General features: G+C 41.9%; 2 protein-coding genes and 1 long non-coding RNA gene across 5 annotated transcripts in view; 1 reads left to right on the forward strand and 2 right to left on the reverse strand.

The window, feature by feature from the left end:
• Window positions 1-5,471: 5,471 nt before the first annotated feature.
• Window positions 5,472-41,193, reverse strand: LOC138787118 (transmembrane channel-like protein 2-B). Of its 2 annotated transcripts, XM_069964261.1 has the most exons (16): window positions 41,135-41,193; window positions 40,218-40,299; window positions 36,414-36,520; window positions 35,143-35,241; window positions 29,504-29,646; window positions 28,037-28,184; window positions 27,221-27,409; window positions 26,311-26,490; window positions 24,726-24,863; window positions 21,932-22,060; window positions 20,508-20,575; window positions 18,962-19,201; window positions 18,218-18,343; window positions 9,700-9,778; window positions 7,233-7,356; window positions 5,472-5,793 (listed from the first exon to the last, which is right to left on the reverse strand). In XM_069964261.1, the coding sequence occupies exons 1-16, from the start codon at window positions 41,153-41,155 to the stop codon at window positions 5,585-5,587; spliced, it is 2,082 nt and encodes a 693-aa protein (XP_069820362.1). In that variant the 5' UTR covers window positions 41,156-41,193; the 3' UTR covers window positions 5,472-5,584. The 2 variants fall into 2 exon arrangements, with proteins under 2 accessions (XP_069820362.1, XP_069820363.1); XM_069964262.1 differs by lacking the exons at window positions 40,218-40,299; window positions 41,135-41,193 and adding an exon at window positions 38,414-38,780.
• Window positions 41,194-42,470: 1,277 nt separating this feature from the next.
• On the forward strand, window positions 42,471-43,923 carry LOC138787119 (uncharacterized). Its single transcript, XR_011362302.1, has 3 exons — window positions 42,471-42,538; window positions 43,407-43,466; window positions 43,762-43,923. It is a non-coding gene; the product is annotated as an uncharacterized lncRNA (long non-coding RNA).
• A 21,605-nt stretch (window positions 43,924-65,528) lies between these two features.
• Window positions 65,529-72,089, reverse strand: part of LOC138787120 (transmembrane channel-like protein 1) — a 56,988-nt gene continuing 50,427 nt past the window's right edge. For both annotated transcript variants that reach the window (XM_069964263.1, XM_069964264.1), the window contains 4 exons: window positions 71,228-71,353; window positions 67,426-67,504; window positions 67,272-67,350; window positions 65,529-65,855 (listed from right to left, as the gene is read on the reverse strand). In XM_069964263.1, coding sequence (XP_069820364.1) covers window positions 65,734-65,855; window positions 67,272-67,350; window positions 67,426-67,504; window positions 71,228-71,353 — 406 coding nt within the window. In that variant the 3' untranslated portion in view covers window positions 65,529-65,733. The remainder of the gene's footprint in view (window positions 65,856-67,271; window positions 67,351-67,425; window positions 67,505-71,227; window positions 71,354-72,089) is intronic.

The raw sequence follows: 72,089 nt of genomic DNA on the forward strand, positions 1-72,089 counted from the left end.
GATCGGAGGTGTTCGGGCCGGCCGGCCGAAGATGACGTTTGGCACAAGATGGTGGACGGGCGCGACACGGATCAGGTAATGTATAATGCACTACACTTCCGGGTACACGGGTGGGGGTGGTGGGACACGGGGAAGGGGGCCGTTCACAGACATAACATACATTACAAAGTTGTATAACTTTGTAATGTGTGTTATTCTGTTAATAATTTTTTACCGCCGCACTACCCCTTTAATTACACTATGCACCGGCCATGTTCTTCTCACTACGGAACTATCTGGCTGAATATCTTTCTGCAACATATTTTCAACTCCCACTCTGTGTTTAGTGTTTGGATGCAAACCAACAGTGATTCATTCACTTGCTGCACCTCTTCCATTGAGGTCATTATTAGGAGGAACCATTGTTTTTTATTTGTTTTTGTCAGGGCAAAATTGTTTTTGCACCTTTTAGATGCCTTGTAAAAACCCTTTTCCTGCCAAAGTGCCAGTACTAATTTTACATCTCTGGTAGCTGAGACCTTTTAGTCACTTCTGTTAGCAGTTTCTATTTAGATCAGCATGACTTCATATACAAACTTGTTGCTACTATATAAAAACCAAGTAAACATTTTATCCCGAAACAGTGGCTGACAGTTCCATATTTCTGGCAACGGGCCACAGCAGCTAAGGCAAAACTCCAGCAGAAACATGAAATCAACACCACAATACTGACATAAACATTGATCAAAATAAGATGTGTGAACATAGCTAATAGAAACAACAATCAGCAGATGACAATGATCACTGGCTGATCCTTGGTTTAGGTTTGTACCTAGTCGATAACTATGTCCGTACAGCCCTTGCTGCCAGATTAGCGAGTCGTCTAATAGCAGTTCGGTAATCGTTTACTAAAATGATCAGGCCGTAGTTGGCCCATGTAATATGACCCTTACATTGTCTAAGTTTACAATGACTAAGAATTAGTAAATCTATTCCAATGGCTAGGTTTAAACTCGGTCAGGACGGGCAAAGGTGTTCCTTGCCCTATTGATCATGTCAGAGCAGAGCACGGCGGGGACACAGGGGTCTTGGGATTTTTCAGTCTGGAATGGGTTAATCATGCTAGGGGAGGCATTGATAGGTATCAGTACTTGCTACCAAAAGAATTGTTATGGATTGCTAAACTGAATTCTACAGGTCCCCTTGGCATCAATGAAAGAAATGACCTCAGTGTGTTCCTATGAATTGCTGTTCTGTATCTACCTGTTTATTGTCACATCTATATCATAAAAATGAAAGTCTGTCTGTCTGCCTGTCCGTCTGTCCCCTATAGACTTCCAAACGCCTGAACTGTTTGACCCCAAATTTGGCACAGAGATACATTGGATGCCTGGGCAGGTTAGAGTGAAGGTCCCGTCCTTGCCAGATGTACAGGAGGAGAGGGGGAGGGGGAAGAGCGCCCCATAGAGATGAATGGGAGAATCACCACACTGCACACACAGGTGATATAATTAGTGCTGCAGCTGCCCAGCAGAAACGGCAGTTGGAAGCCTTAGCAACCAATAGGATTACTACTTTTATTTTCACAGGGAGCTGGAATCTGATTGGTTGCTAGGACAGCTGCCTCACAAACCGAATACGGTAGGTGTGAAGGCTCCCTAACAGTGTACAGTGTATATACAGTGTATACAGTAAGGGACTTACCTGCCGGGTGGTGGTGATGGGGAATGTATACAGTAAGGGGGTGTTAGGGAATGTATACAACATGGTGGGCTACCTCGGGGGGGTGTATATAGCATGGGGGCTACTTGAAGGGGGGATTGTATATAGTATGGGGGCAACCTGCAAGGGGGGTAAGTGTATTCAGTATGGGGGCTACCTGCGGGGGTGGAGTGTATACAGTATGGGGGCTACCTGCAAGGGGGGGAGTGTATACAGTATGGGGGCTACATGCAAGGGGGGGAGTGTATACAGTATTGGGGCTACCTTCAGGGGGGTGGAGTGTATACAGTATAGGGACTACCTGCAAGGGGGAGTGTATAGAGTATGGGGGCTACCCACAGGGGTGGGGGGTCTATACAGTATGGGGGCTACATGCGAGGGGAGTGTATACAATTTGGGGGCTACGTGCAGGAAGGAAGTGTATACAGTATTAGGCTAGGTTCACACTACGTTTTCAGCATCCGTTTAACGGATCAGTTTTTTGCAAAAAACGGATTGCAAAAAACGGATGCATTTGTGTGCATCCGTTTTTGATCCGTTTTTCCATTGACTTCCATTATAAAAAAAACGCATAAAAACGGATCCGTTTTTTTTACGCACAATAAAGTACTGTTGACACTACTTTTTTGACCGTTAAAAAAAACGGATCCATTAAACGGATGCTGAAAACGCAGTGTGAACCTAGCCTTAGAAACTTTGAAACCTCTTCTGTGTTGTCCTCACCAAGAATGAAATGTAGTGCCTAAGAGGGCCAGATTATGGTGATGCAGGATTGTGTATGCACTTATCATTATAAGCTACAGGTTCTGCACACACACACACGCTTATGGTCTGCAGTCGGCAAATTATACACTACAGGTAATACAGGCCCCTCAGAACTATACACTACAGGTATACAGGACCTCCACCAACAATATACTACAGGTATACAGGACCTCCACTAACACTATCAATGTTGTATATAACCAGGCTCAGCATAACACTACCAATGTTGTGCATAACCAGGCTGTATATAGCACTGCTAATGTTGTATATAACCAGGCTGTATATAACACTGCCAATGTTGCATATAACCAGGCTCTGTATAACACTACCAATGTTGTACATAACCAGGCTGTATATAACACTGCCAATGTTGTATATAACCAGGCTCAGTATGACACTGTTAATGTTGTATACCAGGCTGTATACTGTATAACACTGCCAATGTTGCATATAACCAGGCTGTATATTACACTGACAAAGTTGCATATAACCAGGCTGTATATAACACTGCCAACGTTGTGTATAACACTGTTAATGTTGTATACCAGGCTGCATACTGTATAACACTGCCAATGTTGCATATAACCAGGCTGTATATTACACTGCCAATGTTGCATATAACCAGGCTGTATATAACACTGACAATGTTGTATATAACCAGGCTCTGTATATAAAACTGCCAATGTTGTATATAACCAGGCTCTGTGTACAGTCTGATCACATGACATCAAAGTTTGGCTATTAGGGATTTAGGATGTTTAAAGTTTTTAGTTTATTTCTAATGTGCATAAGCTACAATTTACATAAACAGTGCAGAACTGTTGGGGTATATAGCGTATAAAGGGGTATATAGGGCGCCTGGCGATTTCCCTTTAAACAAAAAAAACAAGGGCATAGATTTGCCTCCTGGATGAACTTGAAACAAATCTAATTAACACACTGACACTTTATATCCGAGCAGCGCTGGGTGCATTTTCTAGTTTTATATATGCTTTATTGCACATTGAGCACAGTGTATATAAATCCCCTCCCACAGTGTGACATGATACCTGGCTGTAGAAGGGCAGAGTCCGAAAACAGGCTGTTCCAGGTGGATGCACCTTGAGGCTATGTTCACACTTGAGGCATATGTCCGGCCGGACATATACCTCATATTTTCGCGGCCGGACATATACGCGGTAAACTCCGGCCGGGGATTGACGCTACTTGCGGCCGGCTACGTACGGAGCGCGAACTTACGCCCGAAGTCTACTTACGCTTCCAAAGCGCCCTACGTAGCGATCTGACAGCGGTCTTCTACTTGGAAATCTTCGCCTAGCCCCGGACACCACACAGAACCTTTTGGATCGGCACAAAAAGCTTTAAAAATGAAGAAATCACCACTACGTACGGGACCACATGTTACGTGACGAGTGTAAGTTACGGCATTTTCGTCCTCAAACAATGGCCTGGTTCATTTTTTACGGCGCCGTGTACGTTCCTCGCGTACGTTCTTACGTAGTGTGAACTGTGCCGCTGTACATCGTATACTTTCCATTTTACGCAAACTACATAAGTCTACGTCCGCTTATTCACGGAACGCGCTACGTCCGGAGACTTACGTAGTGTGAACATAGCCCCCAGACGCCACCCCAGTGAGTGCAGATCTGTTTCTTCATTTGCATTATATTGAAAATTCTGCCGGATTTTGACCTCAACATTAGGGCTGCATTTTATCTTTATTTTACAGTGTGAGAACATAGCCACTATGTTAGCAAAACTCTAAAATTGTTTCATTTAGGAATGACCTTTATCAGTTTACAACAAAATACTTGATATACGTGATATACACACTTTCAATCAGAAGGGTCCAAGTATGGAAATTGGGGATAGATAGATAGATAGATAGATAGATAGATAGATAGATAGATAGATAGATAGCACTTTTTAAGATACAATGCTATACACCTGAACCAGGTATTTTTGTCTCTCAGGATAAGACAGATGTTATATACACACTATATACACGTTTTGGTTCCGTACACCCCTTTCTGTCCAATGCCTAATCTATCTATCTTTCGCCCTCTCTATATTTCTCTCTCAATCACTAGATGTTTCTCCTCTCCGCTTTCCTAATCTTTCCTTTCCCACAATATCTTCTCAGTAGTCTGTAGTACACAACAGCAGCTTGCTTCCTCTCTCTCTCTCCCTCTCCCTCTACACACTGCGTTGTGCGGTCATGTGACCGCTCCTTTTAAAGCAATACCGACGACACACAGAGGGTGGGCTAGTACAAAATCCCTGTTGATTGGATGTGTTCCGGGCATCATGGGAAAGCACTTTTCCCGCCCGGAACATTTCCTGCTTTCTAGAATGGCGGCTGCCTTCCTTCTCGTGCATTATAAAATACTGTATAATAACCAAGTTATCACCAGGGAAACAATCACCAGTTGATCTAACCTTCTGATATCTCCTTATAGCGCACCGGGCACTGAGGATGACGATACATTTCTTACCTTCATCCTCAACTCCTTTTTATGATATTAGGATCCATTCCAAAGTCGTTTTGGTGCACTGGGGGCATCCCTAATGAATATCAGCAGAAGGGGCCAGCCAGGGCCCTGTGCAGACGGGGGGGGGGAGATTGGTGCACTGCAGGGTGATAGTCCCGCCCCCAGTGCACTAAAATGGCTTACTAGCATATGGAATAAACTGCTAATAGCATGGAAATGGCATTGAGGATAAAGGAGCAAAACATACCTTTATCCTCAGCACGTCCTGAGCTATAAGGATATACTGTATCAGCAGGTTGGATTCTTTTATACTGCTGATAATTTCCCTTTATAGATTTCCTTAATATTTTTACTTCAAGGTCATATTGCTTTTATATTCTGTACACCTGTACACATTTCTAATTCCTTCCTATTAACACTTATATGTAAAATATGTTGCTTCCCAAGTTGTATAGTATGCAAAAAAAAATTCTTTATATCTACAGTAATTTTTAAATACATTTTATTCCAGTAAATCTGCGTAGGTATATATTCAGTTATTGACATTACCGGAAAAGAATACAAAATTATAACATTATATAACTCTATGCATATTTCAATCTCACTGACTTTTGCTGGTAAATATTTTAAGAGTTTTGTCCTCGGCCTCTGCCTCTGCCTAGTTGTGGTTTTATGCCAGTAACTTGAAGCTTCAGTGTAGATGAGGTTGTTATCAGCTGAGACGGAATGGGTGGTTTTGTAACAGTCACTTGTGGCCCATTTTTCACAGATAAAGCCGACCTATTAGGCTTCGTATTTGTCTTATTGTCTGGGTTGGGTTTGAGAAGCTTTTCATCTGAAAACAATAACAATAACAAACATAAATTATAATTTTTTTTTTCAAATCTTAACCATTTTTTCACCATCAAAACAAACAAGTATATTCCATTTCTTGGTCTACAGTGGACATCTTCATGAGACAAGAGTGTAATGATGTCAGCTACCAATGATCTATCTGGAAAAAAAAAGTCTGAGTAGAAAACTCATAGATGTAAGGCAGAAGCGCATCAGCAGGATCCTATGATAAGGGCAATAGGTAAAGTGGACCCATCAGGTCACCAACAGATTTTAGTGAAGGCTAAACTAGAGGGCTCAGTCTAAGGTCTCCTGTACACTAGAGATAAGTGAAGGGGGCTTCGTTAAGCTCCGCATGAAGCCAAACAATCAGTTTTTGAAACTCGCTGTCTGCCCACTCTGTATGTATCCATCCATATGTATCCATGTCTTCCAGGCGGTCCTCGTGACGTATCCACCTTCTCCAAGGAGCGGGCAGACAGCAGGATTCAAAAGCCGTTTGTTCAGTTTTGAACGAACCTTAGCAAACCTAATTTTAATACATGCACAAAAGATCTGATTAGCCGACGAACAAGAGATTTCTCATTCATTGGCTGATCATTGGCCCTTTTACATTGAACAATTATGGGCAGGATAATAGTTGAGCACACAGGGGGTAAGAGAAGATGCTTGTTAACAGGAGAGTGAAGCATCAGCAACAGCTGGCATAAAGACAAAATGTAGACACGAGGTCAAAGTATCAAAGGAACAGGCAGATATCATAGTCAATCAGTGCAGTCATTGTTGAGGTAAAGATCAGTTAGTAATGGTAGCTGGGCAGATGTAAGGATGGGTAACAAAAGTGAAGATGTTGCCAGGTGATTGATGAAGTGGGAACAAAAACCTCTGAAGACAGCAAAAAACAAACAGACATTATTGCTTAAGTACACAATTTTTTTTCTGGCATTTTTCGGAAAAAAACATCATGGGTGAAATCATCCAAGGCCACTTTCACATAGTACCAAACTACTGTCACGCGATCGACATCACATTTTTTGCCCGACGCCAGGTTATCTATGTCAGGAACCTATGAAAAAAGGATCCTAAAGTAAGCCTAACATGTAGCCCCAAGTGGGGCCAACGGCCCGATGATGTTCATATTGTCATTTTGTGACTACATTCTGTCCATTTCTGGGACATATACTTCTTCTGTGCAGGAATGAAAATCGATTTTGAGTCCTGCAAGAAGTATATAAATAGAAGTATATGTCCCGGAAATGGACAGAATGTAGTCACAAAATGATTCTGTCCTGCTCATTCAAGTTGACAGGGCCATCAACCCCACACCGGGCTACATGTTGGGTTTATATACTTTTTTTCATATATTCCCAATGTAAAGCCTGGTGTGGGCCCAAAAACATGATCTGAACCTAACCTTATACAGTATTCTAGGTATCTTACCTGTTTCTTCAGCTTCCTTTTTGAGTCCATATCTTACACTAGGAGGTAGCAGCTCTTCCAAGTCTCTCATTAATTCATTTGTTGAGACAGTGTTGTTGCGTTTATTTTTTTCTTCCTCACGTTTCTTTATTAGTTTTTAACAATAAAAAAAAAAGAACAAAATTAACCAAGGTTTCAATGACTGCTAAACTGTGCATGATGGTAGCAGTCCTCACTGTATGCTGGAAACTTTATTTTCTAATCCAGTAAGTGATGATTGTTTTGTACGATGCAGGACCAAGTGTATCTATTTTCCCAGCCAACTAAAACTAAAAACCAAGGGAAGTGCCAATAAAACTTTAATGCATACTACAAAGAGAAGAAGGAGAGGCACCACGGGGCAAAAAATGGCAAAGAGGGGGTACAGGTGGTGAGAGAATCACACACTCACCTGATGCAGTCGTGCTACGAGCACGGCACCGCTGGGTGCAAGTAGATTAGGCTGTCCGCCGCCTTCCTAACCCTCTGGTCCCCCGGAGCAGAATGTGAATGAAGCAGGTAATACGAGTGGAGGTCCACAAGTAGCAAGGATTCGGGTGCATAGGCGCTGGTACGGCAAGTTGTACTAGTACTGGTGTAGAGCAAATGATAGGAGTAGTAGTAGGTAGTTTAAAACCACGTTAAATATGGACAATGCGTTTCTAGTTTAATCCTCTTTCTCAAGTCCTCCTAGACTTGAAGAAAGAGGTTTAACCAGAAGTGCGTTACCCATATTAAATGTGGTTTTAAACTATCAACTACTACTCCTATCATTTGCTCTGCACCATCACTGATACAGCTTGCTGTACCAGCGCCTATGCACCCGAATCCTTGCTACTTGTGGACCTCCACTCATATACCTGCTTCATAGCCATTACTGTAGAAATACTAAAATTACAACAAAAAGTGTTGCCCAACATACACTAATAGTTAGTCCATACTACTTAGAATTCTATAGAAACGCTGGAGATATTGAATTTCCACCCCCCAGTTATAAATAACACGAGGAATACCTTGACTTACATACAAAATTGCGCCAAAGGTATTCTAGTAACTCTTAGTACCTGTATAAGTCCTGCAAAAGCCAATAATATCCTTATAAAGATAGCAGGATTTATACACATCTTGGTACTCCAGATAGTTCATGGCACTGAGACATGGGCACATTTCTACTGGGAGTTACTAGAATGCCTTTGGCACAAGCAGGTTGTACACATGCCATAGTATTCCTGATGTTATCTATTACTGAGGGGTAGACCTATCTCCAGTGGTTCTACATAAGTGGTGGCCTTCCAGATTATTAGGACTTCCCCTGAGTACTAAGTTTTAGTTTTCAAACACATAAAAGAATGACACAATTTAATAACCAGTACCAATGTAAAAGGCTTACATTTTTTAAGAGGGTTGATAGTGACATGAAATCAATGGCTGCAAGCATGCCCTGAGTGAGCTTTTTTTATGATGCCCCTTGGTTATCACTGGGGTTGTTTTACATTTTGCATTTTTTGAGATCTGCATGAATAAACACCAACAGGCATCTAGCCCCAAACAAGGATAGTCTTTGGGTCTTAGGACAATAAACTTTGAGTTTACTAATGCTATCCTGGCTAAAATGCCAGGTGTGGCTTTACTGCCAATACGGGTATTTATGAAGTTATGAGTTGTTCCCTGAGGCCATGTTCACACAAGGTAAGTTAAGTATTAATCACGGACGATGTCTACCCTATTCTCCTGGGAGGCAGAGGTGTGTTCTAATCTCCTAATTTCCTGAATACGGTTAACGAGTTCAATCGCTGATGGGATGAGGCGCTGCTTCCAATACTTGGCCAGGAGACACTTTGAGGCCGTTAGGATGTAGAGGAGTAGCCTCGCCTGATGCTTCCTCATGGTTTTGGAGGGACATTGAGGAGATAAGCGAGCGGGGGCGAGGGGGACCACTTGGCCCAGAACAGTAACTATCAGACCCTGGACCCCACTCCAAAATGGTTTCAGCAGTAGGCAGTCGCAGAAAATGTGTTGCAGCGTACCCCTATCTGCAAGGCACCTCCAACAGTCAGGAGAAGTGGCGGGATACAGTCGATTCAATAAGTCTGGGGTATGATACCAGAAATAGAGAATTTTATACTGATTTTCTTTGTACGAGATACATGATGAGGATTTGGCAGCTTGAGACCAAATGCACTGCCATAGACCCTGAGATATCGGTCGTTGCAGATATTCCTCCCACCTTCCCATGTACCTGTGTTGTGGTGTGGAGCCTGCCGGGGATGAATTTATAAGGCAATATATTGTTGAGATCAACCCCTTCGTCGGGGGGGTACCTTTGCAGAGCTGCTCGAACATTGTTGGTTTCTTAAAAGAGTCGTAACCTGTAATCTGGGCTGAGTAATGCTGTAATAATGTTTTATATAATATATATATATTAATATGGTATAATAATGTAACATACCATCTGCATTTTCTTCTTGAAATCAATGTTAGCATTCTTGTATGATTTTGATATTGCGTTAAGGTAATATATAGCTAGTCTAGAAAAGAAAAAACAACAATTATTAGTATTAGTTATTATCTATCATCTACAGTATCTACAAAAAAGAAAACACCTGGCAGATGCAGTAAAACATTTTTTTTCATCCCTGTCTGTGCACCATTTCAGCACTTTAAAGGTGGCTATACATCTTAAGGCTATGTTCACACTGTATACGCTTCCGTCCGCAGTTCTTACGCCGCCGTACATGTGCGGCTGAAACTACGGCTGTGGGAAAAATCGACATGCGGCCGGATGTGTACGCACCGCGAACATACGCCCGTAGTACAGTTATGCTTCCCTAGCTTGATTCGAAGCGATCTGAGGCAGGTCATTTACTTGGAAATCTTCGCCCAGCCCAATAAAACACACAGAACCTTTTGGATCGAAAAATCAAGTTCAATTTGACTGAAATAAGTACTTCATATGGGACCGCATGGAAATCCACGGCCGTGAGTTCAAACATTTCCGTCCTCAAACAATGGTCACGGCAGCGTATACGATCCAGTCGTAAGTTCATACGTAGTGTGAACTGTGTGGCCGTATATCGTATACTTTCAAGCGAACGCATCAACCTCCAAACTACGTGCGTATATTCGCGGTTCGCACTACGAGCGGAAATATATACGTAGTGTGAACATAGCCCCCATTAACATCAGCTTAACAGAGCTTGGCTGAATTACTAAGATAATGTCGGTGGAGAAAAGAGTCGGGGATGGTGGATCTTCAATATCAGAACCTATTTCTCTCGTAAGGATAAACTAGAAGCTGATGTGTCTCACAAGCATGGATTGACAAATTACATTTTTAATTGGATCTATGAGAGGTGCTCTGCTTTCCCTAGTTCATGGTTTCTAGGCTCTGAATCAATTACTTATTTGTTGACACCCTTTAACAATATTCACAGCAACATGCTACTTTCTGGAAATAAATTATCTATCTATCTATCTATCTATCTCTCTATCTTCATTTTTATTTATTTACTGTTTTAATGCTATCCCATATCATGCAGAGGTGAGATGAGTTATACAGACATAAAATGTGGTATCAGCTGCTGTGGTGGCAGAGTTGGGATATCAGACTTTTTTATGGTGTACATAGGTTTTGCTACTGTCAGCAACTTACCTGACCACGCTCCAGTGATGTCTGCCCCGGCTGGAGCGCAGCGCCGTCGCTCCGCCTCTGCCGACCGGGGCCGAGTGACGTCACGGAGACCCAACGGCGTCCCTAGCGACCGGAGACGCCGTGGGGTCACGTGACTGGCTGTCGGTCGGCCGAGACACAGCTGAGTGGCATTGCGCTCAGGGTGAGTGGCTTTCAGTTCAGCCACTCTGCATGCAGCGGTGCAGCTGCTGTGTTTTGCTCATTAGGAGTCCGGACCAATTAGCTCTGGTCCAGGACCCTCCCTCTGGTATATAGTTCAGAGCCAGCCAGCAGTACATCGCTGGCTATTAGATCAGTTCATAGATCAGTTCTAGTCCCAGCTCTCCCTGTCCTTTTCCTGTTATCCCCGTCCTGATTCCTTTTGCTTGACTACTCGTGTTTTGACCTTTGCCTGGACTTAGACTATTCCTTGTTTTCCTGATTCTGTACCTTGTTGCTAGTGTGGTTTGACCCGGATCGTTCATTACTCTCTATTGTGTTTGTCTGTCTGTATTGTTCTGTGTGTTCACTTACGCAGCGTAGGGAACGTCTTCGTGGTTGTCCGCGACCGCCTAGGGTCGATTGAGGCAAACAGGCAGGTGACAGTGGGTGGGTTCAGACCTAGGGCTCACTGTCTTGTCGTGTCCGTATCACCTGATTCCTGACAGAATAGCCAGCCTAATACTGCCACTAGCCTTATGGATAACAGGACCGCCATGACTAGCATTGTGGAACAGATGCAGAGACTTAATACTATGGTCCAGGAGCTGGCGGTTAGGGTCCAAGACCAGGAGACGGCACCCCGACAGCTTACCGTGACCTCCCCAGTACCCCCGGAACCACCTGTTCAACTCCCGGACAAATTTTTTGGAGACAGGAAGAAGTTCCGTGCCTTTAGGGAGGGGTGCAAATTGTTTTTTAGATTGCGCCCCCGATCCTCAGGAGATGAGACCCAGCGGGTGGGCATTGTTATGTCCCTTCTCCAGGGTCCTCCTCAGGAGTGGGCCTTTTTCCTACCTTCTCACTCGCCTAAGTTGCTGACTACTGACCATTTTTTAGCTGCGCTGGGGTTATTATATGACGATCCTGACAGTGCCTCTAACGCAGAACGTCAGTTAACAAGCCTGAGACAGGGCCGTCGTCCAGTGGAAGAGTACTGCTCTGAGTTCAGACAGTGGAGTGGTCTTTCCACATGGAACGACTCTGCGCTCTGGTACCAGTTTCGTGTGGGTCTTTGCGACCGCTTGAAGGATATGTTGGTAGCGTACCCCACTCCTGAATCACTGGAGGATAGTATGACCTTGGCCATCCGGGTTGACCGCAGATTGAGGGACCGACAGAAGGAAAAGAGTACCCCCGATCATTCCAGGTCCTCGAGCTCCCCACCTTCCCATCCCGTTTTTTCATCACCCGTAGAACCTATGCAGGTAGACGTCACTGATGCTAAGGTCAGGCGAGCTCATCGGATGCAAAACCATCTGTGTTTCTACTGTGGAAAGACCGGTCATCAACTTCGACAATGCCCTTCCAGACCAAGATCCTCGCCGGAAAACTCCAGCGCCTGAGAGATTATCGAGGGGATCTCTCAGGCGCACAGGTACCCTTTAAAAATAAGTTGTTATTACCTATCTGCTTGTCCGTGGGAAATAAAACTATAAATGGATATGCCCAGATAGATTCCGGATCTTCTGCTAATTTTATTAACTCCACGTTCTTTTCCAGTCTAGAGGTATGTCCCATTCTGCTTCAGCGTCCTGTAAATGTCACAGGAGCTGATTCTGCGCTGTTTGTGCAAGGTGAAGTACGTTATATCACCCCCTGTCTAGAAGTCAAGGTGGGCTCAATTCATGTTGAAAAACTTGATTTTCTTCTCATGCACAATTTGTCATCTGACGTGATATTGGGATTGCCTTGGTTGGAGACACACAACCCTGTGTTTGATTGGTCCAGCAGAGAACTTGTAAGATGGGGTTCAGCATGTGGGTCTCACTGTGTTACTGTTTCTTTGGCGGAATGTTCTCCAGATAAGGAGGAGATTCCAGAATTTTTGTGTGATTTTGCCGATGTCTTTGATGAAAGGGCTGTGGAGGGTCTCCCGCCTCACCGACCATATGATTGTTCTATTGATTTAATTCCCGGTGTTAAATACCCTCGAGGGCGAATTTTTAACCTGTCCTGTCCTGAGAGAGAGGCCATGCCGGAATATATTAAGGACAGCTTACGTAAAGGTCACATACGGCCCTCCTCTTCCCCTATGGGGGCCGGATTCTTTTTTGTTGGTAAAAAGGATGGCGGTCTCCGGCCCTGTATTGATTACAGGGAACTAAACAAAATCACTGTAAAAGATCAGCATCCATTGCCATTGATACCAGATCTTTTTAATCAGATAAGTGGAGCTAAGTGGTTTTCTAAAATTGACCTCCGGGGAGCATATAATTTAATTCGTATCAAGCAAGGAGACGAATGGAAAACCGCATTTAATACCCCAGAGGGCCACTTTGAGTACCTGGTCATGCCCTTTGGGCTGTGTAATGCTCCAGCAGTATTCCAGAGGTTTGTGAATGATGTTTTTCGTGAATATCTAGGACGTTTTTTGGTCGTATATCTGGATGATATTTTAATCTTTTCCCCTGATTGGGATTCGCATGTTAGACACGTACGTACAGTGATGGAGCTTTTGAGACAACACAGCCTATGCGCCAAATTATCTAAGTGTCATTTTTGTATCCAAGAGATTTCCTTTTTAGGTTACAATATTACCCCCAACTCTTTTAGTATGGACCCTATTAAAGTAGCGGCCATCGAAAAATGGCAAAGACCCAACAATCTCAAGGCTCTTCAAAGGTTCCTGGGCTTTGCCAACTACTACAGGAAATTCATTAAGGGGTTCTCTCTCATTGCTAAACCCCTCACTGACCTGACTAGAAAGGGGGCGGATCTAGTACATTGGTCTCCCGAAGCCATGGGAGCATTTGACACTCTTAGACGGTGTTTTTCGAAAGCTCCAGTACTGGTTCACCCAGATTTTGAGCGTCCATTTGTGGTAGAGGTGAACGCATCCGAGGTGGGGGTTGGAGCAGTATTGTCTCAAGGGTCGAGTACCCTGACCAATCTTCGACCTGTTGCGTTGTTCTCGAAAAAATTTTTTCCAGCGGAGCGCAACTATGATATTGGCAATAGAGAGCTATTGGCCATCAAGATGGCCTTTGATGAGTGGCGGCATTTTTTAGAAGGCGCTAAACATAAGGTTACTGTACTGACTGACCACAAAAACTTGGTCTACCTCGATACAGCTAAGCGTCTCTCTCCACGTCAGGCTAGATGGGCTCTATTTTTTACTAGGTTTTATTTTGAGATCACTTACCGACCTGGTTCTCGTAATGTCAGGGCTGACGCTCTCTCCCGCAGCTTTAGCCCGGAAGATTTCTTCAAGAATCAGGTCGATACGATCCTAAAACCCGGTGTGGTGGTGTCAGTGTTACAACCAGATCTGGTGACCCTTATCGCAGAGGCCCAAGATGTGGCTCCACCTAACACGCCCGAGTCTCTCCTGTTTGTGCCGCCGAACCTTCGCCTCCGTGTGTTGGAGGAAACTCATAGCTCTGTTTTGGCGGGTCATCCAGGTATCGCGGGCACTAAATATTTGCTCTCCCGCCACTTCTGGTGGCCATCCTGGGCCCGAGATGTCAAGGCATTTGTTGAGGCCTGCGAAATCTGTGCTCGGTCCAAGGTTCCTCGTAGGCCACCGGAGGGACTTCTTCATCCCCTGCCGGCCCCTACGAGACCTTGGACGCACTTGTCTATGGATTTTATCACTGATTTACCTGTATCTAAGGGGAAGACGGTCATTTGGGTGGTGGGGGATCGTTTTTCCAAGATGTGCCATCTTATTCCGCTGCGCAAACTCCCCAATGCTCGCCTACTAGCTACCTTGTTCATTAACCATATCCTACGATTGCATGGGGTTCCGGAAGACATTGTCTCAGATAGAGGTGTCCAATTTGTTGCTGGTTTCTGGAGAGAATTTTGTGGTAAACTAGGTATCTCATTGTCCTTCTCTTCTGCGTTCCATCCCCAGACCAATGGGCAAACAGAACGAGTCAACCAGTTATTAGAACAGTTCTTAAGGTGTTTTGTATCTGATACACAGGACAAGTGGCGCGACTTCCATTTCTCTCGCCGAATTTGCGATCAATAATCACGAACAACGTTCCATTAAGATGTCGCCGTTCTTCTGCAATTATGGCTTTAACCCCAGATACTCCTCGGTTCACTCCGCCGACTCTCTAAATCCTTCAGCTGAAGCCATATTCTCTAAACTGTGCACAGTTTGGGCCCAAGCTCATCAGAACTTGGTCAAAGCCCAAAACTCCTACAAAAAATTTTCTAACAAAAGACGCATATCTGGCCACCATTATACAGTAGGTGATAAGGTCTGGCTAGCTACTAAGAATCTTAAATTGAGGGTACAGTCAGGGAAGCTGGCCCCTAAATACATTGGGCCATACACTATTACTGAGGTTATAAATCCCGTCACGTTCAGACTCAAACTTCCTACGGCGTTGAAAATTCATTCTGTATTCCATAAAGCATTGTTGAAAAAATATATTCCACCTGTCTCTCCATCACCTCCTCCTGCTCCGATCGTCATTCAGGGGGAATTGGAATATGAGGTGGAGAGAATTCTGGACTCCCGCTGGGTTCAAGGGTCATTACAGTATTTGGTCCACTGGAGGGGTTACGGACCAGAAGAGCGTACCTGGGTGGCGACCAGGGACATGCATGCCTCTCATCTAGTCAGACGATACCATACTCGGAACCCGTCTAAACCTGGTCCATGTAATAAGGGTCCTGAGGCCCCTCCTGAAGGGGGGGTAATGTCAGCAACTTACCTGACCGCGCTCCAGCGATGTCTGCCCCGGCTGGAGCGCAGCGCCGTCGCTCCGCCTCCGCCGGCCGGGGCCGAGTGACGTCACGGAGACCCGACGGCGTCCCTAGCGACCGGAGACGCCGTGGGGTCACGTGACTGGCTGTCGGCCGGCCGAGACACAGCTGAGTGGCATTGCGCTCAGGGTGAGTGGCTTTCAGTTCAGCCACTCTGCATGCAGCGGTGCAGCTGCTGTGTTTTGCTCATTAGGAGTCCGGACCAATTAGCTCTGGTCCAGGACCCTCCCTCTGGTATATAGTTCAGAGCCAGCCAGCAGTACATCGCTGGCTATTAGATCAGTTCATAGATCAGTTCTAGTCCCAGCTCTCCCTGTCCTTTTCCTGTTATCCCCGTCCTGATTCCTTTTGCTTGACTACTCGTGTTTTGACCTTTGCCTGGACTTAGAGTATTCCTTGTTTTCCTGATTCTGTACCTTGTTGCTAGTGTGGTTTGACCCGGATCGTTCATTACTCTCTATTGTGTTTGTCTGTCTGTCTGTATTGTTCTGTGTGTTCACTTACGCAGCGTAGGGAACGTCTTCGTGGTTGTCCGCGACCGCCTAGGGTCGATTGAGGCAAGCAGGCAGGTGACAGTGGGTGGGCTCACTGTCTTGTCGTGTCCGTATCACCTGATTCCTGACAGCTACAAGTTACCATTAAAGCTGAGTGAAAAAATATTCTAAAGGCTATCCCCTTCATGTTAAAACAAATTTTAAGATATTTTTGATTACTCACTGTCTGGAAAAAGGAGAAGTTAGCCAAATGGGTCTTCAAGAGGAAGTACCCCAATCGCCCAGAATATAGTAGAATAAGGAACTTAAAATAGAAGATTGACCATACTATCCCCTACCCCCCACCCCCAGCGCAATATTTGATAGTGGAGGGGCGATGCCTGCTTCTGCACAGTCCGAGTAATGATCTCGGCTTTGTTCCGCATTCGATTACTATGGGCTCCAGCAGTTCATAGTAATCGAGCACTGATCTCATACATCAATGCAGTACATATGTGCTGCATTGATCTCTATGAGAAATCAGTGTCATTGTAATAGAAGTCCCCCAGGGGGACTAAAATTTACAGTTAAAAAAGGGGTTTTCATAAAAAAATTCCATCCCATAATAAAAGTTTACATCACCCGTGTTTCCCATTTTATAAATAAAAATAAATTAATATTAAATATGGCTTTCCTGATCTTGCACAGTAAATTGCATACACACAAAAACCCACCCAAGTAAAGTGCAAAATTGCAGGTCTTTTGTTACATCCAATCCAGAAAAATGTAATAAAAAGTAATAAAAAGGTTGCATATATGCAAACAAGCTACTGATAGAAAGTACATATTATGGCGCAAAAAATGACACCTAAAATATCCCCTTAGACCGATAAATAGTAGCTTTTATAGGGATGGTAATAGAGTAATTTTAAAAACACATTTATGGTGTGTTCACACCTACAGGATCTGCAGCTGATTTTCTGCAGCAGATTTCATTTAAATAACTGAACACAGCATCAAATCTGCTGCAGATCTGCTGCAGATCCTGTAGGTGTGAACGCACCCTTAGTTGGTTTTTTTTTTAAAGGTTTTCATTTTTTAAAAGCAGTAAAATAAAAAGTAAAAAGTTGCCTATCATTGTAAGTGTACTAACACATAGGAACATAGATAATATGTCTGTTTTACCATAGGAGGAACAGCGTAAACACGAAAGCCCCCAAAATAGAAAAAAGCACATTCTTTTTTCTATCTACAGGGCCATGTAAGGGCTTGTTTTTTTCAGCAATATGTGTACTTTGTAATGGCTCCTTTCATTCCACCATAACATGTTTGACAGAATATATAATGTAACAAGAAATCAGCAATTCCGTCACTTTTTTTCATCATTTCGTTTACGTCGTTCGCCGTACTGAGGGTCTGTATTATAAATTGCCTCCTAAGATCTTGGTAATACTAAAAGCAAAAAACTAAGCAAGTCATTTGCTAGTTGGCATTCTCTACCGCAATAATCTGCAATTGCTGCCAGGGAAGTTGTGTCCAGACACTTGTACTGTAAAATTAGATAGCAAAAATTTGCATGAATGGTTACATGATGACAAATAAGTGCATGATGTTGCCACAACATCAGTAACAATGTGCAGCTATTAGACATCAAGTGCAAAGTTAGGACTCCAAGAAAACTGATATTTTTTTTCAAGGTACCATACACACAGTAAGCGTAACACATAAACAGGACATTTTCATAAAATATTTGAGTCCATAAATCTACTGTCAAAATTAGATAACGGCTCAGCTACCCTGCTCTGATCTAAAAGAATTAAATGACCAAATGCCAATATAAACCTTACATATATAGAACAAATATATAAAGTAAAGCTTACGCCATTAGAAGCACGGCTGCAATGATGATTCCTGGATTGGACGCATAACCAAACACAGTGGTAACAAAGGGTGGAAAGTCCTTTTCAATTGTCTCTTGAAGAACATCATACATCCTGGCTTTACCACTTAAAAACAGAAATAAAAGCAAAATATATATTTTTATTATTTAACCAAGCTAAAATATATTATCACAACTCAACACATAGATATATATGTTGTGGATGGATGAGGTTCCCATCAGTTGGTCTCCCACTAATTACACATTTACCACCTGACATCATTATTTTGTTGTAGAAAAATAACTTTACTGGTATCCCTGGTGTACACATGTAGACCAATATAAGTGTCTGTTCATGTTAAAATGTTGTAAAATGTCTTGTTCATGTTTAGCCACATGTTTTTAGACTACTGTGAAATATACTGATGGGTCTGAATGGTATTATGTGGTATTATGTGGTAATGGGAATTAGATTAGAGTACAAAAGTGACTATTACAGTACTACAGAACACATAGGGGAAGATTTATCAAACATGGCGTAAAGTAGAATTGTCTTAGTTGCCCCTAGCAACCAATCAGATTCCACTTTTGATTTTTCAAAGAATCTGTGCGGAATGAAAAGTGGAATCTGATTGGTTGCTAGGGGCAACTAAGACAATTTTACTTTACACCAGTTTGCTATGTACTGTAAATAATAAGAAATATATAAATGGCAGCACTCCCAGGCTGTAGAAGATTATGTTACCTGAAAGGGCCACAGTCGAAAGATGGAGATATAGACATTATTGTGTAGGCCACAGGCAGTAAGCTCATAAACAGCACTAGCAGTAATAGGCCTAAGTAGAAATTGTTTGACTTGGAAGCTTTATATACTCTTTCTTCTGGAACATTGCTGCTCATTACAGCCCAGCACTGCAGGTACATTGAGGACAGGAGGCGCAGTATATTTATGACAATCAGCCCTGGGGCATAAAACGTTCCCATCCTGTTAAAAAAGTAAAAGGATAATAAAACAAAGTTATAAACTTCGACTTTCTCAAAAAATGTATACAAATACATTTGCTTCTATTTACAATGTTTCAAGTGTGTTAGTAATGGCAAAAAAAATTACAACTTTTCAACTGGAATATAATACCATACAGTAATAGCCTCTAAGAAAAGGACTACTAGTTTGCACTGCCCAGTACAGTTGACATCTTTTAATACTGCTGCCAGATAGCAGGGGTATTCCAGCCTTAGGCTATGTTCACACAGCCTTTAACAGCATCTGTTGCATAGCAACAGACGCTGATAAACTGCAGGCCATCAGGCTGCATTTAGGACGTACAGCTGATACCTCTGTATCAGTTGCAGGAACGTTCTTTTTTTAACAATGACCTGTGAGCACTGTCAGGTGTGGCCGCAAATCAATTAAAGAGGACCTGTCACCCCCCGTACCGGGGTGACAGGCTCCCGACCCCCCGCTAGAGCCCCCTATACTCTCCTGGTCCCGCTTCTTGAGAGGGTCGGGTGACGGAGATTTCAGCGCCCGAAGAGTCATCACATTGCCAGCAGCAGGGTATCAGGGCAAGTGTGTATGGTAATTTTATAACACCATTTCTATGGATAGAATACTATAAAACATTAGCCTGAATCCTTTTAGCTTCATTAAATAGCTTTTGCATAGATCACCCTCCTACTGTGTAATCCGCACCAGTTGGGTGCTGACTATAGTGGATGGTAAGGGAAAATGATGCATTGCACAATCTCTATTGAAGTCAGTGGGGTTGTCTATGGAACCCAGATAACCCCAGTACTTTATAGCAAGAGATGTTCTTTTTTTATCTTAGCTTTCATTTCTGACAGAAAAGGATTCAGAATATAAGGCTACCTTCTATTGACCCTCAATTCCCTAATAGGGAATATACTAAACTGGGCAACCACTTTAAAGGGAGTTTCCTGGATTTGTTTTTGGCTTTTTAGTTTTTCAGTGTTAGGATTGTCCCTCAGCATCTGATTGGTGGGTGTGTGACACCTAGTACCCCTGCTGATCAGCTGATTACAGGAGCTGCTGCACTTGTACTGCAGCCTCTTCACTTTCTACCATGCACACTGCTATATGCAATAATGGCTGTATCTCTTATTGCTGCAGTATCAGGTATAGGTGCTACTGAGTGTACAAACCAAAGTCAAACCTCTGCTGATCAGATATTGATGGCATCGCGTGAAGACAAGTTTATAAAAGTCATATTAGATTTTTATATCAGTTAATGGATTTGCTTTATGTTTTAGTCTAGATGAAGTGAACTTACCATATCATACCTTGGTTAAAAATAAGACCAAGAACATTGTCACTTATACCGAACTCAGCATAAGATGGCTGTAGATTGAAGAGTAAAGAAAAAACTAGGTAAATTCAAGTTGCATATGCTTTGAAACCTACAATGCACACAATAGCACTCACTTTTTTTTTCTTTTTTACCATAGACGCTACTTCTACAAAAAAATATATATAATATTATCTGAAAAATGTCTGTTATTGTTTTTAAGCCAGTAGTTAAAAGTTTATCCAGCGCTACAAAAACATGGCCACTTTTCCCCCTCTTTTGTCTCCAGGTCAGGTGTGGTTTGCAATTAAGCTCCATTTACTTCAATGGAATTGAGTTTGAAATCCCACCCAATCTGGAGACAAGACAGGGGAAAAAGTAGCCATGTTTTTGTAGCACTTTTAACACCTTCATTACAATAGCACAACCATGTTAGGATAGGTGCTTGGTTATAAGGCAATAATAGCAAGTGAAAATCGGCACCTACATACATTGTAATCTTAGATGGTGGAAAATAGACTAGTTTGTTTATGGCTAGGGTCTTATATAGTATTTTTGTCAGTATTTAAAGTAAGAATGGACACAGAAGAAAGACTAAACAATAAAGGAAAGATTTACAACTTTTTCTGTATGTTTGACCCACGCCCAATGCTAGGCATCAGGTGAACTTTTTTGCATATAAAAAAAATATCATATATAAAAGTCAGTATAATGATAATGTATTGTTTTGTACTTGTATTATAATGATTGATGACAATGCACATAAACAATAAATGGATGAAGACAATAACAAATATCTATCTTTCATTGTTTATATTGTGTGTCCAAATGGGCAGGTGTCTCTTATAATGTCATGTAATGTCTTAAAGGCTTTATGTTTTATCATGTACAGTGTTTCATAAAACAATGACTGCATGGTTGAATAGTGATAAAATTGTAATTATAAAAATGTAGGGTAGGGTATTTTGAATAATATTTAAATGGCAGTGTCATTAGAAATAACTTTTGACATATCACCAGACATGCCAAAAGTTATTGATCACTCTACTGAGACCCTATTATTTTAGGAGAGTTAGTGGTGGAGAAATCGCGGCAGCATGAACAACTCCACGGCTGGCCACTCATTCCATCAATATTTTCTCATAGATTTGCATTGAAAAATACTGAAAAAATGGTAGGCCGGGATCACTAGATCTTCTGATCAGAGCAGGTCTCAGCAGTGAGACCCACTGTGATCAATGTCTGATGACATGTCAAAAGTCATTTGGAGTGCAAGGTAAAATTTAAAAACTGATTTAATCTGTTTTAGTAAAGAAAATTAATCCCAATCCGCAGTTTACATTATTTGAGTTTTGTGCCAAATCAGTTTTCTCAAACAGTTACCCATGTAAATAATGAAATAAACCTACAAATCCAGACTCCAAATCCCAACACCAGCAGTTATTGAGAAACCTGACAATCACTGCTCGGCCAAAGTCTCCCACAAGAATCATGATGAAAGTCATCTGTGTGTCTGATACTGTAAGCTTTACAAATTCCTGTAAGAAAAACATATGATACCGTTTACATGCAGTATAAATACCACTGGCCCTAGTTAGGATACGTATCTGTATAGCATTTAGTGATCCTGCATCATATAGCTTTCCCTTATCAAATATTCTACATAATGTAAAAAAAGTAAAAAAAAACAAAAAACTTATACTACTCTGACATAAGAAGGCATTGGTAAAAATACATTTCAGAAAGAAGGGTTCCTCCCTGCAGCAAAGTTATCTCAAGGAATTTTTTTGCTCAAAGTTTGAAATATTTTTATATCAACATGTCACATGGAGAAGTAAGGGATGGGCTTCAAAAGGTGAGCCCTCTATAAACAGTATGTAGCAGGTGTTGGCTACTACACAAAGCTGAAACCTGCCAACTGCATCCAGCATCAGAGATCACTCCATTATGATTCACTTAGCTTCCTAGATACCATGTTTATCTAGGGTATTACCATAATTTCCAGTGTATAAGACGACTGGGCATATAAGACGACCCCTGACTTTTAAGAAGATTGTCAGGGGTTTGCCTTATACGACAGAAAATGTTAACTGCAGCTAAAAAATTTTAAAAAAACTCACCTGGGGTCTGTTCGCGGCCTCCGCACTTCTCCTGGCCCGTTCCTGGCGCAGGCAGTGCTTCCACAGCCTCTGTCATTCTCCTGAAGCTCTCCCAGCAGCCGAGCATCTCCGATGAGATGTTCGGCTGCTCGGGAGAGCTTCAGGGATCCCCGGCGCAGTCAGTGTACGTCACACTGCCTGCATCGGGAACGGTACAGCAAGCGTGCCGATGCCGGGAATGGGCCCCAGGTGAGTTAACAGTTTGTTTTTTTATAGTGGTCCCCCTACAGTATGGGGCAACCATACCCGGCGTATAAGATGACCCCTAACTTCTAAGAAGATTTTTCGGGGTTAAAAAGTCGTCTTATGCGCCAGAAAATACGGTAGATAACAGGTGCTGATTGCAGATGGATTCCAATCAGTACTCCCACAATGCATTTTAAAGTCCCCTAGAGGACATAAAGCTGCACTTCGGGCCAGTTCGGGCCAGTGAACCTGCTAATATGCGCCAGCTGCTAATAACCGCAGGACCTCAGTGCAGGTCTTCATACTCCTGTGGCGTCCGGCACTGGGCAGATATTTAATAGTTCCCGATATGCTAATTAGGGTGTTCCGAGCATTTGGGGCATTCCCTGTCTGCCCATAGCACCCGCTCGGCCCGCCTAGCCTGCCCTCCCGGCCTGTCTACTATGCATATTCATATATGCATAGTTAGGCCGCTTGTTACAGGCTGCTCCCTGCACATGCGCAGTAACAAGCAGCCTAACTATTAATATATGAATATGCATAGTAGGCAGGCCGGGAGGGCAGACTAGGCGGGCCGAGCGGGTGCTCCAGGCAGCTGGGGAACGCCCAAAATGCTTGGAACACCCTAAAAAAGTATAAACCTTTATATTTCCCTTTTGTTTGTATCCACTAGTGATTGTGGCTCAAAAAACTGCATTAAAAACCACAGTAGCATTTAAAAAAAAAACAAGTAGAGGGAGTGTTGCAGAGGGGTAGAATTTATCATTGCCATTTGGGTAGTTTTTTGTGTAAATCAATTTAAAAAGTTGGCAATGTTTGCGCAACTGAGTTAGGCCATGTTCACATGAAGTAAGACACTGGCCGGTGTCAGAGGAGATCATTTGTCCGTTACCGGCCAGATGATCTTCACTGCTGCTGAATTTGGATGCGGTGCTGCTAGGGATCCCAGCCGGAGTGTATACTATGGGGGACATTTATTAAGTCTGGCGTTTTTTTACGCCGGGCTTACAAATATCCCCGCAGCTCCGGAGCTCAGAGGATTTATGTAGAGGCGCATTGCCCGTCTGTGCACGGAGCCTGTCTGTGCAAATAAAATTACCTCAGAGCTGGCGTAGGTTTCACTATCATTTTTCCCCAGGCTAGGCAGGCTAGGCGGGACAAGCGGGTGCTCCGGGAGCATGGGGAACGCCCCAAATGCTCCGAGCACGCTAATTACCATATCAGTAATTAGCAGTAAACAACGGGTTACCAGAGGAATAAAGAAGACAGTTCGTGGATCCTGAAGTAAAGAGCGACAGGCGCATATCAGCAGGTTCACTGGCCCAAACCTGCTGATAGTGCCACTTTAAATGTAATTGTTTTTAATTTTAAATCATTTGATTGTAATAAAGTCCCCTGACCCCACACCAGTGCCCTTCTCTCCTTCCATAGAAGTGCCTCTCACTGTCATTTCCTGGTGACTGTGGAGACCTTCCCAGATTGGCATGGGAAAGGACAGGGCCAGGGGATGGTTTGCTCTGTTACCCAGCAGAAGTCTGGAACGCTGAGCAAATCAGGGCTACCTCAGGTGCTTTAGTTAGGTTTGTAATCTATGCACATGCTGACCAGGCCTGCAGGTAAAGGGTAACCTACCCAGGGATCTGGAAGCTATGCCCTCACAGCAAATACACAGCTAAATTGGCAATGATCCATGGTTATGCAAAAAATGTTAACAATTTTGACCAAAGTTGCATGCAAAATACATTTCCCAACTCTTTTAAAAATTACGTCTGTAAATGTAAGCAACATCTTGCCCTACACATAAGTTATTATAAGATTTGTAACCTATTTTATGTTTCAAACATGATAAATGACTTACAAGCCCCACATTCGACTCCCAGCATGGGCCTCTGGGCACATCAGCTGGATCAATAGAAGTGCTCCCATTACTTGATCCGTTATTTAAATTGGATGTCAGCCACATAGTCTGGTTCTTTATAACCCCTTCCTCAGCCAACTGGAATAAAATATAAACAATTACAACATCAGCAAATCAGCAAAAGAGGGTGCGAAAAAAAGCGAAATACCCCAGTGATAATATAACACCGGCCAGGGAATATTTCATAAAGTTAGATACACCAAGCCTTTCCAAGGGAACCATAGAGACATAAGTTAAAATGTTTCCAGGATATGTTTTAAAAATAAAGGTGAAAGGCTCTAAAAAGATATAAATATTTTGAGAGCAATATGTGGATTGCAGACAATAAGGAGGGATTCCCATGGGATTTCTATTAACTATGTTTGATCCTCCATTTTGCCTTTATTTTGTCACTGTTGAGGGTTTTTCCACCAAAACTGGCTATTGATTTTCACTCAGTAATAAAGTAAAATGTAATAACAGCTACCTAATGAATAAATATCATGACCATCAGTTGCTGTTGCGGGGGAAAAATTCAGGTCTGGGTAGAAACATTAGTTCACCCATCAGCTGCTGTTGTCGGTGCAGTTTCAATAACCCCTTCCAACTGGCCCACTTTAAATAAAGGGTTGGGCAAGAAAAGGGGTGTAAGGAGAGGGAGTCAAAATAGGGTGATTTAAAACAACACCGCTCCAAGGCTATGTTCACACAACGAGATGGCCGCCCATTATTTTGCCTATAAGATGTTGTGGGAGCATAACTAAAATTTCTTTTTAATTTTATTTCAATTTCGGAACATATGCAGGGATTGCTCCTCTGCGATCACGTTGCGGTCGGGAGGGATCCCCCCACTACACTAGACCACTGGAGACCAGGAAAGGCAGCATCGTAAACAAGAAAAAAGATTTAGTACCACACGTTTCACACGTAGAAATGTTACAACTAAAAAAAAATTGAATATCAATTTACTGAAACTGCATGACATAAATGAAACAAATTGTTTTTTTTTTATCATATCCCATCCCTAAAAAAGCCAAATTATGCCAAATTACAGTGAAAAAGAATTAACCCCTTACACAGCTATATAGGACAGAATGGGTCAATATAAACTTTTGGAAAAATATATAAATAATTTGCATTTCTTAAAGGTACTAAAACATAACAAAACATATTCAAAATTGAGTATTATAAAAGCCCCTCCCCCATTTTCAAAATAGCTGGGGGGGGGGGGGATTAACATCCAGAACAAAATCAAACCGATCATGATCAGAGATCACAAGCTCCTCTATGGTCCATGGACCAGTCTGACTACACCCCAAAAACGTTTATTACTGTACTCTTCTTGCTCTCATGTCTTTAAATTTACAATACAGTACATACAATAAAACAAATACATGACTACAATTATACTCATTATTGCAATGAAATCAAAAGACAAATCTTTCAAATGACAGAAAGCAATCTCAATGAGTTTGTAAGAATACAACTTTCTTTAGTATTACATCTATTTAAAATAAGAACATCACTTAGTGAATTTCAGTCATACCTTGCTATTGACATCATCAATCAATGCCAGCAAGAAAGTATACAGATTGCCCAGGAAGAGGGCAAAAATCCGCCCAAGTTGCCACTTCAGAGCTATTCTAGGGTGGTAATTTTCCAAACCAGCTATTGTTTCGAATAATGGAGGACAAAACATGGAGAGCAGGTTCATTACAATTTCTATCTGTAAGGAGAACACTCATGTACAGTTACATAATAAAAGCTATACAATATTTAATAAAGAGACAGTATTGGACAAATACATATAATACATATTGGAATTTGCTGTAAATGGTAGTATACAAAAATTTATGTAATTAAAGAAGGTGTATAATAAAGTGTGGACGAGGGTTCTAGTATGGCGACTATGGATATAGGCACATGTGGCATATATTCAGTGTTTACAGTGCAAGCAATGTGGAAGAAATCACATCCACATGGTGTGGAAAACTATAACAAATGTATTGTTGATTTTCCTGGTAGACGTTAATTTAAAAAAAAAAGCTGTGCTGCAGGTCTACAGTAAATGCCACAACCTTTTGATTTTTAAACACAGTGGCCCAGATGTTTTGGTCGCCTAGTGTGATGAACATTGGTACATACTGTAGTTTTTTTTGCCAACATTCTCAAAGTAGTTGTGCCAGATTTTTGGAATCTCGCTTGGGCAAATTTGTTAAATGTGACTAATTTACATGTAGCCTAAAAATCACAATCTAAATATTACAATATAGTTAGATGTTAAATTTAGCTCCCATAAGGAGCTTCCAACACTTCCTTGTCATCCAGCACCACATAATGTGAATCGTGTTTTAAGACATCAGAAAACTCTTTTACTGTAACTCTTTTATCTGATCTATAGGCCCCAAAGTATAACATTAGAAACTTCCAGAAAAAAGCCATGAAATAATTAATACCTCATTATTCTGATACCAGCTTGGGTTATCCAACTTTTTGAACTTCTGTCCTCTCTGTACAACAAAATAAATGAGATATCCACTTCCACCAAGACAGGCGACAATCATTACATTTGCAAGAATAATAAGAAACCTTCGTAGATGAATATTTTCTTCTTTTGTATTCTCCTGTTCATCTACAATAGATTCCTGAGGGCAACATAAATCTACTTTTATATGTGTAGTTAAGAACTTTTTTTTACAGTATTATGTCAACTATTTCAGAATTTTGACAGTTTTCTAAAAATGTGATGAAACCAGAATAAAATTGTTACCCCCTTTCGTATGAGGACTTCTGTATCCAGATGTAATGCCTAAATTCTGCAGTTTCCATACCTTACTTTATAATAGATTTCTTGGTGTTTGTTTCAGTGCAAAATGCTTTTTATTTTTCATGCATTCTGCCATCTGGGCGGGGCTTCACAGTCTTCCGCCCACATTGGTCTCATAGATCCCACGCCTCAGTGACGTCATAAGTGTGTAGGCCCCACCCCCTATGTTGGCCCATTCCATTGGCCGTCGAGTGAGCGGGGCCTAGACTGTGATGAGGTCACGGAGGGCAGGGCCTAAGATGCCAATGTGGGTGGGGTGAAGTGGCGCATCGGTTGTGAAGCCCCCATCCAGGTGGCACAATCCACAAGCATTTTATACTGGACCAAGCAAAAGAAAAGACTTAGGCTTTACAGCTATGTAGAGAATTCTTCATACAGAAAGGGGGTGACTGTGTCACTTTAATGTTTTTACCTACTAAAAAAAAATTATGTTAAAAATATATACCTTGAAACTTGTTGTAATTGATACAAATTTGTTGTCTGCCGTCTCAGAGTTGCCAATAAGGTAATCCCAGCTAGTAAACATTTTCCAGCTGAATATAAAGTTATCGTCATCCCCATCTGCTGTGCTTTCATTGATATTTTCGGCCATTCTACAAAATTATGTAAATTAACAAAAGTATGTTTAATAACGTGGTTGAGCAATAAGGTAAGTATAGTTTTTGGTGGACATTTATCAAGATCACATACTCGTATGACAGTCCCAAATATGGCTTCGGAGCAGGTGCAGATCTCTGCCATGGTTTATGCCTGTTTGCAGGTGTAAACCATCATAAATTAGGTGTAATAGGAGGCCATGACTCAGCCCCACCTTGTCGCACCCCTTGCCCGCCCATTAGGTGGGCAGGGCGTACATCACTGGAAAGGCACAATTTTTTTGCAAACCAGGTGGTTTGTGAAAAAATTTGTGCCTTTCCTGTGGTGTATGACCTGCCCACCTAATGGGCGGGCAGGGGGTGCGGCAAGGATTCGACAGTCCTGTGGATTGTTTCTTACAAAACCTTCTTTTTCCATAATAGCCCTTTAACAAAAAAAGTTAGTGTATGCCTCTCCTTAGCCACATGTCTCTTTTTGTCTTAATGTTTCACTTTTATTTTTTTGTTTGTGTTGAAAGTGTGGTTACATCTTAAAGTGACTGTACCATCAGGACCAGGCTGAAGCACTGGAGGCGGGCCGACCCACCCTTAGTGGGAGAAAACCCTAGCCTCTCTATGATAGGGTTCCATTGATTCTAATGGAGTCACGTCATGGAGGGGCTGGAGTTTCTTCCCACTAAGGGTGGGTCGGCCCGCCTCCAGTGCTTCAGCCTGGGCCTGGTGGTACAGTCACTTTAAAGGGAATGGAAAATATGGTATGTGTGCTGGTGAGTTTGTGTGCTAGGGATGATTTTTGGGGGGTCTGGTGTGTGGTCATCCTGTATTTATTTATGGGATCTGGCATTGAGTATGGTATGGATAAATGCTATTAAATACATTATTAAGTAAACGATTTAAAACAATACTTTCTACACATAAATAAGTTAGCATTTCCCAACACATAGGGGAGATTTATCAAACATGGTGTAAAGTGAAACTGGCTCAGTTGCCCCTAGCAACCAATCAGATTCCACCTTTCATTTTCCAAAGAGTCTGTGAGGAATGAAAAGTGGAATCTGATTGGTTGCTAGGGGCAACTGAGCCAGTTTCACTTTACACCATGTTTGATAAATCTCCCCCATTGTATCTATAAGCAGGAATGGCAGAAAAAATTCAGAAAAAAAAACACATTATTTGGGGGGGGGGGGGGGGTAAAGTATTATAGATATTTTTTCAAGACTATAATTGACTAATATGTGTTATAATATTATATTGATACACATAACGGATAGAATTCTATTAGTTATTGTCATCCAAGAAGCAAAAGTGATACTTACTTCCTTATGACAACTATTAAGCTATATCCAAAAATGCCAACTCCACATAGAAAATATGCTAGCGGTAGCCTGAACTGCAGAGGTCCAATTGTTCTTTGATTATTGTAATAACCATAGAATACAGGTGAATATTTTAGAACTCCCTGTAAAATATAAAGCCTTCTTCAATATGTTAAATATTCAGTTTGTTACATGGCTCAAACATCCACAAAACATAGAAAAAAGAAGAACCAGCATCCAGGTTGCATTAAAGTGTTTTTAAACAGAGAAGCATTGGATGAATGTTTGAGACACTTTGTACCCAAAGGGGTTAAATTATAGAACAAATCCGATCCTGCATTATTAATAATGTATCTTTTATGTCCCTTGTAATGAGGATAAGAATTTTTGAATATTTTGTGTATATACATTATTAATGGTCACTTAAGAGTGATTGACAATGTGAGGGACTTTGTCCGTGTATGGGTCCATTTACACAGAAAGATTATCTGACAGATTATCTGCCAAAGATTTGAAGCCAAAGCCAGAAACAGACTATAAACAGAGAACAGGTCATAAAGGAAAGCCTGAGATTTTTTCTCTTTTCAAATCCATTCCTGACTTCAAATCTTTGGCAGATAATCTGTCAGATAATCTTTCTGTGTAAATGGACCCTGATGCTACGTTTACACTGAACGATTATCGGGCGAATTTTCGCGATAACGATCGCATTGAGCGATAATTGTTCTGTGTAAACGTAGCGAACGATCAAGCGATTAGCTAAAAATCGTTTATTTTGATCTTTGAACATGTTAATAAATCGTCATTGATCGTTCACAAAAAATTCGCAGATCGTTCCTTGTAAACAGGCATTGCTAGATAGGCTTAAGCGATCGCAAAACGAATTTTCTGTACGATATATCGTTCCATCTAAACGCTGATCGTTATAAAAAAAAATCGTTACTTCGAAATCGTTAATCGTACGATCGGGCGAATTATCGCTCCGTGTAAACGTAGCATGACTATCTAAGACAGACATTGTTATGCTTCTATCAGCCATGATTAAGACCTGAAAAAGATTGAAATATGTTGGTGCTTGCATCCTTAATGCCCTATTACACGGAGCGATAATCTGCCCAATCAGGACGATTTGGCAGATTATTGCTCTGTGTAATACAGTAAAAATCAGCTCAAAAAATAATCATCGTCTGATTGTTGTTTTTTTTACATGTTGTAATAGCAATGTGTGGCCGACGGCTGATGGATGTGTAAAAAAAAAACAAAAACTTTTTATATACCTGTCCATGTTCCCCGGTGTTCCTCTAGCTCTAGAACATCCGGAGTGTGGACAGGTATGTATAAAGTTTATTACTTTACACTTAAGGCAAGGACTGCACAGACATGGCTAACATAACTATATATATATATATATATATATATATATATATACAGTGGGGGAAAAAAGTATTTAGTCAGTCACCAATAGTGCAAGTTCTCCCACTTAAAAAGATGAGAGGCGTCTGTAATTTACATCATAGGTAGACCTCAACTATGAGAGACAAAATGAGAAAACAAATCCCGAAAATCACATTGTCTGATTTTGTAAGAATTTATTTGCAAATTATGGTGGAAAATAAGTATTTGGTCACCTACAAACAATCAAGATTTCTGGCTCTCACAGACCTGTAACTTCTTTAAGAGTCTCCTCTTTCCTCCACTCATTACCTGTAGTAATGGCACCTGTTTACACTTGTTATCAGTATAAAAAGAAACCTGTGCACACCCTCAAACAGTCAGACTCCAAACTCCACTATGGTGAAGACCATAGAGCTGTCAAAGGACACCAGAACCAAAATTGTAGCCCTGCACCAGGCTGGGAAGACTGAATCTGCAATAGGCAACCAGCTTGGAGTGAAGAAATCAACTGTGGGAGCAATAATTAGAAAATGGAAGACATACAAGACCACTGATAATCTCTCTCGATCTGGGGCTCCACGCAAAATCTCACCCCGTGGGGTCAAAATAATCACAAGAACAGTGAGCAAAAATCCCAGAACCACGCGGGGGGACCTAGTGAATGGGACCAATGTAACAAAGCCTACCATCAGTAACACACTACGCCGCCAGGGACTCAGATCCTGCAGTGCCAGACGTATCCCACTGCTTAAGCCAGTACATGTCCGGGCCCGTCTGAAGTTTTCTAGAGAGCATTTGAATGATCTAGAAAAGTATTGATCTTGTCGTGTTTGGAGGAAAAAGATTACTGAGTTGCATTCATCAAACACCATACCTACTGTAAAGCATGGGGGTGGAAACATCATGCTTTGGGGCTGTTTCTCTGCAAAGGGGCCAGGACGACTGATCCGAGTACATGAAAGAATGAATGGGGCCATGTATCGTGAGATTTTGAGTGCAAACCTCCTTCCATCAGCAAGGACATTGAAGATGAAACGTGGCTGGGTCTTTCAACATGACAATGATCCAAAGCACACCGCCAGGGCAACGAAAGAGAGGCTTCGTAAGAAGCATTTCAAGGTCCTGGAGTGGCCTAGCCAGTCTCCAGATCTCAACCCTATAGAAAACCTTTGGAGGTAGTTGAAAGTCCGTGTTGCCAAGCGACAGCCTCAAAACATCACTGCTCTAGAGGAGATCTGCATGGAGGAATGGGCCAACATACCAACAACAGTGTGTGCCAACCTTGTGAAAACTTACAGAAAACGTTTGACCTCTGTCATTGCCAACAAAGGATATATAACAAAGTATTGAGATGAAATTTTGTTACTGACCAAATACTTATTTTCCACCATAATTTGCAAATAAATTCTTACAAAATCAGACAATGTGATTTTCGGGATTTGTTTTCTCATTTTGTCTCCCATAGTTGAGGTCTACATATGGTTGAAGTCTACATACTTTTTTCCCCCACTGTATGTATATATATATATATATATATATATATATATGTACATACAGCCCTTGCTGGATGATTATCGAGCCATTTAATAGGCTTAACCCCTTAGCGACCCATGACGTATCTGATACGTCATGGTGCCGCAGGGGGTGTTCAGAGCGGGGTCCCGCCGGGACCCCGCTCTGAACGGCACCGATCCCGGCTGCAATCTGCAGCCGGGCAGTGCCTCTATTAGCCGGCGCGGGTCCCGTTGCCGCGCCGGCTAATTAAGCCCTTCAATGCAGCTGTCAAACCTGACAGCTGCATTGAAGTGCTTTCCTCCGTGCATCCCTGGTGTCTAGTGGCACGGATCTCCCCCCCCGCGATGCGATCGCGGGGGGGAGATCCGTTCTTCTGCCCGTTCCGGGCCTCAGCGTCGGAATGACGCTGATCCCGGCTCGGCAATAGATTGCTGTGGCCTGCAGCAGGCCATAGCAATCTATGACCGATCTAATGGATCTTTGCTGTGTATATACACAGCATTGATCTCTATGAGAGATCAGTGCTATGTATATACAAGCCCCCCAGGGGGGCTTCTAGTGTATGTAAAAAAAAAAGTAAAAAAGTGTTTTTATTAATAAAAAATCCCCTCCCCTAATAAAAGTCCAAATCACCCCCCTTTTCCCATTTTATAAATATAAATTAATAAATAAATTAATAAACATATTTAGTATCACCGCACGCGTAATCGCCCGAACTATTAATTAATCACATTCCTGATCTCGCACGGTAAACGGCGTAAGCGCAAAAAAATCCCAAAGTGCCGCATTTTTGGTCGCATCAAATCCAGAAAAAGTCGTAAAAAGTCGTATATGCGCAATCAAGGTACCGGTAGAAAGAACGCATCATGGCGCAAAAACTGACACCTCACACAGCCCCATAGACCAAAGGAGAAAAGCGCTATAAGCCTGGGAATGGAGCGATTTTAAGTGACATATATTTGTTAACAATGGTTTGAATTTTTTACAGGCCATCAGATACAATATAAGTTATACATGTTATATATCGTTGTAATCGTAACGACTTGAGGAACATGCATAACAAGTCAGTTTTACCATAGGGCGAACGGCGTAAATGCAAAACTCCCCGAAATCAAAACAAATTTGGTTTTTTTTCAATTTGACAGTGCAAATGATTTTTTTCCGGTTTCACAACATATTTTATGGAAAAATTATGCCTGTAATTGCAAAGTACAATTGGTTTCGCAAAAAATAAGCACTCATATAAGTCTCTAGGTGAAAAAATGCAAGTGCTATGGACTTTTAAACATAAAATGGAAAAAGCAAAAGCGCAAAAACGAAAATTGGCTTTGACCTTAAGGGGTTAATAATCGAGCGCCGATGTAGCAGATCGGCACTTACTTATATAGAATATTGGGCCGTATAATATGGCCCTGACTCAGCTGAATGAATTGCATCAAGCACTATATGATGTATCCCTTCCAATGGATTTAAAGGTATTTCGAATACCGTCCTAGCAGGTCAATTGCAAAGTGAAAAAATAGAGAACTTTTATGTTTGTCTTTTGAAAATAATTGTACATTTTTGGGGTTGGGACACTCCTTTGTATTATCATCCAATAAACAGCTATATCCGTGTTCCACATTTCATTTGCCATCTAAATGTTATTTTGATTATAAATTTAACGTCCCTGAATAATTATTCTTCATTCATATAACTGCTAAAACATAGGTGATAACTGGATAAATCTTGAAGTTAACGATGCAAAAAGAAAAAAACTGAAATGTACTAAAATGAATGATTTAGAAAGTACATTAGAAAGTGATAAAAGGCAGCTGATTCAATAAAGGAACTGGACAACACATAGACCCCAACCTAGGCAAAGCTACAAACTTATAATGAAGAGCACTGCAATGGGACTCTTTCCAGCTAATTTGTAACGTATGATGTAGCTCAAAAAATGGCAGAAAACATCTGATGGAGAAAAAAAGTCTTTAAAAATTTTTTTCCCAAAAAAAGGTTTGATTCTGTCTTTTGTGTGTTGGGATGGAATGTTAATATAATATGCGAATAAAGCCTAAATATGGATTAAATATCAACTTGTGACACGTCTTAAAGGAGAACTCTGACCACAACTAAAAATCCGGTGGGGCAGGGGGTATTTTCTCCCGGCTTTCAGCTACATCTCTACCTATGATGAAAGTACCTGTTCAGCCAGTCAGTGACTGCTGCGGTGTATTGACTCAACATCCCTGAGCCTGGGTCATGACATTGCAGGAGGGGGAGCTAGAGGAGGCCATAGGGGCTCCGGGAGCGGTGATGCAGGGGCATGGGTACAGAAAAGTATACATTTTTTATTATGTTTCCACCACCCCCTGCCTGTACTGGATTTTTTGTTGTGGTTGGAATTCTCTTTTAGGGTATAAACCCACACACCGTATATGCAGCGTATTTACTGCTGCGATACGCAGCAAACTCGCAGCAAACTCGCAGCAAAATCGCAGCAAAATCGCAGCAGATTAGATCTAAATAACTGAACACAGCATCAAATCTGTACCAACAAATCTGCTGCGTATTTGTTGCATATCTGCTGCATATACGGTGTGTGGGTTTATACCCTTAAAGCAATGTTAAAGCAGCAGACCAAATCCTTGGATAAATTATCTATATATAGAAGATGAAAATGAGGAAGCTGAAATTAGGAAATCCTTAAACTGAAACAGTCAGATAAAGTAAAATGTTTTATTTACCCCAAACTCACTGAGTACAGCGTAATTCATTGAACTTGCTTGTTCATCTCTTGGTATTGTCTTTCTAGGAATGCTTCCAGCAGGCAGTCCCATCAATAACTGTGTTAAATATAATAAAAGTGATGATCAAAACTCATGTACTATGACTAAATTACACATAGCTGGTTATGTTTAGCGCATATGCCAGGAGATGTTGAGACAGCATGCACTATGCTGAAGCCCAGTTTCAGGGTACGCAGCATTAAAGAGGGTATAAATGAAGGATTATGATGCTGAGAACTTATTTACAGCAGGTAACGATATTCTCTTCTGTCAAGGTAATGTCAGTCTCTTAAACCACTATGATGCTTAGTACATTCTTGTCAAATCTTGCTGCAACATACCACTACAGACCACCTCAAGTTCAAGTGCTAACTTGTGTGCTACAAGGGCAGAAAAGAAGTGGCCATGACTGAAGCCCCTATTACATGGGGCGACGGAGAGGAGTAAATAAGTGCTGTTAGCGCTCGCTTGCTTCTCTTTCACCTCTTGCTGCTTGCGCTATTACACACGTTGGCAGCGAGCGGTAAGTATGGGGGGGGGGGGGGCAGGGAGCTGGGGCCATCTCTAGAGTGCAATACGAGCTGATTAGCATATCTGTATTTTCAGGCAAATCTCTAGAATCGGACCTCAAATTTTCAAAAGAAGGACATTACTAGATCCAGAGTGGTGGCACAATACAGTGCACTACCCATGTAATTATGCAGACAGGCAATGTATACAGCTTTGCCTCAGTAGAGGCACCTACATGGGGGGGGGGGGGCTTCAGAAAGCCTTTAGCTGTCATCGAAACCTATCAGCACCAAGTAATCGTGTTGCCGGGCCACTCATGTGGTAAGAGAGACAGTTTTGTTACATGCCGCGGTCATGGTTTCACTGCAACAGGTGACCGGTTAAACTGCCAGGATGGGATGCTTCTCTGGTCTTGGGAGTGCGAGAGCTCCCATGATCGCAAGGCAGTGGCCTAGCCTAAAGCCCCTTAGTGAACACTGTAAAAAAAACACATATAGGTGGTCACTGAGGATGGATTTGCAAGTTGGGCCCACTCTGGCTAGGAACAGGGACTTGGGCCCACTTATTCATGATAAAGGTAGGTAGAGTTTTTGATTGTTTTATTGAGTTTTTATTGTTTTATTGAATATTTCGAAATTTCATAGGACATCTACCACATTTTCCCTGACATTACAGTCTGACATTTATTTACACAGATATAGTAGCAACTATTACATTACCTCAGGTATGATTATCAGGCCAAGCACCATGCTTAACAGAACTATGTTAACTCCATACATCCACCTAAGAAATATGAAATAGGATGCCACAGACGATCCAAAGTGGCCTTTAATTGAAAAAAAAAAATGTTAGTATTTACCTTCATTTATTACACAATCTTTGGAAATTAAAAGAGTATTCTGATTTATTTTAAAATTTAAATAAAATAATAAACTAGAGCATACTCACCTCTCTGGCTTCAGTTGTTCTCAGTTTGTTGCCTAGCCTGGCCCACCCGATGGAAGATATAGGGATATTATTGGCATTAGTAGTACCTATACATGTTATGGTACACCAGATGGTCCATGGCACTGAAAGATAAGCACATCTCCAGTTGCCTAACTAGGAGTTACCATGATACCTTTGGTGCAAACAGGTTGTATTCATGTCAAGGTATTACTGATGTTATTTATCACTGACGGGTGATAATTCCCAGAAGTGCCATAGACTAAAGAGAGAAATGAACATAGAAACATAGAAGATTGCCGGCATAAAAAGACCACTGGGTCCCACTAGTCTGCCCTTTTATTATTTACTTTTGTATAATAATAGGATAGATATATGTTTATCCCAGGCATAATTACATGGTATAGATTTAAATTCTGTAGATTTACTAACCCAGCTGCTGGAAGTTTATTCCAAGCATCTACTACTCTTTCAGTAATGTTTTATTACATTACTTCTGATCTTTTCCCCAACTAACCTCTCATTGTGTCTCTTGTTCTTGAGTTCAGTTTTTTATATAAAAAAAAAACACTTCCCTCCTGAAATTTATTTAGTCGAAGAGATAGTGCACCTGCAGTATTTTTGTTAGCGTATCCTGCCGCGGTCGCCATATGATAGGTACATTTTATGGTACACTTTATTCATGTCCCTGTTGTATTTTTAGCTCATTTCCTAGGTCCCCAACCACTGCTTTCTGCTCTGAGAGCAGTGACTGGGCTGTGACGTCACAATGTGGCTGGGATCCCCAGGATCTGGTGAGTATGTTTTCACTCCCTTTCTTTCTCCCACATGACTCCAGTGACAATCCCCAAGCCCTGTATAAGCTCAGTAGAAGACACAGCGATGCTGAGCTGAGAGGAGATGCAGCAATGCCGAGCAGAATCAGGGAAAGGGTAAACCATGGGACTTGGGACAGCAATCGAATCCTTTGGTGTGAGCTGTGTCTCTCCACACTGATTTGTAGAGAACAAGCAAATTAGTATGATGTCAATTATTCTTAAACACTACTATGATCATTTTACTAATGAAGATTAATAGTGAATGGTATGCAGGCTGCTATTGGTGCACCTTTATACTAAAAGCATTATTGTTTTTAGTAGTTCATTTATAGCCTAATTTACATTTTCCCCTTTTGTTCAATTATACTAGTTACAGACACCATGCTTACTGCACATTTCATGATCCATACCTCATGGATCAGAATACAGCTGCCATGCATCTCAACAGGGCCAATGCAAATGTATCTGCATCAAAATGACAGTATACTTAAAGGAGAAATCCGGCAAAAAATTAAAAAATTATTCAAGTCACCAATATACACTTATTATGGAAAATGCTTATAAAGTGCTTCTTTCCCTGCACTTACTACTGCATTAAGGCTTCACTTCCTGGATAAAATGGTGATGTCACGACTAGACTCCCAAAACTGTGTGGCTTGTAGCTAATAAAAATTTTCGCCAGACTTTTCCTTTAGTGGAAAGCACATATTGAGTGAAAAGTATGGTATGTTGGACACTGTGTTCAAATTAAAGTTTGCCAAAATGTATGATGTCTTGAATATCAGGTCTAAAGATAATTACTAACAATCTATGGTAAGTGATGAAACAATATTTAATGATGAATAACAATTATTTACAACTAGAAAATGTACCCGGTGCTGCCCGGGTATAAAGTGTCAGTGTGTATAGGGGGTCCTGTATACCTGTAGTATAGAGTTGGTGGAGGTCTTGCATACCTGAAGTATATAGTTCGGGGGTCCTGTATACCTGTAGTGTATAGTTTGAGGGTCCTGTATACCTGTAGTATATAGTTGGTGGAGTTCCTGTATACCTGTAGTGTATAGATTTGGGGTCCTGAATACCTGTAGTGTATAGTTTGGGGTTCTGTATACCTGTAGTATAGAGTTGGTGGAGGTGCTGTGGTAGTGTTATCCAGTCACAGTATGGTGGTATTGGTCACGTCTGGTATGGCAGTGTTATCCAGTCACAGTGTGGTGGTATTGGTCAGGTGTGGTATTGCGGTGTTATCCAGTCACACTATGGTGGTATTGGTCAGGTCTGGTATGGCAGTGTTATCCAGTCACAGTGTGGTGGTATTTGTAAGGTGTGGTATGGCAGTGTTATTCAGTCACAGTATGGTGGTATTGATCAGGTCTGGTATGGCAGTGTTATCCAGTCACAGTATGGTGGTATTGGTCAGGTCTGGTATGGCAGATTCATCCAGTCACAGTATGGCGGTATTGGTAAGGTCTGGTATAGCGATGTTATCCAGTCACAGTATGGCGGTATTGGTCAGGTCTGGTATGGCAGTGTTATCCAGTCACAGTATGGTAGTATTGGTCAGGTCTGGTATGGAGGTGTTATCCAGTCACAGTGTGTCGGTATTGGTCAGGTCTGGTATGGCAGTGTTATCCAGTCACAGTATGGCGGTATTGGTCAGGTCTGGTATGGCGGTGTTATTTGGTATGGTATGACGGTGTTATCCAGTCACAGTGTGCCGGTATTGGTCAGGTCTGGTGTGGCAGTGTTATCCAGTCACAGTGTGGCGGTATAGATGGAGTAGGGGGTCCTGTATACATGTAGTGCCCTGTATATACATGTACTGTATAGATTGAGTAGGGGGTCCTGTATACATGTAGTGCCCTGTATATACATGTACTGTATAGATGGAGTAGGGGGTCCTGTATATACATGTACTGTATAGATGGAGTAGGGGGTCCTGTATATACATGTACTGTATAGATGGAGTAGGGGGTCCTGTATATACATGTACTGTATAGATGGAGTAGGGGGTCCTGTATATACATGTACTGTATAGTTGGAGTAGGGGGTCCTGTATATACATGTACTGTATAGATGGAGTAGGGGGCCCTGTATACATGTACTGTATAGATGGAGTAGGGGGTCCTGTATATACATGTACTGTATAGTTGGAGTAGGGGGTCCTGTATATATATGTACTGTATAGATGGAGTAGGGGGTCCTGTATATACATGTACTGTATAGTTGGAGTAGGGGGTCCTGTATATACATGTACTGTATAGATGGAGTAGGGGGCCCTGTATACATGTACTGTATAGATGGAGTAGGGGGTCCTGTATATACATGTACTGTATAGTTGGAGTAGGGGGTCTACCACTTATTTCTGTGGATCTGTTGTGAGGCAGCTGCCCTAGCAACCACAACTCCCTGTGAAAATGAAAGCAGTAATCCTATTGGTTGCTAAGGCTCTCAACTGCCATTTTCTCTGGGCAAAGCTGCAGCTAATTATATCACCTGTGTTTGCAGTGTGGAGATTTTCCCATTCATCTCTATGGGGCGCCGCTCTTTCCCCTCCCCCTCCCCTCCTGTACATCTGGCGGGGACGGGACCTTCGCTAAAACCTTCCCGGGCACCCAATGTATCTGTGTGCCAAATTTGGGGTCAAACGGTTCAGGCGTTTGGAAGTCTATATGGGACAGACAGACAGACAGACAGACAGACAGACTTTCATTTTTATGATATAGATTCATTGCTGGAAACTCGTATAATTTCACTTACTTTCAATCTCCTTTATCTTCATTTCCCATGGTATACAGGCCGTTTTAAAGTTTTCAAAATCTCTTTTGAACTTCATCCATTTCTTTTATTAAATAAATAACTTGTTATTAGATTATAATCGTCAAAATTGCAATTGCATACCAAACACTACATTCTAATAGAGAGAACTGTATTCTTATAGGGGATGTGTCACTAACAGAGATGAGCGAACCGGGTTCGGGTTCGAGTCGATCCGAACCCGAACGTTCGGTATTTGATTAGCGGTGGCTGCTGAACTTGGATAAAGCTCTAAGGTTGTCTGGAAAACATGGATACAGCCAATGACTATATCCATGTTTTCCACATAGCCTTAGGGCTTTATCCAAGTTCAGCAGCCACCGCTAATCAAATGCCAAAAGCTCGGGTTCGGATGGACTCGAGCATGCTCCAGGTTCACTCATCTCTAGTCACTAAGAAAAGAAGGTCTATACTGATGCATTATGTGAAATTAAAGATATTTCAAAAGTAGAAATATTTCAGAAAATGTACCATTTGAGAGATATAGACCCAGATTTTGTCCCAGTGTTATTAAATTTGATGCACAGTAGACTGAGAATCCAGACTTTGAGTGGGTCTCCGTGATTTCTTTGCACCTCCTTTTTGGTGTTAGGAGTTGTGCCAAATTTGCCACCAAAAATGTGCGACACACGATAGTAAATCAGGGTTTTACATAACTGTAATGACCATGCCACCTTTGCGGAAAACAAAAAGTTATTAAAGTCTTCCAAAAGAGGCACATGCACTATGTAAATGTTGGCAAACGGACAAGGGCCAAAGTTTGGTGCATCAGAGGAGAGAGAAAAATTTAGTGCATCATGGGTAATACATCTAGGCCATAGATTTACTAATCCCTATTGTGCCTGCTTTGTGACGATAACCTGTTGCTCTTGGTTGCCCATTCACTAAGGAGAGCCAGGCATGCTCAGTTCAACTGCAGTCTCCAGGAAGTACTGGCAGTTGGTCAAAACTTAGCCGGTAAGCAAGAGCGATTGTAGGAAAGTGTGTGCACTGCAACAAGGCAACAGCAGGAGACAGTTCAGAGAGGAAACTAAGAAATGACTAGACCCATAGGAAGAAAATAGTTACTTTACTGAAAACAGCACATTTGTTCTCCTTTACATATATGTATGTGGTACACATCTGATTTTACCAACTTTGCTTCAAGACACAAATCTTCTAAAGGGGTTGACCAGCGAGCGAAGATGGCTAAAGTCTACTGCTTGCTGACGCTGAAACTTTCCCTCCCTTCCTTTCCGAGATGCTAGAAGGGGAGGGGCTAAGTCATGATCACTGCATGCGGCCACAGGAGATACTATTCAGCCATTTGACATCCCATGCAGGCATAGTTTTGCCCCCTTAAGATGAACACAACTTAGCCCCACCCACATCTCAGAAGGCTTACTACCAAGACGTGGGATCTAAGAAAGTAAGCAATAGTGAGCAGAAGGCTTCACCCATGTTCTGTTCGCCAAACAGTGTCAACAACTGCAGTTCAGGCTCATTTATCATATATAGATGATTGTTTGTAGTAGAACTGATTAACCCTAAAACTGTAGGAAGGATTTTTATTGCCTTATGTACATACCTCAGATTCCAATGACAATTATTTTCACCAATTGTGCCATGTTAATAAATGGCTGACTGTTACAATACAGAATGGACATGTTCATTTCATGCTTTAAAGTTTGTTAAACTTACTATTCTGTAATCTTTCATCAAACAAACAATTACCTGTTGTCACCAATTGGATAAGATACAATAGCTGTCTGATGTTTGTCTAAGACAGATAGTAACTAATCACAGCTCCTTCTGAGAAATGAAAGCTGAGCTGTGATTGGCTGCTATCTTGTAGACACATTTTCTCACAGACTGATAAATCTGGGACAGTATATTTAAATTGCATGTGACATTACCTTAGTCAACATAATTTTATAGGCATACAGTTTTCTTCCTTTTCCACGTCCAAGGGCACCTTCATACTTTTCAACATATTCTTGGGCCTCCCTGGTCACATGAATAGAAATTACATATATTTCATATATTATTGATACACCAAGGCTTTTACATAACTATTCCCACAACCATGCTTGGGCTTAAAAAAATGCAAAGCAATGGCAGTATAATATGTAACTGAAAACCAATGGTAAAGAAGTCTAATAAAGAAACATGGTTTGCAAGCCTACATGTGGTGAATATTTAGTTATCTCTCTACAGGATAAGGGGTACCATGCTGATCATTGAGAAGATGACCACTAGGATCTTCACTAATCCATAAAATAGAGGTAAACTAATGGAGCACACCATGTGTGCACCCAGTAATCTATCCATTCTCTATTGGCTTCCAATTATTGCTAATGCAGAGCACTGTTAATTCACCTCTTTTCTATGGATCGGTGGAGGTAAATGGAGTCTGTCAGGAGATTTATGGCAGAACCATGGCAGCATAAAAATTCAACAGATTTCCTTGTTACGGTAAGATTAAAAACTTATTTTAAAACCAAGTAATGGCACCAGGTAAAGTGTCTAGAGGCAGTCTCTTCATGGATAAGTTTCATTTAAGAGTCTTTCTCTAAGTGTCTATGGCAGTCTCTTAGGAGGTTTCTCCCATCATGGATAAGTTTCATTTAAAGGTCTTTCTCTATGACACGCTCTCTTTAATGGCTACACAGCCCGACCCCGGCCTATAACAAGGCTTAATGCTGACCAGCTACAAAAGACACTTGGGTTCACTTGTTCACAGTGCCCAACACAGTGAAAACCTAGGTGAATTGCCCCCTGGGAAGTTCAAATATGCAAAACAGTCATCAGAACCTCATTAATGAGTCTCAAAACATGGGAATAGCCAGATATCCCTCCAGTGAAAGAAAACCAAGCAAAGGGGGTGCCTCCTGTGTAGTTTTCCTTCCCTGGAGGGATATCTGGTTATTCCAGTGTTTTGAGACTGGCTTTGTACACAGGCGATCACCGGAGTGCAGGCTTTTACTTCTACAAATTATAGACCACACTGCACTAAATCTAAATCTTACTCAAGTAAACGTAGTTTCTTTGACATTCTCCAAGGTTTACTTCTAATAGTGGAAATTAATTTTTTCTTCTCTTCAACTTGCTTCATAATCCTTTCTCTTTCACTATCTGATAAACTCTCCTCAGAACTTGAAGATGACGAGGATGACGAGGATGAACTGAAAAAAGAAAAGTAGACAGTAAATGGTATATATTCATCAAGATTCTTCTGCCATTTTGACAGTTTTTTTATTATACTGTAAAATTGCAATGTACAATTTATCATATATCTTCTTTTTTTTTTTTTTTTTTTTTCATTTATTTTGTGTCCCTTACCTGCTGCTTTTTCTTTTCTTTTTCTGATCTCCCCGTTTATTTTTCCCTTTGGTCTCATTTAAAGTGTCTTCATTGTTTGTACCTTTTTTGGTAGACTTTACATTATTTTTGTTAATGTCCTTTTTTACCACAGTCCTTTTACTTTTATTTTTTTTCTCATCCTCAGATTCAGACTCAGTTTCTTCGTCATCTACTTTTGATCTTCTAGTGGATTTTCTTAAATTTCTTTTTCTTTTTGGTGGCCTAATGATGTCATTACCATCATCATCTTCATCATCATCACTATCATCTTCACTTTTATTGTCCTGATATTTGCCATTTCTTCGTGTCTGGTACCGTATTTGCTGTCTGTTTACATTTCTTGTTTTGGAATCTATCGGGGAAAAAAAACAGTTTTTATTTTAACAGTTTTTATTCTCACCACTAGGTCTAAAACTAAGGTGAGATTTCCTGTCCTGTCTGTGGTGATTAGCAGAAGGGAGCTGCAAAGTCTTAAGCCTTAAAGGGGTTATATGGCACTTTTTTATATGTTGCTGCCCTTATATAGCCATAAAAGACAAGAATGACAGCCTGCTCAGCCAATCAGTCAGTGAGACAAGTTCATCTAGGAAATGGCAGTGGCTGCAGTCAGCAGAGGACCCGGAGACACCACAGGAGGACACTGGGGGAGCAGAAAGAGGTAAGGATTGGTTGTTTTTTATGTTTTATATAAGGCCAGCAACATACACAAGGTTGACCTCTTTAAAGGATACCTCTGACTTCATGACCACTGCAGGATCCTCTGAAAAAATCCTTTAACAACTGCCAGATAACCTCTTTATGGCCCTATTACGTAGAGAGATTATCTGCCAAACCAGACAAGCAAGTGAACACTCACTCATCGCCTGATCGCTGCCTTTCAGCATCAGAAAGATGTTTGTGCTCATCATTAGTAATGTTCGAGCAGCCCTGGCTTTGTGACTATAGAGCCATCCAATAGACTCTGTTAGGGACCTATTTTACCAAGTGATTATTGGTCATATTTGGCTGATGACCGGCTGTTCCAGGTCATAATCGTTTAGTGTAATAGGTAATGCACAATGTCGGCTGATCGTTGTCTTTCAACATGTTGAACGAAAACGATCACAACAGTGACAGTCTGCTGCCTGTCGCTCTGTATCTAAGAATCGTTCGGGCAGAGATGAAATGATGAAATGAATAACAAAGATTTTGAGGTCAGCTCCCAAGATGAGATCAATGACATACTGTACTGTATCATTGCCACATTTACACCAGAAGATTATGGCTTAAATTTAAATGATTAAACAATGTTTTGCACAATAATCGGCCCATGTAAAAGGCCCTTAAAGCGAAATGTGATACCAGTAGATAGATAGCATGAGCATAAGACAATAGCAGCTCCCTGTGAAATGACCTCTTCAAAGGTCACAGAGTATGTTTTACATACATCTCATGGGGACAAGTTCGGTCTATTGTGGTGTATGTCCATGGGGCATGTCCAGCGTGTCACTAAATGCTGTTAACCCCTTTGTGTTAGCAATCCGTATATATACGTTCCTACTGCACATACCCCGTGCAGTAGGAATGTATATACACGTTCCTACACTGACAGAGGCTTTGTGATGAGAGCGAGATCGCTGCAGAGATAGAGATCCCGTTCTCATCTGTGTCCAGCACCGCAGGTAATGAGAGTCAACTGCGATCCCGCAGCCGACTCTCATTAACCCCTTAAATGCCGTGATCTACAGCGATCGCTGCGTTTAAGGTGCTCAGTGACAGATCAAGCATCTGTCACTGAGTGATCGGGACCCCCGCAGCCGTGCTGCGTAAGTTCCTTACCTCCGTCCTGTCAGTTCGGCGATCCATGTATAGAGTCTGCTCTCAGGCAGGCTCTATACATAGATCGCAGATAACACCGATCTATGCTATGCTATGGCATAGCATAGACCAGTATATGCAATCTATTTTACAGTAAATAAAAGTGTTAAAAAAAAGTGTAATAAAAAAAGTTTTAAAAAGTATAAAAAAAACCTTATAAACCCCCTCCCAAAAAAAGTTTAAAAGACCCCCTTGCCCATAATAAAAATAAAAATATAAATAAATAAACATATTACATATCGTAGCGTGTGGAATTGTCCGATCTATTAAAATATAACATTATTGTTCCTGCACGGTGAACGGCGTAAGCGGAAACAAAAAAAAAAGGCACCAGGATTGCTGATTTTATTAAATTATATATCACAAAAAAAAGAGCAATCAAAATTTTTCTGTTACACCAATATGATATTAATAAAATCTAGAGATCATGGCGCAAAAAATTACACCCCAACCAGCCCTGTAGGTGGAAAAATAAAAGCGCTATGGCTCTTAGAAGGCGAGGAGGAACATTGCATTAATTTGACCTGGACTTTTGTGCATCAAAGGGCTCTGTGTTGGGTTAAAACAGCTCAGACAAGATGGTAGCCCTCATAACAAAGTACAAAATTGAAATTTAAAAAAACAATTAAATAGAAAAAAAAAATAACATGTTTTTGCGCCATGATCTCTAGTTTTTATTAGTATCATATTGGTAATTTTTTTCTAATATAAAAATTTAAAAAAAAATCAGCAGTCCCAGTGTTATTTGTTTTGTTTATACCGTTCATTGTGGGGGAAAAATAATGTTATATTTTAACATATTGGACAATTCCACATGCTACGATTTTAAACTTTTATTGTGGGGTTATAAGGTTTTTTTTTAATACTTTTTAAAACTTTTTTTTTCTAATTACATATTTTTTAAAAAACACTTACATTTTACTGTTAAACATGCAATTATAAGGCTATATTCACACTACGTAAGTTTCCGGCCGTAGCGCGTTCCGTGAATAAGCGGCCGGAGACTTACGTAGTTTGCGTATAATGGAAAGTATACGAAGTACGGGTGCACAGTTCACACTACGTACGAACTTACACCCGGATCGTCCGCGGCAGCGTAAAAAATGAACCAGACCATTGTTTGCGGACGAAAATGCCGTAGCTTACGCCCGTAGCGTTACATGCGGTCCCGTACATAGTGGTGATTTCTTCATTTTTGCAGGTTTTTGTGCCGATCGAAAAGGTTCTGTGGGGTGTCCGGGGCTAGGCAAAGATTTCCAAGTAAAAGACCGCTGTCAGATCGCTACGTAGGGCGCTCGGGAAGCGTAAGTAGATTATGGGCGTAAGTTTGCGGTCCGTACGTAGCCGGCCGCAAGTAGCGTAAATCTCCGGCCGGAGTTTACCGCGTATATGCGGTCGGATATATACGCAGTGTGAACATAGCCCCAGACTGCATATACTGATCTATGCTATGCCATTGCATAGCACAGATCAGTGTTATCGGCAATCTATGCAAGTACAAGTAATCGGGACCCCACAGCATGGCCCTAAATCCTTCGGACCCCTAAATCCTTCATTTCTGAAGTCTTTGCTAACACAGAACTGCCAAAAGGATACTCACATAGAGGATTCCATTCTCTCAAGTGCATTTTTTACATTAGGAATCACTGAATTACAGTTTCCCTTGTTTTGACCGCTTATCTAGTAAAGCTGAATCAATTACCACATTACAAGACACCACCAGGTATTGTCTTCTGGAAGCAATATTTATATGATTCTATGTGAAACCTACGAAAAACATTACTATACATTCATAACAAATCTAGAGCATACATAAGTGCACTCTATTCTCATGAACTTTATGTGTCATCGGTGCCACTACTTCACAATGTACTGAATCAAGGTTTCTGGCTCTGTATACTGTCGCTGCTGTAAGAGACAGTAGATCACCAGGATTGGAGGGTGTCATATACTGTATATAGACCATTTATTATTTTTCCATAGAAAATCTCCTTAAGGACCATCTGTTGTAAAGGTACTGCAGATGTTTATTGTGGAAGTAAGTACCAGGCTTAGGAGCCGGCCCTGGCTTATACTCTGTGGTTGCCAACTGCTATAAGGGGACATTTAACCCCCTACATGCCACTATCAATGGTGAATGAGGTATGTGGCGGGTTACTAGCTGTATACCTGTGGCTCCTGGCCTTTTATCAATCCCCTCTGACTGCAATCATGGGGTGCATGGGGTTGTTATAGTAGCCAGAAGTCTTCCAAAGGCCTATGTGGCTGTCATGATAAAACTCTTATTATAACCTGTCAAAGTGAGTCACCCTCAGTCACCAATGGCAGTGGCATGTAGGCATTAAATGTCCCCAGATAGCAATCACAGAGTATAAGCCAGGATGGGCTCCTAAACCTGCTACATACTTTCACAATAAACATCTGCAGTAAGGGTATATTCACACGAACGGGCTCGCATCGAGATTCTCGCTGCAAGCCCGGCAGGTCCTGGCAGTTCCCATACACTACATACTTGCTGCGGTCTAAACGACCGCAGCGAGTATGTAATTCTGCCGCCCTTAACCCCTTCTGCTCCCGCCCGGCTCCCCCGCTGTAAGCATACTTTACCTGTCCTCGCTGCACGGGTCCGGCGTCCTGCTCTCCCGTCCGGCCAATTAGTGTGTTTCCCAGCCGCAGCCACTGATTGGCCGGACGGGAGAGCAGGACGCCGGACCCGTGCAGCGAGGACAGGTAATGTATGCTTACAGCGGGGGAGCCGGCCGGGAGCAGAAGGGGTTAAGGGCGGCAGAATTACATACTCGCTGCGGTCGTTTAGACTGCAGCAAGTATGTAGTGTATGGGAACTGCCAGGACCTGCCGGGCTCGCAGCGAGAATCTCGTTCGTGTGAATATACCCTAATAGAAGATTGTCAGTTTGACAGTTCAATGCAATATGATTTGCATAGTCAAGTTCCCTATAGGGAGTAAAACAGTAGTGAATAAAAAAATGTTTCGAAAGAAAAAGCAGACAGGAGATTTGTGTTTTCCTTTAAACACACGCCTATAGACAAAGCGATACAGAATGCAATAAGACGGTACTGGCATATCATAGAGAGGGTTCCAGACCTAAAAACTATAGCTGAAAGAAAACCGTTGTTTTCACACAGGAGAAATAGAACTATAGGTGAGCGGATAGTGGCCCCAAAAGCACAGGAAAAGGGAGCTACCTGGTTGGAAAAAACGTTGCCAAAGGGAAATTTTAAGTGCGGTTCGTGCTCTATGTGTAAATATAACGGTGAAAGAAAATTTATCCAGGTGGGAGGAGTCTCATGGGAAATTAGATGTTTTATAACATGCAAAACTTCCTTTATTGTTTATGTTATCACTTGTAAATGCAGTGCTTTTTATATTGGGAAGACTATCCGTAACATGCATGTAAGATTCAGAGAACATCTAAACTCCATTAGGACTGGCTCTGGTTGCCCGCGCTTAATTGAACACATAAACAAAAATCATGCAGGTGATACGTCTGTCCTTGATTTCACAGGCTTGGAATCTGTACCCGCGGCTGCAGGTGTGAACAGACACAAAAAGCTTCTGAAAAGAAAAGCCTACTGGATCATTCGGACAAACGCTATGGGATCATTGGGACTTAATGACAAAAACAATATGAGCGCCTTTCTATAAAAATAATCTGTCTTTATTGTATTTTGTGCATTTTGATGTTCCTTCATGTACAGATGTATGATTTTGTGTTTTTTGTTTTTTTTTATTAAAATGTATTTTATATATATTTATATGTTGATACACTGCATCTACTGCTCTCATTCTGGTACACGGTGAGTTAATACCCTCACAGGCAGATGGTGATAGGGGGGGTGTCCAGAAGGGAGCAGCAGCTTAAAAGTGATGTAGGTGTGTGCTGTATTTGTGAGCCGAGAAGAAGCGTTTTATACGTGAAACGGACGTCGCTCTGTTTATTTGTGGATAGTACCTGCTATTGATGCCTTCTATGTCCAAATAAAGCATCTTTTAACCGATTTTGGTGAGCTGCCGCACTTCATCTTATCCTTTTGTGCAAATACTTTAAAAAAATCCCCCATAATAAAAATTTAAATCACCATCTTTGTCCAGTTTTTAATTAAAATTTCTAAATAAAAAATCTAAAGTTTACCCAAGTTGTCCAAGACTATATGTGTCACTGGAATCCATCTGTCCTGTGTCAGCCGACTTCCTATGAAGAATTACATCATCACCTATCCGATCCCTCCTGGCAGCTCAGACCCCCTCCCTACCATCTTATCTGTATGCTGCTATACCTAAGAGATCAATTCTTCCCTTGATTAGGAGCTGTGGTTGCAGTACCTCAGTGCCACCACTGCACAGTTTCCAGCACCTCCATTCAGCAGGAGTGCTGGGTGTTTACAGTCTGCCAATCATCTATTCAATAGTTTTTTTTCCCCTGGAAAACCTCTTTAAGTCCTGCTTGGTTACACTTGGCCTTAAAGGAAACTAATCACCAGAAAGTAATCACTATCATCGTTAAAGAAACCCCCCAAAAAACACACTTTGTTCACATTTTATGTGTATGATACCTATGTAGGCATCGGAGCGGTCCTCATCTGGTAAGTAGTCACGGCTGGTGGCAAACATTCTGTGTAATCATGCCTCTCTCTGGCCATGAATCTCAGCATAGAAGCTGGCAGCGTCACAGATGGGCTGTCACTGAGCACTGATGCTTCCAAAGAGATGTGATTAGACCAGCCATGACTACTAACTAGCTGAGGACCGTGCCGATGCCTACATAGGTATAAATTACAGATTTACAAAGTGCATATCCGGAGGGTAGCAGTGACGCTGATAGTCATTACTTGGGAATATATGGTTGGGAACAGTGCTACAGGCTATATTACACCGTATTTATAGCAGCAGGCACAATTTTCTCATGATTGGTTCCTTTAAGCCATTGGTGGGGTATTGCTTCTCCCTCATTACCAGAATCTTCAGGCCAGGCACTTGTGTAAGGCACCCAGTACCTCACACATCTACATGCCTGTTAATGAAATAGGTAACATTAAAATTATTTTTCCGTACTTACCATCACTCTCAGATTCTGTATTGTCTAGTTCTGCATCTACATCAATCCCAACTATAAGAAAAAAAGAAAAAAAGAACAAAAAACACAATCACAAGATTAGCTGATTAACACGTTTACTAACCCCTTAACCCACCATGACGTACCTGTACATTATGGCAGTATTAAGGAGGCATAAAGTGGGCTCAGGAACTGAGCCCTCTTCATACCCTGCGGCTGTCAGCTGCTTCTAGCAGCTGACAACCGTGGTCAGGAACCATCATTGGAGCTCACTCCGACAGTCAATGTTGTCTAGACAATTAGAAGTCACAAAAGTGTATTTTCCAGGGTCTGATCGGCTTCCCTGTGGGAGTCTGTTGATTTCCTATGGCCTCTGTGGCCGCCATGACAGATTGCCGTAGGCAGGGTATACTAATAGAACACTAATCTGACAATGAATTACAATATATAATTAATGTAGTGAACTCTAGACGTAATTAAGTAATCACATAGTAAGGTACTCTTACAGGGACTACATATTAGCATAATTTTTTGAATTAAAAAATGAAATAAAAAGTGATGAAAAAGTTCAATCTACAGCAAAATGGTAACAATCAAAACTACACATCACAGTGCAATAATAAAAAAAAAAGTCCATAGATGGAAAATTAAATGGAGATGTTTTTCATTTTCGAAATAAAAAAATAAAAACTATGCAAATCGGATGTCACTGTAATCATACTGACCTAAAAAATTAATATAACATGCCAGCATTGCCATAAAGTAAAGTGCATGAAAACAAACCCCTCCCAACATCTGCTAATTTGTGTGTTTTTTTTCAATCTCACCTCGCAAATAGTTTTGCAGTACGTTTTATGGTAAAATTGAAGATGTCAAAACAAAGTACAATTGGCCGTGCAAAAAAAGAGGCAGCTCTTATAGGGTTGTGTTGACAAGAAAATAAAACAGTTATGGCTTTTAGAAGGCGAGGAAAACATACAAAAATGGAAGCTGATACAGTCCTTAACGGGGTAGTGCGGTGTAAAGCATTATTTCACTAAATATCACACATTACAAAGTTATAATGTGTATTATTTAGGTGAATGGCCCCCTTCCCCGTGTCCCCACACACACACGCTAGACCCGGGAGTGGGATGCTGTATACTTATGGTATCTCTGTCAACCGCGCCCGCCATCTTGGGACAATTATGTCACTCTTCAGGAGGCCAGCCGGACCGCTCCAGCCCTCCCTCATGCCGGCCCCCCTCCAGCGTGTCATCAGTTGCTCAGCTGCCATTGGCTGAGCATAGTTATTCTCAGCCAATGGCGCGCTGGAGGGGGGGGGGGTGGCTGGAGCGGTCCGGCCGGCCTCCTGAAGAGTGTTGTAATTGTCCCAAGATGGCAGCCAGGGTCAACTGCGATACCATAAGTATACAGCATCACACTTCCGGGTCTAGTGTGGGGCGGGACATGGAGAAGGGGGCCATTCACTTAAATAACACACATTACAAAGTTGTATAACTTTGTAATGTGTGTTATTTGGTGAAATAATGCTTTACACCGCACTACCCCTTTAAAGGGGTTGTCTAGAGGAAAAAAAATCTTCATAGCTGGGGATGGTGTAAAGATAATAAACAAAATATCCTACTCAAGCTTATCTACTTTTCCCTGATTTCTGTGGGATACCAACCCAAAGGAACTGCTCCACTCATTCAATAAGTGACTTCAGCGGAGACAGTGACTGGAAGCGATAAAAATATAAATATATATTGGGAAATATAATAACTTACGCAAAAAATCATCCGATATTTTTAAAATAACGTCCATTATTTTACAGTGACTGCCATCAACAATGATAGTGAACATTATTTACAGCCATCATTATCAAACAAAGATGTTGTGTCAACATAGCTTTAAGTGCTAAAAGTGGAATAGCCCTATGCACATGACCTCTGAAAACTGTGACTAAAGACTGGTGTGACCAGACCTGTAAATATTGAAACTTTGGTATAGTATAATTTGATTGTCAATACACCAATTACAATACAATACAAATTGCCAATATGGTGATTTATGTACTTCCCAAAGCAATTCTTTGATAGTTTTTGATTTACAGATGGCTGTGCGTGCACATTCATCTATTTGTCACATATTCTATGAATACATACAAAGCTACATGCAGGTTTATAAACTGAATCCATGCTATATATATCTATGTTGCAGTTAAATGATAGAATCAGGAATTTGATCAAATCCGGGGAAATGGTGGAATGACTGCACCGTTCCATCATTTCCCTAGGGAATAGATCAAATAACTGACCCCTTTCAGGGAAATGATGGAATGAATTCTATCATTTCCCCCCGCGACATAGAATTTGCTTACCGTATCGCCTCTCTGCTCCCCTCGGCCTGTCCACTCTGCTCCCCGTCCGCCTCCGCCACCTCTCTGCTACCCGTTCCTCTCGTTTCCCCTGCTACATGCCTCCTGCTCCCCCGGTCTGTCCACTCCGCACTTCGTCCGCCCCTGCTACCTTACGCCTGCCGGGAGGTATGTCGCTCCGCTCTCCGTTTGCCTCTAGTCCAGTCTGCCCCCCGCCATGCGACACACCTCCTGCTTCTCCAGCCCATCCACTCTGCTCCCCTGTCCGCCCCACCGCCATATGCCTGCCGGGGAGGTGTACCGCTCTGCTTCCCCCCGTCCACCTCCACCGTCGTATGCCTGCCGGGATTTCCCGTCTGCCGCCATATGCCTGCCCGGGAGGTGTTGCGCTCTGCTCCCCCGTCTTCCTCCGCCGCCAATCATAGAACCGGGCGACTCCTCGATCAGTCATTCCTTCATTTCCCTGAAAGGGGTCAGGTGATTGATCAATTCCCTAGGGAAATGTGAATGGTGCGGTCATTCCATCATTTCCCGGGATTTGATCAAATCCCTAGTGATTTGATGAAATCCCTGGATTCTATCATTTCACTGCAACATATATAAACTGTATATATATATATATATATATATATATATACAGAAGAATGGGTTGAAGACAGCATCAATCTCAGATTAAGATCAGAACTTTATTGCGCCTGTTCGCATATCCAAAAAGGTGCAACGTTTCAGCTCATATCCTGAGCCTTTCTCAAGCATAAAAAAGTGTTGTACAAGACTCACTTTATACCACCCTCCACCAATTACACACAACAATCAATTAAAAAGTATCCAATGGGAAACAGCAGAATGGGCGGTGCATAGCATATTAGCATAATAAACTTCATATCCCAAGCTTTCTTCAGAAACAAGCACCATAAACACAAAACATATTTAGAGTTCATCCAAACCCTTTAATGTGCAGGCGAATAGATGACCTGACATGTGGCCTATGAATATGTGACGTCAGTGAGGAATACCAATGATAGAATGGACTGTGCGCAGCCTCCGTTGGTTTGTTTACAAGCGGAATGCCGTGATCAACATCATGACCGTGAATGGATTGTCCGTAGCCGAGGGGATCGGAGGACAGGATGGAGTACATTAAAGGGTTTGGATGAACTCTAAATATGTTATGTGTTTATGGTGCTTGTTTCTGAAGAAAGCTTGGGATATGAAGTTTATTATGCTAATATGCTATGCATCGCCCATTCTGCTGTTTCCCATTGGATACTTTTTAATTGATTGTTGTGTGTAATTGGTGGAGGGTGGTATAAAGTGAGTCTTGTACAACACTATTTTATGCTTGAGAAAGGCTCAGGATATGAGCTGAAACGTTGCACCTTTTTGTATATGCGAACAGGCGCAATAAAGTTCTGATCTTAATCTGAGATTGATGCTGTCTTCAACCCATTCTTCTATTTATCTATGGAGGCGTTGAGCCGGACCTCGTGAGGACTGTGCATCTGGGAAGTGTTTTTTTTCCGCTGACCCAACCCCGGTGTTTGATATATATATATATATATATATATATATATATATATATATATATATATATATGAAAAAATTTTCAGATGTGTTGATTGAAGATTGAGTTTTGTCTCCTTATTTCCATACCAGTATACATTCTTCCTAAATACAATTAAAGTTACAAAACACATAATTACCCATAATAGGTAGTCTGAGTTCAGAGCAAATTAAAGAGTCAGGATGAAGACTTTACGCTTGTGTTTCCATGTAAGCATATCTGTTTTTTGTTTTTTTTTCAAATTTTTGCATTAAGTATTTGGGGGGGGGGCTGAATAAAACTATATATCCACAGAATAAGCCTCCAAATTAAAATGTAATCCAATATATATTACTAAATGTAACTGAAAACAAAAAGCATATCTGTAACTTTTATTTTATGCTACGTACTGTGAATATCAAACCCAAAAACTGATAAAAATTCAATAACATCCTAGTCAGAAAAAAGCTTCTGTTTCTTTCTATGATCAGTCCCCTTGTGTCTTGAAATCATATTATGAAAGCTATACACAAAATTATGTATCCTAAGAATCCTAAGTCGTTTACATTGTTATAATACTATATTTCAATTTATAACCAAATGTAACTTTTTATTCTATTGCAATTCACTATTGCATCAATGTTTCTATTTCTAACCTGACAAAATACACACAATGAAACAAAGTTCTCAAATAAAAAAATTAAAAAAATCTACAAAAAAAAGTCTATGTAATGTGTTTGCAACATACCTTCCTCCATCAGGATCTCCATTTGACTTTTTACTTTTCTCACCATTTGTATTGCAAAAATTGTAATCCCTTCATCAGAATCCTTGGCGACAAGTGGTTGTAACACCTGCACTGAAAGAACTGGGCATTGTAACTGTGTCACATAATCTGGCCTAATGTTAAATAATAAACTACGAGCCACACCTTTTTCATGAACAAGGCAAGGTAACACGAGAATCAGAACACAAGAAATATTTCAAATACACCAGCAAAACAAACAGAATACCTATAAAAAGGTATAGTATAGAAATAATTATAAAAAATAAATAGACACAGTCTAGGAGACAAGCTGTGGCGTCTTGACCAATGGAATGTGAATATTTTTTAATCCTTTTTTTTATTATTATTCCAAACCACTACATTATCAGAGACAAATTTTGAACTGTAAACCTCCAAAAACAGGATAAAAAGGGGTCCCCATAGACAGAGTATTACAAAAAAGCTTATTGGTGACTAAGTACTTCTCTACAATCTCTTCAGGAACCCAAAACATGAGCCACAAGGTTTTTCATATTGCTGTTAAAGTGGTTTTCCAGGGAAAAAAAAAAACAATGAACAGTTGATAGGTGTGGTGCTGACAATCAGCACCTCCACTAATAAGCTGTTTAGTGTACCCTTTGTATTGGGGCCAATAAAAAAAATATATATTTTTTTTTTTCCTGGACAACCACCTTTAACCGGTAAATTATTGTTAAATTACATTGTAACCGTAAGAAATAATTAAAAATGCAAAAATCCCTAGACACATTAACCTGCACTTGTCCAACTAAATCTTTTCCACCCCAGGCTGACAGAAAAAAGTGGGGCCTGTTGTTGGAGTTCCTGGAGCTGCAATGCTTATCTTGCCCTAACCATAGCTATGATTCCTAAATCAAGTTTATATAACAATGAGCTAAATATTGTTAATTTTTAATCCTTGTTATTGGACATCATAATCTGATACCTCCTCTGCATAGAGGAGTCAAAGCTGGAGAAATTTTATGATGGTCTAGGCCAGATGGAGAAGAAAAGAAAAGAGAGAGTCTCTGATCAGAGAAGATATCCCCTCTGAGTCACTGGATGTAATTGCACTGTAATCACATATATGATTTTTTCACCCTGTCTTGTACTGTTATCTACCATTATATGGTCACTGTATGGGGGAATATTAGTCAGCATATAGTGGATTTTATTTAATAAAAATATAGTAGCATTATCCAATCACTATGTGGGGGAATGGTAGTGGTAGTACTCCTGGCGAAGCTCTGTTGGGGAGCAATACGCGTAGAGTTTCTTTCCACTCCAGGGATACCATTGCCACACTTCCTCCCACAGGTTTTATTGCCACACTTACAGATACATAGGTACCATGGCTTACATTAGGACTTGTAGGGAGATGGAGATTTAACTCTTGCCGTTTCAGAGCCTGCCAAGATTTTTCAGATTTTTTAAGTGTTTTTATTGCTTGTATCCGGCTCTTTGTTTCAATGCTTTGTTTTGTATTGTCTGATACCCTGCTTTTGATGTACAGTATTTTCCGGCGTATAAGGCGACTGGGTGTATAAGACGACCCCTGACTTTCAATCAGATTGTCAGGGATTCGCCGTATACGGCGGAAAATGTTAACCCTTGCCTGACCGCAGCAGCTGCTCTTACAATCAGACAGGGGTTAACTGCAGCTAAATGAATAAAATAACAAACAGTTAACTCACCTGGGCCCGTTCCCGATCTCTGCCCATCTTCTTCTCCGGGCCTGTTCCCCGTCGCAGGCAGTGTGACGTACACTGGCTGCGCCTGGGATGCCCGATGCCCGAGAGAGCTTCGGGCATCCCCGCCGCAGCCAGTGTACGTCACACTGCCTGTGCAGGGAAACAGGACCGGAGAAGATGACGGGCGGAGGCCGGGAACGGGCCCAGGTGAGTTAACTGTTTGTTTTTTTCAAATGGTCGCCCCATACGGTGGGGATGCGGGCCATTTTTGAGCCCCCCCCACCGTATGGGGCGACCATACCCAGCGTATAAGACGACCCCTTGAATTCTGACAAGATTTTTCGGGGTTAAAAAGTCGTCTTATATGCCGGAAAATACGGTAATAAAAATTGTTTTTTATTGATATTTATTGTGGTGTGCAGCTTTTATGACACATAACGTTCCGTTTTGTCTATTGTATTTTTTATGGGTTGTGCTGCTCCTGTGAGCAGTTGTTTGAGTGGTGCCCACCGGTTATAGGCTATAAGGGTTATGATGTAGCAGTGGTGGTCATTTCTGTCTGTTGTATAGGGGTATTGTTGGTATGTTGGTGTTGGCACACTGGGTTTGGTCAGTTACAATACCACACTAATACCTATGGTGATTTTTTTACCCTTTATATGGGTGTCATTTGCAATTTGCAACAACGGCCGTGATTTAGGGTAAACATAAGTTTTATCTGAATAAATGGAATCCTGGCCGGAGCGTATACACACAGTATACGCTGCGGCCAAGATTCCATATGGCCGGCTGAAAAACTGACATGTCAGTTTTCTGCGGCCGCTATTCATTGAATAGTGGCCGCACAGAACATATTAAATCACACAATGGAGAGTGCGGCTCTGGCACCTCTTATTATTATAAGCTTTCTTGTCTAAAATTCAATAGACCGGGTGTACAACAACCATGCAAATGTACTTTTCCTATTTTATGGCGTTATTTCAGTAATTGCAGGAAAGGCTTAAAGCAACACAGCTAATTTTGTATGTGTATGTGTAATGTAGTGATTACAGTCAAAAAGTGTACTATAACTCACATTGTAAGTGTAATCAAAGAAACGCTAATTAGATTTTTTTTAAATTACCTACTCCCGACAGAAGACCTAAAAGGTAACATACAAGACATCTATTCTAAAAACCCATCTGGACATCAGTATTACAACCTGCCTTTTAGGCAAGTCTGACACAAGGTGTATGTTGAAAAGCTAATATGGGATATTGTGTTTCATTGCCTTCTGTTTATAGCAACGCAAAGCTTCCAAGTACTAAAATATGCAGCAATAAAACAGCTGATGGAATATTATCTTTAGTTTATATAAAATAAAGGTGATCATGCATTTACTATTTCAGTATTTAGGCTCTGTTATCACTACGGGAACGGGCTGTAATCTATTGATAATGCCAGCAGCAAATAATGTTTATGAACCGCTTGTACCTTCAGATAGCTGCTTTTAATCCAAGTTCTGTCCTGGGGTTCGTTCAGCAGGTAATGCAGTTTTTGTCCTAAAAAACTACTTTTAAACTGGCAGCCCTGTGCCCAACGGTCGTGGCCTAGATTGTGTATGCATTAGGCTGGCACAACCTCTCTGTCCCTCCTCCCCACCCTCCTCATCATTAGGAATGCTCCAGGCAGATTTTCTCCTATTCCTCACCTGTGTCAGCACGGCACATGGGCTGGATCGTTAAGGCACCTGTGCAATTTTTAAACAGAAGAAAATGTTCCACTGGGATTCCTAATGAAGAAGAGGGCGGGGAGGAGGGACGGACGGGTGGTGCAAAGTTAGGGCAGAGATACTCCAAGCCACGGTCGTTGGGCACAGGGCTTCAAGTTTAAAAGTTGTTTTTTTAGGACACTAACTGGATCACCTGAATACTTTAATTTTGGTATGTGTGCCTCTCCATCACTGGACCCCCACTACTGCCCTCAGCATCTCATTCATTGATCCCTGAATACTTGTGTTTAATTTGGTATGTGTGCCTCTCCATTACTGGACCCCCACTACTGCCCTCAGCATCTCATTCATTGATCCCTGAATACTTGTGTTTAATTTGGTATGTCTGTCTTTCATCCCATCTGTATTGGCATTTATTGCACCTCCTAAGCACTGAGCCGTAATAGTTTGTTTTCATTAGCCTTGTTTATCTGTTTCCCCTGTCTACACTCAACTCCAGTCCCCACCCACCCCATGTATCACACCTGGTACTAGTGATTGCTAAATCCCTATATATTCTGGACTCTGGCTCATATGTGACCCTGGTCATCTGTGAGTACATCTAAGTGAGCCATTTTAAGTGTAAAAAATGAATTAATACCAGAATTGAAACCAGAATTAACCAAAGGTAACACTCCGCCATACTCTCATCTCCTCTCCCTCTCTTTGCTCACAATGTTTATTTCGTCTTTCACCTTTGCTTCCATTATCCTCAAACTCTGTGTTAACCCTCCACTCCCCACACCAAGTAACAATCTGTTTATTTCTCCAGCTCTTTTACCCTCTGATCTCACCCCTCCTGTTATCCTCTTTCCATACACTAAAACCTTTACCTGTAAACGCTCTCAATGTCTGTGCCCTCTTACCTACTCACACCTACTGTCTCTGTCTCTGCTACTTCTCACTGCTGGAGACATTTCACCAAACCCTGGCCCTCCCCACCTGAACTCATATACTCCACTGCCCTCCTTTCGTCCACATTCTTCTAGATCACGGCGGCGCCCCTCTAACACCATACGCATCCGTCCTGACCCCCCTCCCCCTGTCCCTTTCTCTGCTGCTCTCTGGAACGCACACTCTGTCTGCAATAAACCTACATTCATACACGATCTCTTTCTTTACCACAACTTCTTCTTCCTAGGCATAACTGAAACATGGCTGTCCCCTACTGACACTGCTACCCCTGTTGCACTTTCCTACGGTGGGCTCCAGTTTACTCACACCCCTCGCCCTGGCAATAAGCCAGGTGGCGGGGTTGGCCTGCTGCTAATGAACAACTGCTCCTTTACCCCAAGCCCTCCTCTCCCTACTGTCACTCTCACCTCCTTTGAAGTACACTCTATCCGTATCTATTCCCCCTCTAACCTCCAAGTGGCCATCATCTACCGACCACCAGGCTCCGCAACCACCTTCCTTGACCAGTTCAACACTTGGCTGTTGCATTTCCTTTCAACAGATATTCCCACCATCATCATGGGTGACTTCAACATCCCCATCGACACAACCAAATCACCCGCCTCTAAAAGGGAACCTGTCACCCCCCGTGCCGGGGTGACAGGCTCCCGACCCCCGTTAGAGACCCCTATACTTACCTCATCCCGCCGGGTCCCGCTTCTGGATTCGGTCGGGTCACGGAGATCTCAGCCGCTGCAGCCCGGCGCGCGCGCTGACAGATGAGTCCAACGCTCATAGAGAATGACGGAGCGCTGGACTCTCCTGTCATTCTCTATGGGTGTTGGACTCATCTCTCAGCGCGCGCGCCGGGCTGCAGCGGCTGAGATCTCCGGGACCCGACCGAATCCAGAAGCGGGACCCGGCGGGATGAGGTAAGTATAGGGGTCTCTAACAGGGGGGTCGGGAGCCTGCCACCCCGGTACGGGGGGTGACAGGTTCCCTTAAACTCCTATCACTAGCCTCCTCCTTTGGCCTTACACAGTGGTCCTCCATGGCCACTCACAAAAAGGGCCACACACTGGACCTCATCTTCTCCCGCCTCTGCCCCATATTTGATCTCACCAGCACATCTCTCCACATCTCTGACCACAACCTCCTAACTTTCTCGTTTCTCCTCTCTTCATCTGCCCCCCCAGTCCAGAAACTTGCCCACCCTCGCAGGAACCTCAGAAACCTCAACACTTAAACACTCTCTGACTTCCTTCTGACTCTCTCCACCATACACTCTCTGAACGACACTGACACAGCCGCAACCTTCTACAATTCCACAATAACCTCAGCCCTCGACTCTGTTGCCCCTCTCACGAAAAAGAGAACTTGAAGCACAAACAGACAGCCCTGGCACACCGACCTAACCAAACAACTAAGGCGAGTGTCCAGAGCTGCTGAACGGTGCTGGAAGAAGACTGACTCTGAGGAACACTTCCAAACATACAGGAGAGCACTCCTTGAGTTCAAATCTGCCCTCACCTCTGCTAAACAGGACTACTTTTCTTCCCTCATATCTTCCTTATCTCATAACCCTAGGCAACTGTTTAACACCTTCAACTCTCTTCTCCGCCCCCAATGCCACCCCCCACATCTCTCATCTCTGCTGAGGACTTTGCCACATTCTTCAAGCAGAAAATCGATGACATCAGAGTAAGCTTCAACTCACAGTCCCCTCAGCCCCCCCTCATGCCTGTCTACTGCCCGTCCCCACTAACTCACCTCTCCACCATCACAGAAGAACATCTCTTCAAACTACTCTCCACATCGCACCTCACCACCTGCGCACTTGACCCTATTCCACCCCACCTTATCCCCAACCTCTCCCCAGCACTTGTCCCAGCACTTACCCATCTCTTCAACCTATCACTAACTTCTGGCATCTTCCCATCTCCATACAAACATGCAACCATAACACCCATCCTCAAAAAGCCATCCCTTGACCCTACCTCCTTATACAGCTACCGCCCCATCTCGCTTCTCCCCTTTGCCTCAAAACTCCTGGAACAACATGTCTACCATGAACTTTCCTCCCATTTTTCATCCAACTCGCTTTTTGACTCCCTGCAATCTGGTTTCCGCCCCCACCACTCCACAGAAACTGCCCTCACCAAAGTGGCTAATGACCTGCTGACTGCCAAAACCTCGCGCCACTACTCTGTGCTCCTTCTCCTTGACCTATCTTCTGCCTTCGACACAGTTGACCATTTTCTCCTCTTACAAATCCTCTCATCCCTTGGTGTCACTAGCCTAGCTCTCTCCTGGATCTCCTCTTACCTCTCCAACCGCACTTTTAGTGTCTCCCACTCCCACACCACCTCCTCTCCTCGTCCCCTTACTGTTGGTGTTCCCCAAGGCTCTGTACTCGGGCCTCTTCTCTTCTCCATCTACACCTCTGGCCTGGGACATATCATAGAATCCCATGGCTTCAGGTACCATCTTTATGCCGATGACACTCAGATCTACCTCTCTGGTCCGGATGTCACCTCTTTGCTATCCAGGATTCCAGAGTGTCTATCGGCCATATCCTCCTTCTTCTCCTCCCGCTTTCTAAAACTCAACATGGACAAAACAGAACTTATCATCTTTCCCCCATCTCGCTCCACCCCGCCTTCTAATCTGTCAATCACTATCAATGGCTGTACTCTGTCCCCTGTCCCCCAAGTCCGCTGCCTTGGGGTCACCTTTGACTCTGCCCTGTCCTTTAAACCACATATTCAGGCCCTGACCACCTCCTGCCGCCTTCACCTCAAAAACATTTCCAGAATCCGCTCTTTCCTCACCCCTGACTCCACCAAACTGCTGGTCCATGCTCTCATTATCTCCCATTTGGACTACTGTAACATCCTCCTCTCTGGCCTTCCAGCTAACTCCCTTGATCCCCTCCAGTCTATCCTTAACACTGCTGCCCGACTAATCCACCTTTCCCCTCGCTTTGCCTCAGCCTCTCCCCTCTGCCAATCCCTTCACTGGCTCCCCATTGCCCAACATATTCACTTTAAATTATTGACCATGACATACAAGGCAATCCACAACCTGTCCCCTCCGTACATCTCTGACCTGATATCCCGCTATCGTCTCTCACGCAACCTTCGATCCTCCAGTGACCTCCGTGTCCGCTCCCCCCTTGTTCGTACCTCGCACAACCGCCTCCAAGACTTTGCCCGAGCCTCCCCCATACTCTGGAACTCGCTACCCCGACACATCCGTCTCTCATCCACCATCAAGTCCTTCAAAAGTAACCTGAAAACCCACCTCTTCAAACTAGGCTACAACATACAATAACTCTACATCACACTTGACTGGCTGCACTTTACCTCCTGTTTCTCTCCCTATACCCTATAGATTGTGAGCCCTCGCGGGCAGGGTCCTCTTCCCCCATGTACCAGTCTGTCTTTTGCCTTCATGTAATGTTTTCTGATCTTGTATTGTTCCTGCCTGTTGCCTATCTATTGTATAGCGCTCTGGAACTAAGGGCGCTTTATAAATAAATAATAATAATATTAATAAATCACTTGCCGAACGGACCCCAGGACAGATCTTGAATTAAAAACAGCTATCTGAAGGTACAATTTGTTTGGGGGGGGGGGGGTCAGATTGTGGGTACAGATTCACTATAAAGGGTCATTTTAATTCAGACACTGAGAGAACAGTCACTTTTTAATTGTGTTGTGTTGAAAGCTGGGAAAATAAAACCCAAAGAGGTTTCCTAGTTAAAAAAAAAAAAAAACTCTAAGAATCCTACTGACTAGGACCAAACAGTGATTTTAGATGATCGAGCATCAACAAAATAGCAGGGAATAGCAGAGAAATTGTCTTTTTATTCTATGTTCAACATGCTAACAGGTAAAAGCCACAGTTCACGGACCCCACAGGGAATCAGATGCGTTTCAAGCATATTCACGCTCTTGTTCACTGTTCAGTGAAGGTTAATTTAAGGTCCATTTACAGAGAAAGATTATCTGACAGATTATCTGCCAAAGATTTGAAGCCAAAGCCAGGAATGGGTTTTTAAAATACGAGAAATCTCAGGATTTCCTTTATGACCTGATCTCTGTTTATAGTCTGTTCCTGGCTTTGGCTTCAAATCTTTGGCGGATAATCTGTCAGAAAATCTTTCTCTGTAAATTGACCCTTACTTAAGGCCCTATTACACCAAAAGACGTCTGACAGATTATTTTACAGATTTTTTCAGCCAAAGCCAGGAATGGATTTAAAAAGAGGAGAAATCTCAGTCTTATCTTTACAACCTGTTCTCTCTTTCCAGTCCGTTCCTGACTTTGGGTATGTGCACACTGAGGAAAAGGCGAGGAATTAGGTGAGGAATTGAAGATGAATTTCAGCTTGAAATTCCTCCCGTAAAATATGTACAGAGCAAAGTCCCATTGTGTTCAATGGGTTTTCTGCTCTGTTGTTCACACTGCAGAATTTCCGAGCAGAATTTTCTGCTGTAAATCTGCTAAAGGAATCCTATAAAAGTCAATGGGGGGCTTAAATTCTGCTTGAATTCTGCCTGAAAACTTTCTGCTTCAATTCCTCGAGAATTGCTCAGTGTGCACATACCCTTTGGCTGAAAAAATCTGTCAGATAATCTGACAGACATCTTGGTGTTATGGGCCCTTATGAACATGGAACTCTTTACCCAAATAAAGGGTTTGGCTGGATTAAGAGCTGAGTTGGCTAACCAGGTTTGTGTGCTGAAAGAAAAACAGACTAAGGCACTGTTCCCACTTCGTAAGTTTCGTAATAACATTTTTGTAACAACGGCCGTGATTACTACGGAATTTACGTAGTGGTACCTTTTAAGGAATCCTGGCTGGAGTGTATACACTTAGTATAGACATGTCAGTTTTCTGCAGCCGCTATTCATTGAATAGCCGCTGCAGAAAACCCTGCGTGAGCAGCGGAGAATTTAATGCGGGCGCGCGCGGATGTGCCCACATACGAATTCAGCGGCAGTAGATATCATGATCTTTTCTGACACCGGCCGGGTCACGGAACAGCCGGTGTAATACAAAGTGGGTACATGGCCTAAAGATGCTAAATCTGCCTCAGTTTTTGCCCCACATCCGGTTGTTGTTGGTACCCCAAAACCCAGAATGTTTCTCCCCCAGCCAGGGGCTGAGGAGTGGAGTAACATTGATAAGTTTTTTCAATCACTGGGTGCCATCTACTCACGGCCAGATCATATTGGGCTTGCAAAAGCCCATCTCCTCACCATATGGCAGGGCAAGTGTCTGGTCAAGGACTATTGTATGGAGTTTCATAAACATTGTGTGGTTACAGACTGGTGGGAACCCACGCTGCCAGATAATCAGCGTCCAGTTGTCAACCAGGAGAGTCATCTTGGTGCACAGGTACTCGTGGGTGGTATTGATGTGCATAATCCCTCTGCTGAAAACTTTGTCTCCATGTGGTCATGCAATGTGGCAGTTGACTCTGTGTCTGGTTCGGATTTGGGGTGCTTTCACACGTACCGTATCGCTGCGTTTTTATCGCTGCGTTTATTACATGCGCGTTTTGATTTTCACATGATTTTCATGTGAAAATCAAAACTAGCATGTAAAAATCGCACCAAAAACGCAGCGTTAAAAACGCAGCAATACGGTACGTGTGAAGCTACCCTTAAAGGTTTTGTAAAAACTGTCAGTAAACCATCTGTCCGTAACCGGATACTTTCTCGGATGAGTGGGAGACGTATTTTGATATTCATTGTAAAAGGTTACTTTCCACCTACTCTAGTGAAGGTCCAGTGGCCCCTCATAAGGAGAAGGAGGGAGATATAATATTTTGTATCATTTTTACAAACACTATCATTATACCTTAAAGTTAACTTTCTAATAACTGTATATCTAAACTATTGTAAAAGTTATAGTTTACAAAAGAGGCACGGCCAGATTAAGTGACTAGTTTATTACTTATTGCAGACTTTCTGAACAATTGCTTTATATCACCTGTGGTACCTAAGTTTCTATAGCCCTTTATAACAACAGATGTATTTTTGGAATATGGTAATATATGTGACCTATGTGATGTAACGTTATACTCCAATATTATACTCCACCAATATTACTCCATTTTGTATGTAATGACAACACATTTTGTTAGTTCTGGTATTCAGGAAGATACTGGTGGTCCTCTAGATGGAGGTGGTCTAGTTACAGCAATCCGAGGAGGAACTTCAAGATTCTTCCCTTTAGGCCCAGCTGCTGAACCATTATTCTTATTGGGTTCACTTCCTAAAACACCAATAGTTTTCTATTATTACAATTCACAGTGCTTACTGATTTATCACATTCATCAAACAAGTCTGAAAACTACAGCAAATAGCCTTGGCTGTAATCCTAGGATGTATTACATTTTTTACCATGTTCTGTAAGAACTTTTTTTTTTTTTGTAGCTAACCAAAACATAGGGAAAATTTTACAATATTTTGTTCAGGCTCAAACTGAAAGAGTAAATCTCAACCAGGCTGATTGTTGCCGCTCCCATCATGTGACTGGGCCTCTGATCATCTTCTATACCAGAGGTGTCAAACACAAATACACAGTGGACCAAAATTAAAAAATTGGACAAAGTCGTGGGCCAACCTTGATAATTATTAGGCTATGTTCACATTACGTGAACATCCGGCCGTTCCCTGACTTAAGTACCGGCCAGGTGATCTTTCCGTCCGCGGAGCGCAGAAAACTGACCTGTCAATTTTTTCCGGCGCCGCACAGATCCTGGCCGGAGCGTATACGATGTGTGTATGCTCCGGCTGGGATCCCATTGCTTAATAGGCTGTGTCACACACCGCAAAACTACGGCCGTAGTTCTGCGGCGAGAATTATGGCCGTAGTTTTACGTAGTGTGAACATAGCCTTAAAGCGCGAATGCTGGGGTGCTGGCACTGTCAGAGCAGCGTGTGTCTCCCAGCCCCATGCACTATGATAAATGACATGTTAATTGCTATGACATGATTAAACCCCAACCCATATAATAGCCAATCCCCCCCAAATTTTCCCACATATTAGCCAGCCCTTCCAATAGTGCCCAAATAGTAGCCAGCCCTTCAAGTTTCCCATATAGTAGCCAGCCCTCCCCAATAGTCTCATATAGTATCCAGCCCTCCCCAATAGTCTTATATAGTAGCTAGCCCTCCCCATAGTCTCCTATATAGTAGCCAGCCCTCCCCATAGTCTATTATATAGTAGCCAGCCCTCCCCAATAGTCTCATATAGTAGCCAGCCCTCCCCTATAGTCTCATATAGTAGCCAATCCTCCCCAAAAATCTCATATAGTAGCCAGCTCTCCCCAATAGTCTCATGTAGTAGCCAGCCCTCCCCATAATCTCTTATATAGTAGCCAGCTCTCCCCAATAATCTCATATAGTAGCCAGCCCTCCCCCATAGTCTCTTATATAGTAGCCAGCCCTCCCCCATAGTCTCTTATATAGTAGCCAGCCCTCCCCCATAGTCTCTTATATAGTAGCCATGGCGGGCCAGATGTAATTAAAACTCTGAATTGCCTGGCGGGCCAAAAATAATGGCTCAACAGGCCAGATTTGGCCCGCGGGTCAAAGTTTGACATGACTGTTCTATACAGTTGATTAGGCCAGAAGGTGGTGACTGGTGTCTGCCTGGTGGTGAATGGTGTCTGGTCTAAACACCTACCAGATGTAGAGGAATTTTCTTGGGCCTCTGCCGCTTTCTCTGCTGCCTTTTTGCTTCTCTTCTTATTTTCCTCAGCTTGCTATAAGACAGATAAAATGACTATAAAACATTCGGCATTAAGTAATACATAGGCGCATAATATTTTTCTGCTTACACTTTGAAGCTTTTTCTTCAGTTCCATTATTGCTGCTTGATATCCCTTTGAGGTGGCATTAAGGTAATATATACTCATGCTAGGCACAAGATAAAAGAAAGTTATATTCATTTACTGTTAAAAAAACTAAATAGTAAAAGCATTACAACCACTGTTCATTCACTAGAGAAATGTTTCATGAAGGGTCAAGATGCAATACTTGCTATGACCAGCTGTAGACAGACAAAACATGGGATGTACCTGGCCCCTGAGAGTCTTATAATTAGATTTAAGCCTATGATCTTAAGGTGCCCATATACCTTATACTAAGGTAAACTCCCACTGCCTTCCACCTCTCCATTGACATATGATTTTGGTGGCGAGAAGACTCTTTTGTTCTGTGAGAGATAAATCACTGCCACAGCTGTCCGGCTGAGGCATGTTTTAATGTGTATGTGAATCGAGAGATTAAGGTAACTGTGAGCCGAATGATTGTTTGGCCTACAGTTATTGATGGTGGATGGCCAGTGTTAGGCTCATGAAGGAGCATGGAATTGTTGTCATTGGGCTAATTCAATAGTCTAGCTTACTGTTACTATGTTACTTGCATAGTGCCCACAATTTTCTTTATAACAGCTCACTTCACAGCTCTTGATTTTAAAGTTAAAGTCCAGTGAATTTTTTTTTTAAAGAATTGTATTACCCCCCAAAAGTTATTCAAATCCCCAATATACACTTATTATGGGAAATGCTTATAAAGTGCTTTTTTCCCTGCTCTTATTACTGCATCAAGGCTTCACTTCCTGGATAACATGGTGATGTCACTTCCTGGATAAAATGGTGGTGTAACGACCCGACCCCCAGAGCTGTGCGGGCTGTGGCTGCTGGAGAGGATGATGGCAGGGGGACACTGAGGGACACAGGGCACTGGAGGGACACTGAGGGACACAGGGCACTGGAGGGACACTGAGCATCCCTCTGCCATCATCCTCTCCAGCAGCCACAGCCCACACAGCTCTGGGAGTCGGGTCGTGACATCACCATGTTATCCAGGAAGTGAAGCCTTGATGCAGTGGTAAGTGCAGGGAAAAAAGCACTTTATAAGCATTTCCCGTAATAGGTGTATATTGGGGATTTGTATAACTTTTGGGGGGGCAATACAATGCTTTAATAAAAATTTTTGCCAGACTTCTACCTTATGTTGTCCAGCAAAAATCTTTTTCTTTCAAATCAACTGGTGTCAGAAAGTTATATAGATTTGTATTTTACTTCTTTTTTAAAAATCTCAAGTTTTCCCATACTTATAAGCTACTATATATCCTGCAAGAAGTTTTGTTTTATTTTCATCTGTGGCCGAGACCGGAACTGTCCAGAGTAGGGAAGGCTTTCTATGGGAATCCCCATAGCTGTCAGTGCTTGCTTGCTCCTCTTTTCCCACTCGTTGCCGCCGCTATTACAAGCGTTGGCAGCCAGCGGGTGAGTGCAGGGGGGGGCCTGAAAGACAACGACAGCTGACGATCAGCCGACCTCGTTCATTACAAGAACTATTAGTCTATTACGAGATACGATTATCGTCCGTAACTGCCTAATTGCAAGCTCATACCCAAACTGGAGACAAGATTGGTGCTGTTTCTGTAAGAAAGCAGACATGTTTTTCTAATCCTGGATAACATTTTTAAGACATCAGTGAGAGGTAACATGGCACATGACTGTCCAAGCACAGCAGGACACTAAATAGCCTTGATCGTGACCTAACAAGTGAGCCTGGGCAACTGCAGCTATCAAAGATATATTTCAGTAAAATTACATATAAATTTAACATATGATGTTGAATTCTACTGGCACCCTCATTTTTAAAAAATAATTTGTGAAGCATCACCTAAAAGTGCAAGTGGAGAGGCATTTTCTGAATATCAGTGTAATTCATGGTGGCAGCATAAGTTTGCATTTCCTCTTTATGCTATAAATGCTGCCATAAGAGAGAGAGGACCTGACAGCTCGCCTCCATGCTCCAAATGCAGACAGCTTGGAGAAAAATAAGGGGACGGAAGTTCTCTGTACTGTGCTGGCGGTTGTCACACTTACAAGACACGTCACCCCCAAGCTGGAGAAGACACTTAGAAGATGTGCAGTTCAAATGAGGACCCTGGACTGGCTTACTGACAAAAAAAAACAAAAAACACTGTATTACTACAGCCAGCCCTGTGTCTTTGGGTGCCTTTTTTCTTTTGTGCTTTTTTTACCCCTTCATGACTGGGGTCACTGATGCCCCGATGTCCAGGTCACAATGAAGCAGAGTTGCCTCCTCGCCTTCTAAGAGCCATAACGCTTTTATTTTTCCACCTACAGAGCTTGTTGGGAGCTCAATTTTTGTGCCACAAACTCTAGTTTTTATTGGTTTCATAAAAAGAAATTGTTTTCACTGTTTATTAAATTTTTCTGACATATAATATTAAAAAATCAGCAAGTCTGATATTTCCGTTTACGCCGTTCACCGTGCTGATATTTTGATATTTTAATAGACAATTCTACACAGTAGGATATATAATATGCTCATTTTTTTAATTCTAAATTTTTTTTTTATAATGCACAAAGAGATTATTAAAATTTTTATTATTTTATTTGTTTTATTATTAAAAAAAAAAGTTTTTATTTTTTACACTTTTTTTCTACACTTTTCCTTTACAGTTAAACATGCAATCACTAGACTGCATATGTTGATCTATGCTATGCCATAGCATAGATCAATACTATGGGCAATCTGTACATGGAGTCTGCCTGAAAGCAGACTCTATCTATAGATCGCTGATCTGACAGGTCGGAGGTAAGTGGCTTATTAACACCCCCGTCAGTACAAGCCATGCTGCGGGGGGCCCGAACAGTCAGTGACAGGTACTTAAAGTGACACTGTCACCCCCTTTGTGCATTCTGACATCTCTACGCAGGTGTAAAGGGTAAATTTATCGTTTCTCATACCTTATTTCATACCATACGTCATGGTGTTTGTTCAAGTAAAAAGTGTCCTTTTATAAACTGCAGATTTTATTACGTGGCCGTGGCCTCACGGCATTAGCGCCACTTAGCCCCGCCCACAACGGCACCGTTGACGCCCATTGGTTGGCCGACGCAAAGGGGGTGTGGTCTAGACCTTTCAGCCAGCCTGTTCCAATGGTCAGCGAGGGGGCGGGACCAACTGTGGTGTTGTGGGCGGGGCTAAGTGGCGCTAACACACTTAACTCAATCTGCAGTTGATAAAAGATGACTTTTTACTTGAACAAGCACCATGACGTATGATATAAAATAAGGTATGAAAACCGCTAAATTTACCCTTGACACCTGTGTAGAGATGTCAGAATGCACAAAGGAGGTGACAGTGTCACTTTAACCTGTTACAGACTTTCTTAAACACCATGATCGCCATGCACCGTTGCATTTAAGAGGTTAATGACAGGCAGCTGCGGGATCTGTCTCCTTATCTCCTGCCCTGGCTACACTGATGTGTGCAGGACTGCTCGCATTATAGTGGTCCCGCACATATTTACAGCCCAGTCAGTGCAGGAACATGCACGTATGTTTTTACTGCACGGGGTATGTGCAGTAGGAATGTATATATATATATATATATATATATATATATATATATATATATATATATATACGTATTACTGACATTAGGGGTTTACAACAATGCACATTATGATATATTATTATTATTATTATTATTATTATTATTAATTACTATAGATAAAATATTTCTTTATAATTTACCTCAACCCCTCTTCCACACACATACACGCGCGCGCGCACGCGCAAACATACTTACACCATTAGCAAAATAAATGGTAGAATGAGTCCAGGGTTAGAAGCATAACCAAATACTTTTGCAAACCATGCAGGGAAGTCGTGGTGTAAGGTTTCCTGTATAACCTCAAACATTCGTTGCTTTCCACTAATAAAAACAGAATCAACATATTAAGAAACAGACATCACATGCATGCTATATGTTTCTTAATGCAGTAACTAAAATATTCCATCTAATAATCTAAATCATAAAACTCAATAAAACAAAATTATACATTATCCACATAATATGTATTTACTAATATAAAAAAACAGCAGAAACCTACCTTCGAAATGATTTTACAAAATTCTAAAAATCAATATTAGGTTCCCATGATCATTAATAACGGACGTTGTTTTGCAACAACAGACGTTATTTGCCCCTACTTTTACCTAGTGGGAACATTGCCTTAAGATAAATTTAATTAAGGTTTATCAGCAGAATATGTTGGTGTAATGTTGGATACATAACTATAAGGTTTGGTTCTTTTCCCCTTTCTGATTTTTCACAAGCAGCACACTGCCCTCTAGTGGCTTTGAGATTCTTATACGTAAAAAAAAAAAATCAAAACAACTGAAATTTTGTGAGCTAACTGATCATATTCAATGCACACTGCAGTAATTAAGTATGATGATGATGATTATTATTATTATTATTATTATTATTATTCTCCATGATGAAACTATCCACACATAAGCTTTTCTCCAGTGATGTCTTGCAAAAACAATCAGCTTTGCATAAGTTTTTGTAGATACGCAAAAACTGATGGGAGGTTAATAAACGGCCACCGGGTGGAGCCTGCCTTGGGGTTGCTCGGCAATGCTTCCGAGAATAGATGGTGCAT

This window comes from Dendropsophus ebraccatus, chromosome 3, assembly GCF_027789765.1.
Source record: "Dendropsophus ebraccatus isolate aDenEbr1 chromosome 3, aDenEbr1.pat, whole genome shotgun sequence".
Lineage (NCBI taxonomy): Eukaryota > Metazoa > Chordata > Amphibia > Anura > Hylidae > Dendropsophus > Dendropsophus ebraccatus.

What these genes read in the sequence shown, in the direction of transcription:
- LOC138787118 (XM_069964261.1), bottom strand. Translation starts at nt 41,155, where the DNA reads ATGGGCAACCAAGAGCAACAG. An exon ending in TGGGCAACCAAGAGCAACAG is followed by an intron (nt 40,300 to 41,134) that starts GTTATCGTCACA and finishes ATTTAATAAAAG; the next exon opens with AAATGGATGAAGTTCAAAAG. An exon ending in TTCGACTGTGGCCCTTTCAG is followed by an intron (nt 18,344 to 18,961) that starts GTAACATAATCT and finishes TCTGTTTTTAAG; the next exon opens with TGGTAAAGCCAGGATGTATG.